Source organism: Ylistrum balloti, unplaced genomic scaffold (genome assembly GCF_031769215.1).
Source record: "Ylistrum balloti isolate Yb309-2 unplaced genomic scaffold, AGI_CSIRO_Ybal_v1 Utg370230, whole genome shotgun sequence".
Lineage (NCBI taxonomy): Eukaryota > Metazoa > Mollusca > Bivalvia > Pectinida > Pectinidae > Ylistrum > Ylistrum balloti.
The window spans coordinates 1,977,764-2,049,852 of NW_026782190.1; the positions used below are offsets into that span (position 1 = coordinate 1,977,764).

The 72,089-nt window shown below is 34.8% G+C and overlaps 1 protein-coding gene across 1 annotated transcript; it reads right to left on the reverse strand.

The window, feature by feature from the left end:
- Positions 1–364: 364 nt before the first annotated feature.
- LOC132552033 (echinoderm microtubule-associated protein-like 2) lies at positions 365–32,719 on the reverse strand. Its single transcript, XM_060216177.1, has 21 exons — positions 32,465–32,719; positions 19,200–19,928; positions 14,670–14,859; positions 11,145–11,318; positions 10,605–10,677; positions 9,742–9,894; positions 9,317–9,386; positions 8,892–8,993; positions 8,225–8,320; positions 7,654–7,659; positions 5,848–6,009; positions 5,188–5,361; positions 4,799–4,915; positions 4,051–4,197; positions 3,641–3,772; positions 3,044–3,212; positions 2,145–2,248; positions 1,622–1,709; positions 1,276–1,368; positions 785–915; positions 365–514 (listed from the first exon to the last, which is right to left on the reverse strand). The coding sequence occupies exons 1-21, from the start codon at positions 32,717–32,719 to the stop codon at positions 365–367; spliced, it is 3,315 nt and encodes a 1,104-aa protein (XP_060072160.1).
- Positions 32,720–72,089: the final 39,370 nt, after the last annotated feature.

Below are 72,089 nucleotides of genomic sequence, written 5' to 3' on the forward strand. Positions count from 1 at the left end.
CTCTATTCTGTATTCATCAAAGAGAAAAAGGGGACAAAACTATTTGAAATGATATATGCGTGGAACAGATCGGTCTCTCTGATAGGTAAGTAAGTATGCCTAGGTAGTGAAAACCTATGTATACTTGATACATATTATCTGTTAATTGTTCACAATGGTGTCCTACGTCTATCACATAATTGTTTATGTAAATGCTTTATAAATCGAGCACAAACTTGACAATGTAAGCCAAAGACGACATTTTAAAGTTTGGTATAAGCATAATGATTATTTTTCTAGTTGAAGGTTCACTGTTTATAATCACAACTTTTATGCTCATTTGTCTTGAGGATTTTATTCATCCCTACTGGGCCAGGACAGCTGCTCAGTGTTCGTTTGTCGTGATGTATTTCGCCACCTTCCACTGAGCGAGGAAGGACTTCTGTCCGCCACATGATATCAAACGGTCAGTTTTCTTAAGGAAACTAAGGGCATTCACTGCATTTGAATACATTCTTGTCATCTTGTATTCTGGCTGTTGAATAGAAAAATAAACAATACTTCTGTTAGCATTACTACAGGTTTCGTTTATTTTACAAAATTATCATTTTTAAACATTTCAGATTGGGGAAAAAATTGTTAATAATGATATGTAAATTTTTCAGGCAAGTCGTTTTCTCAAATGATGAACTGAATAACATATATTACATAAACGAACATTTACTTATAGAATTAGATTACTATTATAAGGAACAGTTACAAGATAGCGAAAGTCACTCAGAATTGTTTAACATTGATAAATTACCTTGACACTGGTACACGGGTATTTATATAGGCGAATACCACCCTTGCTATCCCCAGCGGCGATGATTTCTTCGCTAGGAGATCTGTCCACCACCTTTACTTCATCGTCGTCCTTAACATTTGTCCACATTCCTTAACATAAAGGATAAACAACATTGAAAGTTTTCATCTTTTTTTGTTTTGGTATAAGCTATTATTTACTTTGGTAACAGGGATATATTAAGTTGTCTTATCTCTCAAATAGGACTTACATAACAAAGATGAAAATAAAGAAAATATGGTAAGAAAAAATGCAAAGTCTTTCGTCAACAAAACTTTGAAACACTTATTATGTAGTAAAATCTTCATTCCTTAAGTAACAAAACTTTTTAAAATGCATTAAATGAATTTTCTGGTCATGGAGACAAAATAACAGACGATAAGCAAATATGTAACTCAATCTATATAATCGTATTTTTCAGCATTAAAAAATAAAGAGAAATGCCTACTCACCACACACAGAGTAGCCGACTGTGACGTTCTGAGTATTCCATTTCGCATTTCTGAGAGAAAGTGACTTTTTTGCATTCATATCTGTCACGTCCCCTGGGATGCAAGAACCGAAAAATCATGGATTGAGAAATGTAGAAGGTTTTTACGTGACAGATTCTGTCGTCTTTCATTGTTTGTAGTCTTCAAGCTACATAGTTAATTTGCGTTGCAGAGTTTAAGTGTAATTTAAGTGTTATTTTTTAAATTTTTTTTTTAAATGGCAGACAATCTTGAATAAGTTGTATTTGGAGGATACTGTCAGTAAATTCTAATGGAATGCACAATGTAAATATGTTTGTGAACTTACAGTGGAAGAGGTCGTACTCGGACGACATTGTCTGTATACAGTGACTATTGGAGGTCCAGTCCACATTGATGACAGGATCTGAATTGGCCTGAAGCAGAACATTAAAAGTATAGATAGATCATATCAAAGTTTGTTATCATTGAAAACTAATGTTCACACATATGTGACCAATAATGTAATTATAAAGACAGATTGCATATACTAACCAACATATCCACTGATATCAGGGTTATGCTAATGCCAGTCCAGTAATATAGCTTCATACGTAATGCAACGGTACCAGTCTATTTTTTACTTGCTTGCTCTTTCTCTCAGTAGTACCACTGGTTCCTACATCCACTCGTTTCAATGGCCAGATTTGAAGATAGGTTGTTTGATTTAATTTTTTTATCGAACATTTATTAACGCCAAACATGTCTTATTTGACAGGTTATGTTTGGTCGGTGTGGGAGCATTGATGCCAAACCATACATCATTAGACACTACTGCAGGATACATAGAAGCAGCTAATATGTGACAATACCTTGAAAATAGTGTTGTTTCGAATAGCAAGCTTAGCGCCGTCGTTGATGTCGTTATATATGTACACACATCCGTCACGACAACCCACTGCCAGCGAGTCTCGTTCTGGAACACAAAACCAAGGTTTCATTTCAAACAATTCTCAACTCTATGGCAAATAATGTTATTTATTTATTCAAGGACAATATATTTTATATAACATCTAAGATAACTTCTTTGGAAATTGTGCCTGATAGTATACACCATATGCTTTATAAAATGTATTCCGTATGCTATTTAAGATAACTTCTATATTTCTTCTTATACAGTGTACCCTATATACGACATTTTAGGATTTTATGATGTATTTCAATCAGTTTTCAATAAAAGATATCATACATATGTAACCCTAGTAAAATACTAGACGAAGATACCTCTCGGCTAGAGAAAACTACTTAGCTCAACCGGTTGAGCGTCAGAATAATAAACCAGAGGTCGGAGGTTCGATTCCTAGCGGAGGCATGGAATAAATAATGACCTCTGTTACATTGGCGCCAGTGTATGAACTCGGAAATTATACTTAGTGTTACTGTCACAAACATTGCTATAACTTTTGGAAATACAAGGACGAGTTACTTGCTGGAAGAGGGTTTGTACCCTGATAAAATTCTCTTTAGCTCAATTGTTTGAGCGTCAGACTAATAAGCCAGAGATCTTGGGTTCGAATCCTAGTGGAAGCATTGGAATCAAATAATGACATTTGCTAGGCATAATAATGACATTAGCTACGCATAATAATGACATTTGCTACGCATAATATATACGATATCTCGTATGTTATACGAGATATCCTATATGACACGATATGATCGGCGATGACACTTAAGGTAATGAGAAACGATGTGTCAATTTATGACTAACCTGGTGAAATTTTAACACACTCGATGAACTCTGCTGTTGATCCAACCTTGATGATAGCGATTTCTCGTTTATATTTGAATGATGATCCAAGAACTACGACGAAACCATCGGCTGTTCCAACAGTCAAGTAGCGCCCATTACTGTCGATATCTATGCAGGTGCAGGGTTTCTAAATATGAAAGAATCTTATATTATAGCCAAATACTTCCTAGCAGACATCATATTTGGAAAATTTTTGTTACTTGTAAATGTAACTCTGTGATCATCTAATGTTCATGATTGTTCTCGGAATTCCATCTTTCTAACAGAATAAAAGACGAGAGCATCAGAGCTTCAAAACTACGTCGCTGATTATAAAAAGAAAGATATATGTTTAGACATCCAAACTTTGAACTGTAAAATTTGTTTGCGAAAATTAATTAAAACCCTTAAATTTATTCAGTTGTGTTTCTAACATAATGGCCATTATTCCCCTCTGTAACATAAAAGACGTTGTTGAATCACCTGTGTATGCAGCACAAGAAATCTTACAGACTATGTTTTCAAATTGTACAAATGGAACAGATTAACTGAAGACCTTTCAGGTCTGTTTCATACCCCGACATTCACAGTCTCCGGTAGCCCGCGTACGTCTGAAGACCATTTCTTCACCGTCATGTCCATCGAGGCTGAGTAGAAGGAGTGTTCTCGGGGATGAGACACGACGGAGGATACCGTGTCAAAGTGAGCCTGTCGGATGGTAATAATCATATAAAACGGACAGTTGGTTACATAGATATGTAATTATATTGTATCATTAAGACATGCCCCGAACATATGAATTTATTTAGATAAACATTATTAAGTACGCCATATGTAATTTTGTTCCTTAGAAAATGTTCATGTAAAATTTAAATAAACAAAGAATGTTTTGAGATAAAAGTGATGTGACCCCATGTAGTTTGTGGCACCTGCTTTATACTAACCTATTTGTATCAAAATAAAAAAAAATAAACTGGTTTACTCACCTCTATGTGTGTTTCGAAACTGTCATCAAATGATCCCTCCAGAATGTAGGAATTTTTCGTACCTATGTAGAACACGGGTTTACCGCCATCTGTCACAGACTTGTCCTTCAGTACAATTGACGCTACGTCTCCAAAATTATCGGCTATCTGTACAATTATAAAATCGTAAAATTACAATTTGGAAAAATAAATAACGCGTTTAAGGTTTAATCAGCAAATCACCTCAAAAGCGACATTTGGTAACGAAAATCAGTTTGGAGAATGGAGAAGGTTCAGTGAAAAGGACGGCTCAACCGTGCAGAGTATATACATATAATATCCAACGGACTGACATGCAATTCATTGCCGTACCTTAGCTGAAGAGCATTAGTCATACCCTTAACATACAAGGTGTCTTCTTAATTGAACTTAACAACCTTGTATCCTTAACTGACGACGATTTGTCGTGCCTAGGCTTTCCCCTACCTTGAAATTAACAATAATTCTTGTACCTTGAACTTCACAATCTTGTACCCTGAACTGACAGAGTTGGCCTACCTAGAGTTTCAAATGCATTCCCCTACGCTGAAATTAACAATAATTCACTTACCCCTAACTTAACACTCTTGCACCCTGAACTGATAACGAGTAATTGTGCCTGGACTTTCCAATACTTTCCCCTTCCCCTAAATTAACAAGCATTCTTGTACTCTGAACTTAACAATCTTGTACCCTGACCTGGCGACGAGTTGTCGTACCCAGCACTTACCACTCGTTCCCGCGTTTTCCTGTAGTGGTTGTTGCCCATGCTCCATGCCTTGATTTCTTTACCACCTCCTGATATTAGAGTTGAGTCGGGCAACATGCACAGAGTGTTAACAGATCTCTGGAAACAATGAATATCATACATTTGTTTTGGTATTAAATGCCATAAATGAGTGGCGGGAAAATAAAACAGAAATACTATAGAGGGTATCTTTATTTTATTCAGTGTTTATCAAGGGTGTCGCATCTTCATCATTTATCACATAATGCCTAGAGACGATGTATTGTGGGGTTTGATTAATGGTGATCGTATCAAACTAATTTTATATGTATTCTAGTATATATATCTATTAAAACCAAAATAAAGCAGGACGTGCCGAAGTGGATACTCACGTGGTGAGGGTGAGGAAGTACTGTAAAGAACCGGAAGACAAGTGTTGAGCGATCGACTGCCCATATAATAATGGATCCCGTGGAATCTCCTGTTATCACGTCACCGTTGTTAAGAAAGGCAATGGAGGTGATCTCGCGAAGTTCCTCAGAATGGAGCTTACTCGTCACCGGAAACTGTACACAATTTTGATATTAAATGTTGAAGTCTCAAACACAGAATGGAAAATAATGGGTCGTTAATGCAAGATCGAACTTCGAAAATGCATGACGGTTCAAAAACAACCAGAAGTTCCAAATTGTCAACAGATTCACATAGTTCACATAGAGGCCCTTGAAAAAATACAAAACTGGATGTTCCGGAAGGACAAGCGTCTCCTGCTTATTAAACGACTTCCAGATAGTATAACCCTAAGTATGATACATTCAAAGAGATAAAAAATACTGGAAACACAACAATTTAAGGGACCGAAGGAAGGAAATTTGGAACTCTTTCATGAAACATGGTATCGTATGTAAGACTTTTTATAAAGGTGACGAACATATGTGGAAGACACTGTTTTACAAGGGATTAATCTGCAAAAGGGACACTTTCTATGATCAGAAATGGAATTAAGTTGCATGTCCATGGAAGACACCCTTTTCTTCATATAATTTACTTACTGTGAAAGCACCACTCTCCTTGTCTCTGAGCAGACGACCATCTGTATCACGAACTGGGTCCCAGAACAGTTTCCAGAAGTAAAGATGTTGTTCGCCATAGGTGAGCAGGATTGTGTCGTCAAAAGGATAGAAGCAAGCGTGTGATACATGTCTTGCAGTCGTCTGTAATAAAGGGCAGCAATATATAATTAATTTTAATGTATTCGAGCTCCGCCAACCAAATCGATGTCAAATTTTCCCACGTGAAATAAAGTAAAACATAAAGAGACATAAATTATTAAAGGAATTGACAGCATATTTCTTCAAGTACAGTCGTATTCATATGGGTTACAGAAAAGATCCAGGTTTAAAAGCCGCATACAGCAATCTGTCTAATGCTGGTTACATTAGCAGACAAAACACCAGCTCAGCGAAATATCAATTGTCTGGTCTTGTTCATAATCATTAAGAAAGTCTTCACTGAAAAATTTCTAAATTTGTCGAAAAACAATAGTCAGCTGATCATGTTTCTGTAACAAACATTCATAACATTCAGTTTAGAAAGAAACTGCTGTATGAGACAGTTAATTCATTATTAGGTCACACAGTATTGATTTCTATATTTCTGTTTAAAGGTTCCATTTACTTGTGTGACTCCTGTTAGATCTACTAATGAAAAAGTATTCGAGCCAAACATTGCGTACACAAGATTCAAAAACAAAAAATATTTGAAAAATTTGATTGTCTGCTTGGCTAGTTGCTGTAAAGGCCATTATTGAAACTTTTCCTATCTTAATACATATCGCCAAGGTCAAAATGATTATGTGATGAGAAGTAAACTGAGATATAAAATTGGGCATTGTAGACCAAAACCTTCAAACCTTAAAACGAAAGTTGCACATAACGACATTGGAAAACCGTGAAAATTGAGTCGATGGTAAGAGACTTCATCGTTTTGTCTAAACCTTGAGTTTTGATGCTTTAAATCAGACAAAAGATCCTTCGAATGACCTCTTTTTCATATAGGTGATGAGTTACTTTCAATTATGACATATCGGTTGCAATGATTTTATCTACTAATTACCATACTAAATGATGTACGATTTAGGAGAAGTGTTTACACATCTTCAGCTATTGGTTCAGTTTTTATTATACCAATGATTGCCTATCAGTGAACTACAAACAAAAACAGTCAGTATAAGGCTAGGTTTGTGAAAGTTCAAGACATAATTCGGCCATGTGGAAACAGGCATTACGGACCTAGCATAGACAGGTTTTTAAACACAAAAGTATAAAATATGCCACGAGGAACATTTCCATCATTTTCAACGACAAAAGTACAAAAGGAGAAGAAGGACTTTATTGCATAAGCCATGAATGTGTGTTTTAAGCATGCACAAAGTTCTGAGGTACCAAAGTTGAATAAACTGATAAAACAGCATGGGTTCTTCAGTTACAATGTTGCATTTCTTTCTCTTCCATGCATGCAATAAAGGTTAAACTTTATTTCATTGAACAAAAGCATGTAAAAAGAGTTTCTGAAGTTCTCGAACAAAACCATCTGCGAGCTCTTTGATTTCATATTCGTGTATCATCTTTCTAGTTTAGGCTGCTGCTAACTGAGGATTTGATTATACATATCAAAATATTGACAATACTAAGCTCATTATACCTATAAATCAATACGAGGTAATGCTGACATGCAATATTTAAGTCGTCGCAGATAATAAGGGGTTGAGTAGTGGTAGTGACAGACGTGTGATGACATTTTATTTCAAACGTGAGAAAAGTGTCGTCATGAAAACCAAAACCTGAAAAATTACGAACCTTCTGCTTCATTGAAATAAAACACAATAAAGAAGATTGATTATAGCAAATTGTCTCCAATACAAAAAATACGATAACGTAAGCGTCCAATGATATCCGCACAGATTTTAAGTAAAAAATCCTATTACAAACAAAGTACATCGACAAAGGGACAGATAAAAAAGTAAATATACTAAATGAGTACTTAATAAACTAAAATATGAAGAAACATGGATACACTTTCAAACACAATCATTGTAAAACTTTCAATGTGCATTCAGCTAAAAACATTTATTTTCCTAACACACTGATTTTGTTCTGCGTAAGTGAAGAATTGCTAATATATGAAACAATGAATTGAATCAAGAATTTAAAAAATAAATTTAACAAAAAAAAATTTAAAAGATTTTGTGGAATAATTTTCTTCTGCTTCATCGACGACACCCGTTATGTAAACCTTAGTAAATTCAAGTAAGTAGTGTCACTTTTTCAATTGAGAAATAGGTATAAAAACGCAACCAACAGGCAAGCAACCAAGCATCAAAGAAGCCCAACAAAAATAACGGCGGAACCCAATAAAGCATGTACTTACTGTTGTCTTTGCCAATAGCCGCTTTCGATTCCATTCCCATACTGTGAGCACGTGCTTGTCGCTACTGTCTACGGCACATAGCAGAACGCCATCACGCTGACAAAACAACATGCAATTGAGAAATTTGCATTTATAATGATAATCTAATTGAAAAGACTCTATGTAAAACTGTTTAGAGGATGGTTATATCGGATAGGTAGGGCTTATTACCAAGACCCTAATTTGATAATATATTCAAAAGTACCATGTATAATAAATTATTTATCATGTTTTACTAATGTTTCCAAGGAGGCTTGCATATTTGTCGCCAACAAAACCTCTAGAGATGGACTTTCTACTAATCACTCAAGTTTAATCCTACCCAACGGTTTTGGAATTTCTTTAGTGTTTAGAAAAATGGTTTTTAAGATTACTGTCATTTCCCATCAATGCTACCTAATTGAAGATATAAATATTGTAGACCAACGTTCCTGTTGTCTTATTCACGGTGATCGGTTAACGTATATTTGTTTAGAATGTAAAATTTCCGAAAAGCTAGCTTTTCAATACTCAGTAGATTGTTATGTGGCCATTTATCTACACTATATTTCATTTATTATTACGTGTAAATTATAACAAACAATTTCTAATTGTATATGTATAATTATCACTATCACTGTTTACTTACGAACACTGAAAAATTGACTGATGCCACACCACACGAGAAAATTCCTACACCAAGTACGACTTGTGTACTTAAAGTGCGTCCATCCCAAATACGGATATGTGCCTGAAAGAATTGAAAAGTCCATGCTTTGACCAGATTCTTTCAAGTTTACATTAAAGTCAAATTATCTTTTCATCTTACTCTTCAATCTTATAATGTTCATTATAGATTAAGTGTATGTAAGTGATATGGACATCGTTGATTGAGCGTTAATATGCTTCAGTGATTTAAACTCCGAGCGAAACAATGAACCTGTTAAAATGAAAAACAAATGATTCCTTCGTGAAACTCAGTGAGTATTTTAAATGCTCCTTAATTGGAATATATGAGATGTAATTATGACGTATTAGATAAAGACAAACATGGATATCATTAGAAGTGCTTACCACATCTTCAGGATCAGACCCTGACTTCTGTCCCGTTGCTATCCACCGCCCCTCAGGATGTAAGGCCATACTGTAAATAAATGTAAACTATTAAAGAAGTGTCACTGCTGGTTGAATTTTGAACATTTTCATACTCACTGAATCGCATCAGGATGAGACTTGTGTCTAAATATAACGGATAATCAATGCCTATCAATCAATAATGAACTCACTTATTTTTCAGCACTAACGACAAGTTAAAAAAGAATCAGTTGACAATAAAACCAGTCATGTGGAATTACAGGTAAAAACATGTATCATTGATTCGTCTTAGAAGGTTGAAACAAATTTATGATGCAGTTTATTTCATTGGTTAGCTCTATTTGAATGTGTATTATAAGGTGTGTCTTGCGTGTCTTTTGTGCAATCTCAGCCACGCTACTCACCATGTGATTTCTTCGGTGTGAGCTAGGTAGAAGCGTTGCCGATCAAATTTTCTGTTGTAGAAGACAACAGCTGCTTCTATGTGACACATGAGTTCGCCTGTCCGGTGGTACACCATCATACTATTGCTGTTGTCATTAGAGCGGTACCCGTAACTACATACTAGTTAAGGGACATATGACATAGAACCATATCTATGTATGTATACTTGATTTGATGACCTTTATTTTCTTTTCAATATCTAGATTGTCATCATTTTCTTATAAGAATCTTTAATGCATCTTATCACACTTATATGTTATCATAACCAATTCAGTGCAGAGTATGAAAGCACATGAGACATACTAAAGGCTTCAAATTTTAGGCCGTAAGCATCATTGATGAGTCCTAGAGGACGACAAAAACGCTGTAGAGTTTAATTCATTGTTTGATTCTTATGTATCTTACTATCAATTTGTATGAAAAGATGCCGTTCCCTTTTGTGTCTTTTGAAAAAACTTTGAATTATCGCAGTCCGGATGATCATTCGTTAATAAAATTATATATCAAACGGTTTTACTGTGGTAGTTTAACACTTTCCCTGTTGAATTGTTCATATTTCGTCCTCCTTTGATCGATTTTTAGTTTTAATTAAGATTTGATTAACGTGTAGCATTTTTGTTGTCATCACACTGATACCAACATGTTCCGAATTTCAAGAATAGATAAAGTTATACAGCGAATTAGATAGAAGACAAATATTATGGGGTTTAAAAGTTGAACTGCTTTCTGTAAATTTGGAATTACAGTGAAATACATAATGTCATTATCACGAATATACGACTTTGCTAAATTCAGTCATTTAGAACATAGGGTTTAAGGATACAGCCATTCCAGAATAAGTTTCTCGTTCGGTCTGGAACGATCTTCTGGCATCGGGTTATCGGGTTGGAAATAATCTGAAAAGATGTCAAAATGATTTGAAATAAAAAGGAAAACGAAGTCATGTATTCCCAATCCTATGTCATGAAATTTCAAGCAAAACAATTAATTGGAAATGTTATTATCATTGACGTTCGACACGATAAGACAAAACGAAATTTGTATAACTGACAAATTGGTAGATATATAATTTTGCGTAGGTTGGTAAAAGAAGATAGATGTTCTTCATTTATTTTGGCATTAGCGGAAGGTGACAAAACGTAAGCTATACACATTACTAAGCATATACAACACATTTACTACCAAAATAAACCATTCCTAATAAAATATGCACCACATCATACAATGCTTCGTAAACTACAATGTTGTTGATAATTGGTTAGTTTCCACATAAACAGAGTGCCACAGGTAATATCCATTTGGTGTCATTAGTTAAATCACATGATTGTTCCTTTGGCTCATTTTTTAAAAAACATGTATTTACCTTTATACTTTCCTCGTATTCGAACTTTGACCCTTTTCGCAGTTTCCTCGTCGCTATCTTGGGTGTCGTCGAAGGGCACATGCTCAACAGCACAATCCCATCTTCGACGGTCATCGTTGTCTGGATATGTGTATTGATCGATGTCAGCATTGTAATCTTCGTCCTCGGGCACTTCTGTCAAAACATTACACGTTTTCATTACGTTATAAACACAAGAATCCAGATTCTGAAAACACTAGCGAACTTACCTTAAGCAATGCATGTAAATCATTTGTAAACTGATCAAAATCAAAATTATCATTAACTAAACATCAAATAAATAATAACAATTATCAGCATGCTAAACCTTTACTGAAGTGAGGAATTATTAATATGACAAAAATATGTCTTCGTTACTGAAAATACCACAATTAGATAATAATTCTTATTGTGCAATTACGGCATTTGCTTGTAATATATGACGTTTTTTTAAGTCACTTGTTTTATCAAGTCTTTTAAATGTTGATGAATAGAAATACATATCCGATTTTGACATTCAAAGTTCTGGAGGAGAATGCTCTCTCTAATTTATTTTAAGACGATGCCACATTCGGATAATAAAAAATGATATTCCGAAGGAAGATACAGTGGACATCATCTGTATATCATGATTTACATAACAAATAAAACAGTTTATCAGTAATTGAAATAGCTTGTTCCACTACCTGGTTGGTAGATGGCCGTGTCTGTGTTTTGCACCGAACCGTGGAAAAACTACGAAATATTAGGGCTAACCATTGGTTAGTCATTTATTATGGAACTGATGCACCTTCCTTTCTTTATAGGTTTGTATAGATTTAAAACTTCCCTATTATAAAAAGTCGTTAAAAGTTGGGTTTCGTGCGCTTCTTTTCAGGTTTATGACATTTATTTCGACCTTCGTTTCTTTCCTCCAATTGCAATCTAGATATTAGCAAAGCAAACCCATAACCTCACTAACAATACCTGTAATAACGAAACAGCAGTATGATGCCTTCCAAATTATCATATGACACTACTGTATCTAATTCTAAAATCTTGATATATTCGCTATTCAATTGTGCGTCATTCGCACAATCTTTAAGCTATTATTTTATTTTTTCTCTGGATTTGCACGCGTTTAGTTTATAACAACACTGATGAGCGCTATTTTAATTAAACAGATATGCGATGCAGCTTTCTTAATTATTCCAAACAAACTTAACATCATTTCAATGCAAGTTTTGTGTAACCGTATTACAACAGTTGCCTTTCAGGTTATCCATACCTGGAGCTGGTTTCGTGATCAGTTTTTCGTTTTCCTCCGGAGTGGATTTTTATACCCTAATCAATTCCAGCCTTTGGTAAATACGTGTTTTAATCAACAATTGTAGTTGTTATGTTATGTGAAGGACACCGTTTAAAGTTTATTTTGTATAGGAATCCGAAAATATCTTCTGTATATTGAAAGCAGTTTAGAACGAATTCTTCGCTAGCTGAACGTCTGAAATGATGGACTGTGCTGAAGCTCTTGGAGTATTGATGGAGTTTGAAATACAAGGAGCTGATATTCGAAAACCGTTTCTATCTATTTTCATTAAAAAAAATCACATTTGAATAATGCATCGACACTTGAAATTCTATTGCTTCAAACTATTGATTCCACAATTCAGAAATGCCTAGTGTGGATAATAAGTAATGTGACTGCAATGAGAGAAAATTTTAATCTGATTCAAAATATTAAATTGTAATATCGTAATGGCATTACAGGTCGGTTTTAAAAGAACCGGATGTAATTATCCACATAAATTCACTGTAGGAGCATTACAATATCAATTACCAATCAATATTGACGTACCTGTTTATTCCACAGAGTGCACCTAGTGACAGCGCTAACAGTTTGTATCAACATTGAGTATTAGTTAACTACCTATCGATGTAACATAGGCATTGTGTGGTTCATGGATTCCAAACAACTCGGTAAAATCTATTAATTAATGTGAGTATTTTGATATAAAGGATATCTATCAGAACTGTATCGTTTTAATATTAACATTGTGATACATATCATGTCTTGGTAAATCTTTGTTTAGTATATGAAGTGTGAACAGTTTGCTTTGATCTTGGCCGTTGCTATCAAGTAGGTATCTAGCTATTAAAAAATCACATTTTCATCCATATTTCAATGTGTAATTTGCGAATCTCTCTTCAATTTAATACTAGTATAATCGAAACGACACACATGATCCCTTGTTAAGTACAGCTTTGTAACTTTGATATGCGGAGTTCGATTTTCTTTATTCTTAAAGGGCACGATTCAACATAGATGCACTGACTCAAAGGTAGAACCTATGGCTAAACAAAACATGTTCTAAATCAAGACAGCGTAACACTTTTTTTAGTTTTAGCATCTTTAACACAACTTTGAGGAGGAAAATACAGTAGAGCCCAGCAATTAATTACACTGCATCATACATGTGTTTTTTTCTTCTTTGCCACGTCAGTGATGCTCAGGGAATATATTTTGAAGCCTAGGAGGGAATTGGGAAATTTAAAAGATTCAAAGTGAACGAAAGAAAAGTCAAAATCAATATGGAAAGGTGCACTAGCTCCACAACACGTAACAGTACCAAAAGTCATTTAAAACGGTAACTCAGGCAACAATATAACCCAGGTGATATGACAACCAGGTAGTTGCGATAACACAAAGGACATGTTTATCCAGGTCACCACAAATGTGGTAGTCCTACCTAGGTGATAACCCAAATCAAGGTATAAAATCAAATGTTTTTATAGTAAAATGACAAAGCAAATAAATCCCTTGGACAGAAAACGTATACAGATACCGATTATACCACAAAATTGATAAAACAACATAAAAAATTTTGCTCCTCTAATCGTTGTATATGTGGCAAGACTAAAAAAATAAACTGTGCAAAATACCAACATGATAACAGAATCATAATCCAATCTCAAATTCAATAGAACTGGAGAAAAATATGGACAAAGGGACGATTTATACGGATACTTCTGAAAAAGTGCAAGGACAGTAAGACCAAGGATAACTGAAGAGTAAGCGTTTTCTGCTTCATCGGCGACACTTGCCATGTACATCATAAAATCCATCAAAGCAAACGAGAAAATTATAGAAGGGAGAAGCACAATATTGAATAATAAGTATTAATAAAATAAATCAATATTTTTCAGAATTTAACTGTCACAGAAATCAACCAACAGAGTTTACCAACCGACATAATCTCAAAAGGTTATTCAATCAACATATAGTACAGATAGATTCTTAAAACAAAAAGCATTTTTCAATAATTATGAATTACATAAATCGCCAAGGTGTGATCTCGTATCCCCAAATCCCACCCCTCCCCCTTAAAAAAGGTAGACCACACTGATGTAATCCAAAAACGTTAATTACTTACAACCAAAAGCAAGCAAACACAAAAAACTCCAACTAGCCCTTCTATGTCGATCGAGGTAAAACTAACCACGACTGTGTTTTAATACATAGCTAACCATAATCGAAGGATTTCTGCATTTTTTTCTGACGACTCCCCCTACTGGTGACGGACTCATTACTAGAATTGCTGCTGGCAGCGGTCCGTTTCTGACCTGTAGCTTCCGGCACCGGGACCATCTCTTCACCACAGATTATAAACTCGTCTACCGTCTTGTATTCTCTGAACAGCTGTGCGTAGGACGTCACCTGTGTAAGGAAATTTAACGCAGAAAGTCATTGCATGGCGGAGATGTTTTTCGTTAAAAGAAACAAATGTTTTACATAAGTCTAGCGTACATCTTATTGACAAACTCTATTTCAATGTTGACAGTCTGGCTCTTTCCATCCGACTCTTCACAAACCTTGACGATATTATTTGTTGGCAGAGAACAAGTCTAACTATGTTTTGCAGGGACAGGTAAAGCACCAAACTGTAATTTAAACTTGATATCACTAAACCTTTGGAAAATGCGAAAATGTAAACTTCCCATAGAAACCATCTGCCTTATCGACAAGACATGCCTTACCTTTAATGTGTATTTAAGTATTGTTTCCAGAAGAAACGACAGAAAACGCCAAAGAGAAAACTTTTTACATTGTGGACAGAACCTTTGTTTTCATTAGTTCCACCTTCATGTCAAAACCACACAAAAATATCAACAAGTCAACACTATTTAAACTCAAAGTTAATAAGGCTAGGATAACATAAACAACAAAACAAAATAAAATTTTACACAGAGAGTCATAAAAAGTACAATAAGACCAGGTATTCAGGAGGAGCAAGCGTCTTCTGCTTCATCGACGATACCCGCCTTGCTCAGTCCATGTAAGTGATGTCACATTCTCAAATGAAGACATGGTACACAGCTATGAAATCCACAGCATCAAATATGTCTTACTTCATATCGCAAGAAATCACTATGACGACCGTACAACTTCCTTTTAATTTTTAACAACCGGCATCTTTTCAAACCCTATGTGACAAGTTTGCCCGTCAGTTGATGACTTATTGCATGCAAATCATCATACTTGGGAAAAAGCCCCTGAATATCGAATCAATAGCAACAGGTAAATATGGTAGGGTGAGGAATGAGGAGATCGAGAATATTAAAATTCACAATAGGGAAATGATCACGCTTATTCTACAGCTTGGTTAAGACTGTTCGTGTTGGTTTCGTTGTAAGAAAAGATCGAGGTAGGTGGCTGATATAGAAAAGTCTGTCACGTACATTATTGATTTTAGACAAAGCATAAAAAAGCGTTCGTGCGTTTCCTTGAAGCTTATATGTCCCAGCGGACATATTATCATATTACTTCAATAGGATATACACAGTTCGTCATATCATTGATTAAACAACAAACTACACCTGTGTACCGGGACCAGTGCGATTGTTTTCCTTTCATCGTTCAGTGATTGCATATTATCACGCAAATATGCACAGAGATAAGTCAGCAACTTTAAACATGAATTCCAATGAAATCAACTGTAACTCGTTCCGTTTTATGATCGACCTCCATCACTAGTATGATGTTATTATCCAACGAATAATTTCATGAAAGTTTAATTTTTTAAATACATGTTACATGTCAAGCGATGGTAGATAAGGCCACGCTGATCTATCTGGGAATTATATTTCCAGATATGTATTTCATATATTACCAGAGGGATTAAATAGTCGGACGTTGAGATACGTTTTTTAAATCTTGCAAACAATGTGTTAAATGCAATGGTCACTGCCATATTTCCCCGATAAATCTGGTGACACTATTAATCCATGTCATTAGTCCAGTGGACTTGTGATATTTTACTAGCACTGTCCATGCTGGTACTGGTACACAGTTTCTTTAGTTTGACGGTTTCTGAAGAATTATAGATTGAACAGAAATAATTAAAGGATAACAAACGTCTTTAACCACAATTCTTTTCTGCTATTGGTTTTATAAAGTCTCCGGGTTTCATGATATCCTTCTAAGTATCGTTAATTCGGAGCATAGAACTTCATAACAAGGCACGTGCTCCGCTATTAGGCAATACGTTTTTAACGAGACTGAATTTAACAAATTTATATCCTTCAGTTTCAGGTAAGATGCAAAGATCCAGTGTCAAATTTATTTCCGTGTACTGGAAATCAATTGCAGTGCAGACGTTCTTGCTATGTTCTTCGATTTTTCTATATTTTCTTACAGACATCGATCTTTTCTTACCGACATAAATAGATGCTACTATTACGCAATATGTGGAATTCCTTATCTCGATAATACAGCCTTTTCCAAATATACCATGTTTTTTATATCGATGTGTTGCATCTGATTTGATATCCAACAGTTTGTAACCAATATCCCGATTAGAGACGTAGATGTTGACATCAGATTGAAAAACTGATGTCAGATCTTTGGGAAAAATCTATTTATTCCTATTCCACATACAACATGATAATCGGCTACCCGGCTCTATTTTTGAGGGAATGACATTACTATTTTTGACGAGTTAAGACCTTTTACCTTTCTTGACCTGGTCTACTTCTTCACCGCAATCTCAATGGTCTCAACACTGCAGTAAAATGTACTTATTACAGTAGTAAAGTGGATTAGTTAAATTTTTTTCTTGTCAAATCGTTTATTGGGTTATGATGCGGTTAGTTTGTCTGAGAATCACGCTGTTAGGATATTAGAAGACACTGTACCAACTAGTTCCATGGCCTTCGGTATATATTGAAATAAATATTAATAACTTATGGTACGGTGAACTCGATGCCGTAATGACGAAGTGGGTTTTTTGGGCTAACGTAATACTAGGATCGGCGAATTTGAGGTCACGGTGGTTGAATTCGGGTCACACCTTCCGTGAGCACGAGTACAATAGCATGTGCTGTGTCATGCATAATATACAAGCTGGCTACAGCGGTTAATGTGTGTGTGCTGTAAATAGTAATACGTGATCCCTACAATTGGAATATTCTTTTATTCAATGAGGGTGTTAATAACTGCCGAAGCATGGATGCCACATTCTAGTTCATTCGAACACAGTAAAAGTTTACTGTATATCTTAACGGTTCTGTTACTTCTTACAAAAGTGGCACAGTTCCAAAAATCAAGATAATACCAACATAATCAAAATTCAAACCTAAAATCCATAAAACTAGGGCAAAATATGAACAAAGGAAAAATTAACTCCTGAAAAAGTACAAGGAAAATATGATCAGCCGTTCCGGAAGAGTAAGCGTCTTCTGCTTCATCGACGACACCCGCCATGTATATAAATATATAATTTTGTCAAAATATATAAATGTAAAAGATAAAGACTTAATAAAGAAGGTTTTATTTGAAAATTTATTGGAATGACGACATTGTAGTGTTTGATATATTTTTCGACTTGGATTTTTCTCAGCCGCCCATATATTTTAATCATGTAGGAGATTAGCACCATCGGCATGTCCTAGAAACAGTTGAAACTTAAATTCATCTTTTGGCTGTACAAAATCTACTAATTCTAATTTGTAATTTGTACTGAAAGACACTGTTTATATGTGGGTATTTCATACGATCTTCTGACAAGGCTTCTTACGAAATTGTTTTTGGAAAAATGCTAATGGCTATTGGTATGCTTTGTGGTACATGATCATTTGATGTTAACATTTATAACTATTTGTAGTTAGCACGAAGTTCTCTACAGAAATTAAGCTCCCATTGTCAGAGGGCTGTAAGTGAAATTCTGGACAATGTGTCAAAGAATGCTTACCAATTTTTGTTTGGTTTTCATTCAAATAATTACAAATAATTTAAGGTGAGCAGGTAATTGAAATATCATTACTATTTAATTGTTCTATAATAATTTCATTAATTTTTTATATTGTCTGCGTCCCTGGACATGAGATTGTGGATAGCAAGTTATTCTTTTCGTGGACTTATTTATCTTTATACTTATATATGAACTGGTTTTATCCACAGTTGCTTGATGCTTCTATAAAACAATTATATATGCTATGTGGGGAATTTTTGCAGTCGGCTTTTGTTGGAAAAAATTATGTAATTACAACGAAACCAATATTAAAACAGGAAATTGCGTTTGAGCATGTCGTTTTTTACCACATAGGATTATTAAGTGTAAACATCTTTATTAAGCACATGAAAGACAAAAACCAACAAAATACACAGCTGACTAGATACATTTAAATAATGAATATGAGCAGAATTCAATCAATACGCGTCTTGTGTAATGGTGTTTATGTTTGGACTACAAATTGTTAGGTTACATATTGATCACTGTATTGACACATTGTATTTGTATAAAAAAAAAAAACCTGCACAAAACCAAAAGTTTTCATGAATCTATTGTGATTTGTATTATCCCATCTGTTATACGTTAATTACAATTTAGGATTTGAATCAAATTTATATATTAATAACCATATTGGCGCGCATTAAGCGCTGAAGATTATATAGCTTCACTGATCTATATTTATAAAAACAATTAACATTATCTAATAGAACTATTTACTCGATTAATAAATATACACGTATTTCTATGAATAAGTAACAACACTTACCCGTGTTTCTGGTTTTTTGTAGAGGTATAACGCCGTGGCATTCATATTGATCATATCTCCCATATCACTCAGAATTTGGACAAATGACATCGACGTTTCCGGATTTAGAATCACTTTTTCCTTCCGGATCCGGTTTTTGTTTTGTATTATAGTGATCACTCGACGATTTCTGGATGGCGAATTCGCTGGAGGATTTTGCTTGAGCATGCCCAAGTCATTCTTGCGATTTTTCCCAGCTGATGGACGTTTAGTGACCCAGTGTTTCTCTTTAGAATAGCCATACTGGATTCCGTTCACTTGCGCATTCTTATCTTTACACACAATGTACGATCTGTTATTTTCAAACTTGTCCAGATCCTCGATCAGCTGTCGGTCTGGTATTGTATAAATACATTTTATGGGCCAATGTGTTCCTATTTTTGAAGTTAAATGTTCTTTGAGTTTTTCCATATCCCGCCATTTTTTGCTACTTACGGCAATCGTTAATCCTTTGTAGTTACTGTTGCCGTTGATATAAAATGTCACAAGATTTGCTTTCGTGCCATTTTCTCTTCGCTTACCTGGTGGTATGGCATTTACGGTCTTAACGGAATCGCCTCCATTTTTGCGCTGTTCGTACCTGCCTGCGCCTCCTAAGGTGTAGGGATGACCTCGGTAGGAGTCGGTGAACGGTCGATGATCAGGATGTCCATCAGCCTCCTCATCACTGTAGGCATACTGGATATCACTCTGAAAAATAAAATGAAGATTTACAGTCTGCCAAAAGATGAATAATTCCTGTTGCTAATTTTAAAAAATCGACTGCAGTCAAAAGTATCTTCAAAACTTCAAAACAGATATTTACTTAAAGTTATAATATACAGACGTACGTTATTTCATTGTATCAAAAATTACATAAAAAAACATGTTTAGTTTTGGATGAAAATTGGGTTCACAACAACAAATACATCATACATGTTAATGGGCGTCAATAAATGAATCTGGTTCTTACATAGATTTCAACTCAATATGTTTAAGAAACGAATTAATGATCAGCTAAAATGAAACCTTTGAGAAGAGATTCTTCAATAATGATTACTTTTATCAATAAATATCACATATTCCCTATGCATTTTGCGGGTGTGTCGCCGTTTCATTAAATCTTGTGCCACAATCACTTTATCATATGAAGTACAGTGTAGTACATAGAGTATATTCTCTCAACAAGAAGACAAAGATATATCCCCATGAGATTTTGACGATTGACGCTGTTTAGTAGGCTGTCGATTATGTCACGACAATATCGATATAGAGAATATCGACTAACTTACAACATTCCATCATTATACATTAGGGAAGCAGCAAGGTTACCATCTAGACATGGGAAATACAATTGTAAAATCACTCAGTCTATAAGTGGAAATCTTGTTGCGTTGATGTAAAGGAAGAAATTAGCTTCTGATAACGAAGACTAGGCCGTGTCCTTGATTTCCAATTTGTACAATTTTATTCTATAAAAAGTAATTGTCAGGATTGTTTTACCTTCGATATAACGACTCAAATATTGTTTGTGATAATTTGAGGCAACAGAAGAAGTCAAGTAACAATGTATAACGTTAAGCTGGCTGTTATTACAACAAGTATCGGTGTTGTAACATTTGTACGTAAAGTGTACCCGGCCGGCATATATCCGGACATCTTCCAAACATTCCGTTACATAACTTAGTGTGTTCGTGACCGCGATAATGAATGTGTAATAAGGCCTGAAAAATAAGTCAATTGGGTAGATCTTAAACAAACATAAATCTGGTACACAAACTCAACTGTTCCTTGAAGTTATATTGTAAAGCAGTATTGTGTATGTTTATGCTACAGAAACACGCACACTTTTACACCGCTATTGTAATTCTAATAGTGTATGTTTTGTGTTTTATCCCAGGTATATTTCAACTTAAATCTATGTAAGTATTGTATCAGTACATGCATGTATAATTCTGTGTATTTTATATTTTAACAAGAGTGTGAATTCTGTTTTATCTATAGATGTATTTTCTGATTTATCAAATGCATAGTGTTTCATAACAAGTATGCTAACATTATGTCAAAGATATACATTCTGTGTCACAATAGATATGCCTTGTAATATATCAAAAGTATGTATTGTAACATATTAGAGGGGTGTATCGCATATAACAGGGGTGTATGTATCATAGGAGTGTATCGTATCACAGGGGTGTATCATATCAAATAACAGGGGTTGATCTATCACATGGGTGTATCGTGTCATAGGGGAGTATCATATCACATGGGTGTATCGTATCACAGGGGTGTATCCTGTCACATGGGTGCATCTATCACAGGGGTGTATCTATCACAGGGGTGTATCGTATCACAGGGGTGTATCTATCACAGGGGTGTATCGTATCACAGATCTGTATTATATCACAGGGGTGTATCTATCACAGGGGTGTATCGTATCACAGATCTGTATCATATCACAGGGGTGCATCATATCACAGGGGTGTATCGTATCACAGGGGTGTATCGTATCACAGGGGTGTATCACATCACAGGGGGTGTATCGTATCACAGGGGTGTATCACATCACAGTATCGTAATTTACCACAGTCATAAATTATATACCACGGCTGTATCATATCGTGTGTGTGTAATATCACATGCATGAACTTTGATAACCAGAAGTATGTATTGTACAGTTATAAAGATATTCTATAATTTATTATTGTATGTATAATATTATACAACAGGTATGTATTATATTACATAACAGGTATGTATTATATAACACAACAGGTATGTATCATATTACACAACAGGTATGTACTGTATTATACAACAGGTATGTACTGTATTATACAACAGGTATGTACTGAATTATACAACAGGTATGTACTGTATTATACAACAGGTATGTACTGTATTATACAACAGGTATGTATAAAATTATACAACAGGTATGTACTGTATTATACAACAGGTATACAACATGTGTGTATGTATTATACAACAGGTATGTATAAATTATACAACAGGTCATGTATAATATATATACAACAGGTATGTACTGTATCATATACAACGTGTGTGTATGTATTATCACATGCATATACAACTGTTGTATTATACAACAGAAGTATGTATGTGTGAACAGTTATACAAAGATATGTATTATAATTTATTATTGTATGTATAATATCATACAACAGGTATGTATTATATTACACAACAGGTATGTATTATATAACACAACAGGTATGTATTATATTACACAACAGGTATGTATTATATTACACAACAGGTATGTATTATATAACACAACAGGTATGTATTATATTACACAACAGGTATGTACTGTATTATACAACAGGTATGTACTGTATTATACAACAGGTATGTACTGTATTATACAACAGGTATGTACTGTATTATACAACAGGTATGTATAATATTATACAACAGGTATGTACTGTATTATACAACAGGTATGTATTTTAGTATACAACATGTGTGTAAATTAATGTATGAATTCAGTATGATTTGATTAGCTGAAATGTTAAACTTTGACCGAACGGACGCTTCACACACTTACGGAAATTTGAACGCGCAATAAGTAGTTCATGATTGATTTTAAAATAATAATATACTTATTTGTATTTCAATCGTTTTCCTGTACGAAAATAACCTATCAGTTTATTTCTAGATCTAATCTGTGACGAGATACAACATCTCCGTGAATTTATGAAATTGTCAGTTTTGCATATTAAAAAGTAGAATTTCACTAAACGTCCTATCAATACGCCAAAACTGAAGACGTAACGTAAACAAAACACACACAGGTACAGAACAGGCCAATTCCATTTCAAAATAGCTTATTGTCGTAGAAACAGGTCACACAAACTCGTGGTGCTATATATAGTATTTCTTTCACTTCTGTTTGTTGTTACAAAACTGTTTCAAAAGCTTGTGATTTTATAAGTTTCGAAAAACAACTAACTCGAGAGGAAAAAACCCATATACCATAACCACCCGTTGTGTAACCCCTATTTACCTTAAGTGTGTTTATTTTCGTCATTAGTTCTCTCTATTTAGTACATTTCCTCGCGCAGACCTAGAAATCAGCAACAACTGTTTTATAAACCTGTAAGGCTGTTGTTGTATCACCGGAAATAACATCACTGGCGGTAAGATCGGAAAGAAAATAACGGGACAAGATGATGAATATATGTATAATGCTAGTCAACAAGGGTCTATATATGTAAGGGATATATTAAAGACAGTCGTAAATTCTTCATAAGGTTTTATATCCTATTGTGAACGCCTGGTTTATTTATTTCCATTTTTGACAATCTATCCAATTTACTGAAAGATTAAAGCAACAAAATTGCTTTCTTAATGGCATTCGGTTTCCAACGGATGTTTTTGTGAGATTTTCTCTATCTTCAGAAATAGCCCTATCAATATTTTCTGTCACGTGAAAGATAAGATTTAAGATATACTTAAATATTGTATACTAATTGTATCCTATATCATTATAAGCACTTACCAAAGAAATAGTGTAGGCGTTTACTAGACTATAATCAATGGTTTTCACAAAAATTCTCATTGATCTTGAACAGAAAGTGTATAATTATTGGTCTCTGTTATCATAATTACCGCTGTCACTACCACATTGGTAAACACAATATTAAAATCACCGCCGTTCAGGATGATTTAGAAAAGCAATCAACATATTAACAACAAATTATCACAATATCACAAAACTGGCAAAAAAACAAACAAACAAAACACAAACAAAACAAAAAACACAAAATACGTGTCTCATAGTAGCCATATTTTTCATTATTGTTACCATCCCAGTTACCATCAATTATACATAAACATGACATGATAGGAAAGTTCCGGGATGAAATATTTATATTAAAGGCTTGACTTGCCAGTTATTTGTAGTATATGCCAGTTAATGTATATACTTTAGCTTCCAACACCAATATGTTACCATTGTCGGCAATGATAACCATCACTTGCCCTTAATGTATTAAATCTCCTGCATATTAATGAAAGGGACTGTAGCTGACTGATATAAAAGTTGTTTCAAATGACATTTTATAACCCTTGGTTTGTTTAGCTTCTAGTTTTCAGTAAAAATCTAACCGTCCTTCCACAGAAAAATTACTAGCTGTATCACCATTTAAAGTATTTAGTGTGTATCATCACAGGGTGTAGGAATATACGTGTATTTTTCATTAATGTGTGGAAAACAAAAAAAGTGAAAAAGTAACCTCAGTTAAAGGGATGAAATAAATTGTAGCAGCTTTAACAGGAGATAAAGGCCATCAGCTCTCGGCGAGGACTTCTACAGCAACGTCACCCACACAGCATCATCATCATGATATAACAAATAATTTGTAAAAAGTCTAAAAATACTGAATTACTGTTTTATCTATTTGTTCTAATACAGGTAAAGGCAGCTGTTTAAGTGACGTCATATATAACGATAAAACTGGCTGTAATTAGTACTTATCAGATTAATATCTGTTTATGTTGACAAATTTGAGCATTGATATTTTTATTTTGTATTTTTATTATAGCAATTAATCTTAATGAGTCCGACACTGGTGAGCGGAGTGGGTGTAGGGTGGGGGCTAAAGTTTTACGTCGTGTTCGTCCGTAATTACACACTCAACGATCATTTTTCAAACCCATATCCAACATTAGAGTTCGGTGTACACATCTTTTAGCAACGAAACGAACTGAAATTCGATGTTTATTTCAAAGGTTTCGATTTAATTTTGAATTGAAACCCAAAAGTCAATTCGACAAAAGATTGCAACTATGTCGTCAGTTATGACGTCCGGTTTCTTGTCCGGACACTGTCTCCTATAGTATTTGTCACTGAAACTTTACACATGTACTTAGGTTCACCTTGGGGTCACCTATTGACCTCTGACCTACATCAAAGAAAGACATGACATGTGCTCTATCGTTTAAACTACTAGTCACTGAAACTACAGACATGGAGTACGAGTTAACCTTGGTGAGGTCATGAATCATGTATCAAAAGTAGAAAAGTGTGACCTATATTTTGAACTTTGACCTACATCAAAGAAATGTTTGGGCTCTATCTGTTACATTACTAATCTGATCTGGTACTTCTTTCTTGGAGTAATAGTTTACCTTGGTGAACCGGAATGGGACTGTAATTCACCGAATTGTCTTATCCTAATAACTTCCATCAGAATATCGTTGTACACAAAAGATAATTTGTTATAATTCAAATCGTCAACAGACATTTCTGTATTGTAAAAACAGTCTCAAAAGTACGCCGCACTTGATCTGCAGCTCAAAACACTTTGAAAATAAATCAGACTTGAAATTGAAAATCAGACAGTCTTGAAAATAAGACAATCTCAAAAACAAGTCATCGATTGTTGCAGGGAAAGACATCTTTGAAATACATTGTAATAGATATTGAAAATAAATCGCTTTATTACTTAAAAAGGAATATAAACCAGTGCTTATTTTTGAAATTTTAGGGTATTTTAAATGTGATTCTTAAGTGTTTTTCTTGTCTGAAACAGATAGAGTCAGTAACAGTACACTATTTACATTTTCAAAATAGTTTTGACTTTTTTTACTTCTGTTCTTCTCAACAAAAATTTAGTTCTGATTTCTTCTTTTGTATAGATCAATCTGGAGTTGGGATTTACAAATAAAATTATTTCGACAACAGAAAAAAAAATAAGATAATTCTGTTACTAATGAGATTTTTCTTTATTTACATATTGTATCGTGGTGTACCTAATCATCTCGTATACCAACATACGGTTAAAGGTATCTTACTGTAAACAAGGTATCAATAAATAATGCTGATGTTTGATCTGAAGGTCAACATACATAATGAAGGTGTAACAAAATGGTATCTGGACTTTCAAAAATTAAGATTACGGGGAGGAAATAGAGAGACTTTCAGGGAAGAACATTCCTGTGGTGTTCCAACATCAATTTGTTTCTAAAATTATCGTCTCCTTTATTGGAGCGGATCTTTTTTGTATCGCCAGCTACAAACCTGAATGTGTTAACTCATAAAGATCGATATCTTTTATCAACTAAGTAGAGAACAGGCACGGCTGAATACGGTGTCGGTCTTTAAAGCTGTGGCTTTTTGATGAACAAGTGATACGTTTATAAGTAACAACAGCATACGTAGACCTTAGAGGTGATCATTGTCAAAGAAAGTGACCATCAAATATAAGTTTGTCTACATTCCTAAATGACTACTTTGTACCACTGACTTCCGAGGAATGCCTAATTACATAAATGATGAAGGAAATTATTCGATCCCATAATGCTTTGCGCATAGCACATGTCATGTAACAAAATGGCCGAATAAAGCGCTTGCGAGAGAAAGCTACTACAGAATCTGCCACAAAAACGAGAAAACAATATCAATTTTGTGAAATATTATAATCCCCATTACCTTATATCTATTCTCTAGGTTTGTATATTAATGAGAATCTTCTCGCTGTCATGGATGTTAACAGACATTTATGATAAAATTGAAAGTGTCACTACCTCCTAACATTTTAGAGCTTAAAATCGCACTATTTTTAGGAATGCATTCGCCTGGTTAAGTTGGACACTCGATCGTCTAATATAATTAGGAATATATCTCTGAGATTAAGGCTTACCTATATATTATTAAGTGGGTGGTGAACAACTTTAACATTTCTTTATATGCAAGGATTTGTATCCCATCAAATATAGATACATATAACATAATATGCATCAACTAACACGGGAAGGCATGAAATGTTTATAAACATATAATGACCTATATTAACCTTCATGTCCATCATAGAAAAGGATTAATGTCCCTTCGAATGTAAATCTTCATATTCCATTACGGGATTACGATCTGCATTTTCTCGAAAATTACGTTTAACAATATGGATAACTGTTTTAAATGTAAATGTACAAAATTATTTACGAAAATACATAAAATCGCTGTCATATCCGTTGAAGTTTGGGACTATATTTCCGCGCGAAGCAATTATTTTGGCGTAGCGTGATTAGGCAATTTTCAAGGTAACGTCAACGCCAGGTAAACACAGATTGAACAACAAAACTGTTGAGGTTTTGATTGTCTGATTTTCAATCAGCGTTGCAGGATAAATAGAATACAAGGGAAGTGTCTTAAAATATAAGCTGCATTTTGGCTCGGGACAGAAAGACAAACATGGCGAGCCTCTCTTTGTCTTTTTTCACCCCCGCCAAAATACAGCTTATATCTGAGAAGACACTGACCATGTATTCTCTTTATATATATAGGGATTGATATCCCGTCAAATATGAATTATCACCGTATAATTGCCATCGTAGATTTGATTTCACATCCACTTATAAAGACGCACATAGCATCATACACATTGTATATACGGAAGTATTCATATTTTGTTGAATTTTCAACATATACAGATAATCGGGTCTCGTAAAACGTAGATATTCATATCATCCTAAAATAACTAATGCATGTGAGCATAGCGCGTCAAAAGCACGTGTAGAGACACGTAAAACATCGTTCATAGAAATTCATATGACATCAAATGTTGATAGCCATATCTCGTAATATACACTGAATAGATATTGAGACAACCTTTAACAGATACACGTATTTTGAAAGATAAAGAAATACTTTTCAAATGAAAAATTATCTTAATTCTTTTTATAAAAACTCGACAACTTACCACTGACAAGTTCTCAAGTAGCAAATTTTCATCCACATATCTCCCCATTTGGCGGTCCCGACTCGCCATTTTGTGATTTATACTTTCCGGAATTACTTCTCCAGACAAACCGTTCGGTTCTCATGGACAATAGTCGAAGTTCGCACTCATGTTGTTACATGCCTCGACATGGCAAAGCAGCCTGCGTCCCGTTGCTTAGAAACCTCGTCACACCAATCATGGAATTCACCAAGCGTAAATATTAGGTAAAACTATGGCTTGGCAAGACGAAGCGGAACGAGATGGTGAAATTAATCTACTTGTATGGGCTAAATATCGGTTCGTCCTTATTTCATATAAATAATGAAGATATGAATTAGAATAGTTGTTTAACTTCTACGGTCGAGTGATTCGCTGTAATTATGAACCTGGTCACTTAAATTGTAATTTGCCCTAGTTTTGTATGGTCGATTGGAGAAGATTCACGTGCATACATGGAGAAAGTCAATACCGGTAATTAGCAATCACCTGTAGTAATTTATGACTTATATACGTCCATTGCGTCAGATGAAATAAAGAACTAGCTTGGCCCATCACTTGTCAATATATGTTATTGAAAGTGTGATATAAGGATCAGGTGCGTGACACATGGCCACTAGGATATGTAAACATTTGTTGTGGAGAGGGAATGTTACAATTAGGAAACTGGAATTTCATAATAAAAGCATCAATACGTTTATGCTTAAAACAACATATAGGTATAAATCAAGTAGTAACCTATCATGCTTTTTTTTTAATTTATTTTTTTTTAAATTTTTTTTTTTAATCTTTCATTTCATTGTTAGGGCAGGTACCCGATATAATGAGAAAAACGGTAAACTCCTGTTTGTTTAGATACAGGTACACTGTATATCTAAGTGAAGTTTCAGGACTTGGCAAGCTCTCTGGTAACGAATCTGATAAGCCCTTTGATACATAAGGCATTGAAAGAAAACGAAAACGAAACAAAGAGGGGTCTTACTTAGTTACAAAGGTGTGTTTCATGTCCAATACCTCCTACAATACTGACAACTGGAACTAAAATTCACGTGATTCGATCTTCATATTTCATTTTTGTCTTAAGGTTTTATAAAACATTGGCCATTAGTATTGTACAAGATAATTTTTACCCTGTGTTACCGCACTCTTCGACTTTCTCGACGACTGAAAGTTCTGTACGACACTTGGAGGAAAACGCAAAAGTAATCGTTAAATACACATATAGAAATAACTTCTTTAAGAAACGTTTCTTGAAAGAAGACGTGAAATATCTAAAGGTATAGACATTCACAATACAATCCCTGGCCTGTTCCCGGATTCAGATTTTCCCTAAACAGAAAGCACTCGAGAAGCTTTTCCCGTATCTGCAAAGATGGCCCCACGATCAGTTGTGTCTTATGACATGGTGTGATACACATCAGGTATATTCTGTCGTCGTCTCCTCCACCGGTCGAGATTCAGGAGACAACAAAATAAAATTCAAGTCTGCAAGACCCACGAGACACCAATACCAAGAATGAAGACAGCAGGAACATTGGAGACACCAAAACAAAGGTCAAAATCGTCAGAACAGATGAGACACCAACACAGCCGGAACCATGGTAAAGAGGTCACAGATGGATTTCTAAGTCACCATTGTTTGGTATGTATTTGTTCTTTAAAAGTTAGATATTTTCTCTATTGTTCTTTTCGTTCTTCTGTTCTTAATTATAAAATTTGTAAAGTCCACTGAATAAATAGAACGATACTTTTTATGTGTCAAATCCAAGATGGCTGCATGGCAGTCAATTTGGTTTTTTAATCAGTTCCACAATCAAAATTAACGATAAAAAGCTTTCATTGCTAAATCCAAAATGGCCGTTTGTCAGCCATCTTTTTTATCTGATCAGTTTCAAAGGCAAAAAGACACAACTAGAGACCAACGTTAATAATTTGAGAAAAATCCATTCAATAATTTTCGAGAAGTCCAAAAAATCGATGTCAGTCATGTTATAATTTGATTTTCTAATCTGTTTCATAATTTAAACGTTACAACAAAGGACCAAGGGAAACCTTGGGATGAAATTATAGAAAGACCCATTAAGTATTTCACAAGAATGAACAAACGACGGGAGGACCACGGACAATTTGTATAGCCAACCATCATTGAGGTACAGAAGTAACTGAAATGAATTGAGATTAAACTTCTACATGTTACATGACATTCGTGTTGGTGTTTCGCTACTTCCCACTTTCGTGAACTTATTATGGTAGTTCGCGGGGACACAGCAACCAAATACCCGTACTCTGACAATCAAGTCTCTGAGCTGTCTTTTGCTTAAAAATAATATAAATATGTGTATTCTTTTTTGAAATATAAAAAATGATGTAATCAAGTCTTAATCGTTGATTGATAAGGCAGTACAACATGATTTCTTGTACTAGATTACCATGGTTACCACTGAAATTCCATCGGTACTACACCATAGCCTAAAACATCTCCATCTCTGGCATACAATGTAAATGTGTAAGACAGTTTTCTATGATAATGTTTTTCTTCGGGTATGAAAATATGTTACAAAAACATTTATTCCATATTAAAGTTATTTCTATAACATAACATATTTATGATATCGATTTTTATTTTAATTCATGCACTGTATGATTGTAGTTCTTGATAAAGATGTAGATGAGTAGCAAGTGCCAAGTCATCCCAAGAGTATCCGACATAAGAGTATCCGACATTAATTTTTTCGGCTTATTATCCAATATTATGTTCATGGATAATTATGTACTCTTCCACTCAAAACTTGGCCGGGATCTCGTCGTACGTACTAAATATGGAAATTCCAGTAGATGGAGATATTGTATCTAATTGTATATACTTTGAATATTGAAGTGAAGACCTTTAAATACGGTAATCATAGAAAAGTTCTTATTACGAACTTGCGTTATTGTGAAACAAGAATTTGTTTATAACTGAGCCACAACATCGAGATTCGAACACAGGACCTCCGAAACTTCAACCTTCTGTTTAGGCTCATACAAAATACATATATATATATTGATCAAAAATGTAAGGTGAAATTCAGTGTTTTAAAGCTCCACAATAATTAAGATCACTCTTACGTAACCATGTTTAATTGATACACTTTTGTTACTGAAGCTTAAAATATCACCTGTTGTATACACTTATATGACACCACTTTCTGACAGAGTGATGTGCCTGATTTTACTGATAACGGGAGAATGGGTACAGTGATTAATTGATCACTTGATCAATGAGATGTATAAAAACACGTAGAGTAGGTTCACGTAGGCAGACGTGTAGCTGCCAAGGTAATACTCTCCTTAAATTATATATAACAAACCGTAACGTATGTACGATCTACCACATAAAAAGCTATTCATATTTCATCGTCACCTTGGCGACAGCTATGGTTCAAACACCTCAAGCGGAAACGTTGTCCATAATGGAAGAAAAAGGTGTTTGGTTTAGTACTTATGATTTTAAATGCAACAAAGATAGAAAAAGTAAACACAGGAATGTGTGCCAATACAATTTGTTTCCGTCCTATTTTGAGGATATTTCTGCTTGTCTGTTTGGCTCCTTTGTTGAGTAATTTCTACTGTCCTAGTATCTTTTTTCTAGAACTCGTCTTTGACGTGATTGTAATCCACTGAATATCCAGTCATTTGTTTCTAATGATATAATGTACTATATGAATTGATATATTCATTACGTTGTGTCTAATATGATGACATCACAGAACTCAATAATTCTATGGATATTTTATCATCGGCTGGGGTAAACTTGTTGCTTGATTTCTTTTTCAGATTATTACACATTTGACGTTCCATGTTTGGATGGTTGGGAAAGAAACTGGAGAATGCCCCACGTAGGCCTAGAGCCGGAGACCTACAGAAAGAGGACCAGTGATAAAGATAGGCCAACCTTTGTCACTACCGCGTTATTTATAACTGTATTATTGCAATAACTCGGTAACTGCCAAAAATGTTGTAAATAGTGCAACATGTTTATTATAGGAATGAATGCTCATAATAACTGATTATGATATACCTTATTTCTCTATCATACGAAGGATAAATATTGTTTATAACTGTAATGAGAAGGTATTCATAGGCTTTGTTCAGTTCCCAATGTATACAACATCTAAACTATAGCGTGACCAGACAGAAACGTCAGATCGGTTATTTACATGAGTATACTCTGCTTACGATGTTTGTGATACTTGTCAGTATTTGAAAACAAAATATGACAGATCTGACTTCAGTGGATACCGACCTTTTCCAAGAATTAACCCGTGCTTTACGAGTCGAATGTGCAGCTCGGGATTTGTTTGTCCACAGTATATTACAAACAAAAGTTATGAATAGCGATATGTGAATGTCATTTAAGTATGGAAGAAAAGTCAAAATGATAGTATCAAGATCGAATTTAGTTAGAAAAGAAGGCAAAACGGTATAATTGACTTAATTCAACGACGTCATTAGAATACTTACATAGGCTTCCGGTATATCGGTTTCGGCAGAAGCACTTCCGGTATCATGACTTATTATACTCCCTCTCTGAGATCCGGTGTCATAATCCCCACTTATGTACCTTTTGGAGAATTGTTTAGTCAATACCGGGCCAACCTTCGAGTCATTTTTCAAATTCACATCATTCAATGACCCTTTCGAGGTCTTCCTGGATGCCTTAGAGAGTTTTTCACTGCTCTTCGGCAGACCCTTAGAGGGTTTCTTTGTAAGACTCATACTTTCACAGATTTGCAAAGAATCCTTTTTACATCCCCTGTCAGTCTCGTCCTTGGTCTTGTACGGCGATATTGTATTTGAACATTTTATATACAAATAAAACTACATTGTTAGACTCTCATAGGAAATCAATTCTTGTATCAAACTAAGCATGACGACTTTAAAAACAGTGTCCTTGATGCTTATCTATGGAGAGAGTAATGATGAAGTGTTTTATCCTTGTTTATTATAAGGTACTGCCGAGTTACAAACACCACTAAAGTGGGTTGTATATAAAGTTAGTAATCTCAGTACCTCATTCGTTTCCGATCTTGATTAGTCACAGTACTGCCAGCAATGAAACTCAAACACAATCAGTATCTAGGTGTTCCGCGGGATGACCAACGCGTGAACGCGAGAGTCTTTCTGCTGTGTTTATTTGGACCAATCGATGGGTTTGGGTTAAGAAGTCGATTTCCTCATGAGAAATTTATAGGTATATCTCCTGATGCGGCGGTAGGGATGCTTTTGTTGCTAGGGGTATCTGTCGTGTCATAAAAAGGCCTATACCTGGTACTGACTGGGTGTAGATGTATATATTGTATTGTCATGAATAATTACAAGCAAATAATACGAGACAAGAATTGGAAACAGTGGGAAAGAGAACGACATCTCTAATACACTGTTGTAGCTGGCGTAGAGGCCACTATAACATACCGACCCCATGTTGATCACCAGATCCGGATTAATAAACACGTCAAATTGTTAATTAAAACCCACGCCTTGATTGGTCCAGTGATACCTAAATCCATTTTTATTTGTCATAGTTACAAACGCTCAAACTAATTTTTGCTTGCGAGAAGCAGCCCCTTTTTATATAAAGAGTAAAAGATACTTTGATATTTTTTTTCTCTTTATATTTATGAACTTGTTCAAATATTCATAATTTATCAATATTTTACGATTCCCCGTCTATCTATTTCTATGAAGTTGAACCTTATAACCGCGGGGACTTATTTTGTTCCACATTCTGTACTTGATGACAGAAATGGAACACCTCTATCATTATCATTGTGTACAGGTAACAATTAGTAATCCTATCTACTAGTATTTTCCAGTTTCCGGAAGTATAATTAATAACGTAGTAACGCTTCGCTGCTGTCGGTAAACTGTTCTCCTCGGGATTAATAACCTAGTCTGCTACATGTTACAAACCCATCCATCTACAATCGACCCTAAGATACAGTTTATTTTTTTTAATAGTAAGCAAATACAGATATATTTCCAAGAAAATCTTAATTATGAGTCAGGCTTATTTTCGATTTTTTAAAGAGTATTTTGGTTCCGTACAATGCTACGTCAAGCCGTTTCATTAACGTAGTAACTCGGTCGATAAGTCATTAAAAATACACTTCCGGTTTTTTTTTTATTTTACGCTGTGTGTAATTTATATATTCCGAGGTAATATATATCTGATTCTGATACGGATGGTGTACATGTGTTATACACAGTAACTTATCTGACAGATTTATAACGTCATTGTGAATTATAATTAGGTGATTAAGTGTTTATCATCTTGGAATCATCCAAATCACGTATCGTTTAATGGTTTATAGATATAAATCAAACCATACATATTTTAAAATGCAAGAGCGGGGTAGACAATCGGACGAATAATGGAAAAGAGATGATACGAAAGGCAACACTAACTATGGTCTTCAGAAGATAGAGAAAAGAACAGGTTTTATGTGTAGCAAATACTGATAGAGCGGCTTCTAGATCTAAACAGAATAGTTAATATGTGTAATAGTAAGCAGAACAGTGTCTGAAACATAACAATTATTATGACGGCGTTTTTTTTTTCTAACATTCTGGATTTATGGAATGTAAAAAAGACCTCTACACTAAATATATAATGACAAGTTCTATAGTCCCTGTCACCTTAAGTCGTCACAGGTAAATAACGCCCAATCAGTTTTCTACACCTTAGTAACAGCAAACTATCAAACAACATCCCTGGAGAGACAAATTAATAATACATACATGATTAACAGTGTAAAACACTGTATCGTATTTAAGTTGACACCATATATCACCAGGATTATGTTTATGAAGCCATGACTACGTCGTTGATAAAATACCAAACGGAAACTGGAAAACGATCACGTGTTAGTTAAAATTGAAATATCGACATTGTGACCTATGACGTAGTTAAGGTTGGTTTGTTAGTTTGTTTCTCCGTGAACAGTCAGAGTAATTTTGAGGTGGAAATAAAAGTTGGTGATTATCTCACTGGACAACATACCGGAGGCTCGTCGCTTGCTATCCAGATTAATTATTGTAAAGTATCCCCCAAGGACACAACCACATGAGTTTAGACCAGCCCGTTTCTAAGCTTTCTGAAAAACACAAACGGACAAAGGTTTGGAATGTCGGATCGTTGTCTTTCTTTGTAAAATTTGAACTGGTGTTATATGAGCTACATGTGTTGTCTCCCTATTTTATGTGCCCCGATCGAAAGATCAGCAGCATATTGGTTTTGTACTGTCTGTTTGTTTGTTTGTTTGTTTGTCTGTCTGTTTATTTGTCTGTCTACTTGTTGGTCCGTCTGTCTGCTTGTTTGTCTGTTGTAATCTTTCACCTTGCTCATAACTTTTGGGATTCCATGTTTGGCATGTGTGTTTCTTGTGACAAGACCTTTCCAAATTTCTGAAATTTTGACCATGTGATCTTGATCGTGACCTTTGACCTAAATGTGAAAAATATTAACATTGACAATAACTATTGAGAGATAGAGCTTTCATATCTGTACCACTTCAGAAGTTTGTTGTATATGTTGTATCCTTTACTTCAGCGTTTTACTTAACATCAAGGGGCCGCATTAGTGCTCAGTCGGTTAAAGCGTTTGGCCTGCGTAACCTTAGGTTGAGGTCATGTTATGTCACATAAGGAGTAGAGACTCCAAGTAAAGGTCACGTGATATCAGCATTATGACATACATAAAGGTAAATCAATTTGGAGATAACGATTCGTCAGTAACAGGACGGACACAAAGGTAGATAAATCAATGTGGAGGTTACGTGACGTCAGTATTAGGACAGACACAAAGGTAGATAAATCAATATTGAGGTTACGTGACGTCAGCATTAGGACAAACACAAAGGTAGATGAATCAATATGAAGGTTACGTGACGTCAGCATCAGGACGGACACCAAGGTAGATAAAACAATATTGAGGTTACGTGACGTCAGCATTAGGACAAACACAAAGGTAGATGAATCAATATGAAGGTTATGTGACGTCAACATTAAGACAAGACAGACACAAAGGTAAATCAATATGGAGATAATATGACATCAGCATTAGGACAGACACAAAGGTAGATAAAACAATATTGAGGTTACGTGACGTCAACATTAAGACAGACACAAAGGTAAATCAATATGGAGGTTACGTGACGTCAGCATTAGGACAGACTCAAAGGCAAATCATTATGTAGATAACGTGACCTCAGCATTAGGACAGACACACAGGTAAATCATTATGGTGGTCACGTGACGTATGCATTAGGACGGACAGAAAGGTAAGGATAGCCATGTTAAGGGTAGAAATAGGGACTACATGAGGTCAAGTGACGTCATTATAAGGTCGGACACCAAAGTGAAGATAAAGTTAGCTATACCATGAATAGCGGATCAATATTATAGTCACATTATAACCTTCATATCATTAGGAGTCAAAACATACGTCTGATTATATTAGTATTGGAACAAAGTGTTTAATTTATCACCTGACAACAAATTACTTTGGCAAAACATCGTGTTGATGGATGAATGGTACTTTAAAGAATAAAAAAGATTAATAATTATTGTCGACGAATAGGGTATGACGGCAAATATTAAACCTAGTCACGCTAGCGATATCAATTTAACAGTAAGATATGCTTCGGTAGATCACGGTCTCATTAAAAGCCTAGCTGAATGATATCATTCGTAAAAGTCGTCCCCGGAGAATTACTTATGAAATATTATGCCGGTTTATATATAATAAATCCATGTAACCGAGGTATTCATTTTAAACGATCGTAGATAAAGTTTTTAGTTAGCTATATATAGAAGTCCACGTGGACTAGATACATAGATAGGAAGTCCACAAGATGCTAAGACGTACAGGCCCGACACAGGCACATAATTATCGTTAGACACAGCGGCCAGACACATGAAAATAATTGCTTTAAGATTAGACACTGCGGTAAGACTTATGGAAGTTATTGTCTAAGATAGGCACTATGGTCAGACGTATGGACGTAATTGTCTTAAGATTACACACTGCAGTCAGATGTATGGACATAATTGTCTTAAGATTACACACTGCGGTCAGATGTATGGACATAATTGTCTTAAAATTACACACTGCGGTCAGATGTATGGACATAATTGTCTTAAGATTACACACTGCAGTCAGATGTATGGACATAATTGTCTTAGAGAAGACACTGAGGTCAGACGTATGGACATGATTGTCCTTAGATTAGACAAAGTGGTCAGGTGATTCGACATAATTGTCGTTAGATTTGACCAAGTGGTCAGACGTACGGACATAATTGTCCTAAGATTAGACAAAGTGGTCAGACGTACGGTCATAATTGTTGTTAGAAAGACAGACGGCGATTTGAAAGACAGTGCAATAGCGAAATAAGGAGTTTTATATGCTTGATTGCTATCCTTCATACTGTGTCCATTTCATTCCCATCACCATCAAAAACATGCTTATATCTTACATCACGTGTCATTACTGTTTGTATAATAACCATGTATCAATCATCTCTTCGAATAGAAATCCCTCAGTGACGTCACACATTAGATACAAATAAGGTACTAGTACGTTTTCCATTAGTAACAGTAGCTATGATATAGTCGACAGCTGATGTAACCGTCAGCATGCTATACCTATGATGAAACATCATTATGAACAGCCCGAGTTAATTTATAAACCATTAGCATTTTTTCACTTCAGCATCACGCTCTGTAACTCAAAACATCCTTACATTAAAGCTAAAGTAGTTTCTGTTTAAAAGCAGTATTATTTGCTGAAATGGGATGTGAAAGTTTATCAATTTTTTTCTAATAACGTAAAACAGGAAAAAACTTACACATGGCGTCATTGTTTCCCCTGGGCTGACGTAACGTCTGTCGAATAACGAATAATTGCCTTTGATAACTCTAGTCAATTTATCGTTTCTGTCCGGAAACAGATATGTATCTATAGATTGAACAGCAGGTGAACTTCCGGGAAGTGACGTAGGCGAATTTTTAAGTGGGTCAAATGAATTACAAGAAGAGTTCATTTGAGACTGTATCACAGGACTTGATGCGACATTTAATTTTCCTTTTGTACGAACTTTGTGGACTGTTGTAAAATTAGAATTGGTGGAAGAAAATGAGTTCCTTTTTTCCTCCTCGTTCACGCGCTGTATAACCTGTGAGGGATTAATTCGAACCGTCGGCTTGACTACGGCTGCTGATTTCCCGTACGTTGTGACGTCATTAGCTCTGTTTCCTTCGTCGTTATTTGGCAAAATATACTTCTGATCTTGAGAAAGACAAACCTGATCTTTACTTTGAACATCGCCTTTGAGACTAAGGACATTCGCATCTGACAAAGTTCTTTTCAGTAAAGGTTCATTTGTTGTCAATAAGTCAACATATGAAGCCGATAGTGAATTTTCAACTGAACCACTCTCTGCCACACTCTCTGTGTCTAGCCACAGTTTATTTTCATTTAGTTCTTTCAGAACCTTTAACTTTGTAGATTGAGAAGCCACTGGATACCTTCTCTGTGATAAGTTATCTAATCCGTTGTCCTGCTGGAATACCACTCCACTTCTGAATAATTCCACATCTTTTTTCCTATTCGGGTTTAGTGCCTTATATTTGTTTAGTGACTGATCAGGACCATCTTCGTCAGTAGAACGTTTATTTCGCATGGAAGTAGAGGAAATTTCATTTTCTTTTGTATGGTTTGTACCATCTGAAATTGCAAATGGCGTCGATGATGCAGAGTAACCGAACTTCCCGTTTCTTGTACCAAGAGGTGTGAGGGGAACCCCTGACATGGAGGTGGAGCGGTCAACAAGATATGGAAGTGAACTGATATAACGAGCTACTGTTTGTTCACGTGATCTATAGAGATCATGCTTTTCATAATGACATTGACTTATAGAATCTTGTGTTGAAGTTTCATTTGGTTTGTTTGAGGTATTTTTCGGAATCATCAACATTGTTTTATTTTCAGGTCCCACGGTTCTTTCTGATTTAGGATCGGCGACGCTTGATTCAACAATAGTCAACCGAGGCGCACGTGCATGACGACGTTTGGACTGTTTCGCTGGAGAAGGATTGAAACCCACGGTAGATCCAAAAGCAACCGAATAGCTCATCGATTTCTTATCTGTCCCCCGCCTAGGCACTACGATACTAGGACCGTCTTCTGTTGAGATGGTATTGTTTTGTGTAACTGGTTGGTGGACAACTGTGCTAAACACGTCCAAGTGCCGTTGTCCCTTCTGTTTAGTTAATACCATGCCTGTATTTGTTACTTGTCTGTTGCTAGTCACTATTTCTTCTGTACCCTCCACATCTACAGCTGTATGGTGAGGGATGGTGTTCCCAGAAGTCACCCTTATCTCCCTGTCCATAGTAACCTTGCTCCTTCTCGTCGCGTCCATTACAAATGTAAACTTATTACTGTGAGTTTTAAAAGCATCCACTATTTCTAAGTCAGCATTTTTAACAACGTGTTTTGATGAGTTTGTGTAGGTAACGGGAAATCTCTTTGTCACGTCTCTGAATCTGTGTATTTTTTGTTTCTGAAGTACACCCTGTCTCCTCGTTTGAACGGTTCGCTTGCTCTTAGTACTCCCAGACAAGTTAAAATCATTCTCTAATTGGTTTTTTGACAAACTTTTACCTTTTCTATATCTATAAACGTTCCTCTTGCCATTTTCTTTACCTAACTTTGTATCGTCGTCCAAATCATGTTTCTGTTGATAATCCTGTTTCGGTTTTCTCTCGTCTCGGGCACCTTTTCTTACGTGTTTATACAAAGCGGGGACCGTTTTGATTCCTTGTACTTCCTCTCCTTTATTTCTTAATATCCGGCGTGACATAATCCGAATGTTTATCTAGTCTATAACATATTGCCTTTAAGTAACACATTCCAGAACCACTGATAATATCTAATTTGTATATTAAAAAAGATATTATACTTCTCTGTGTTTCCATTCAGTCCCGAAATGAAGTGTGTTCCCACAGTCTGACCATACACATGACAAAGCCAAACTAGAATGGTCCCGATGAAAAGGAACAGCGGGCCTCACATTTATAACTAACACTGAAAACCACCGGTTGATATAATATCCTGGCAAATATCAAGATTGTAAAGTTGAAAGTATTGTTAGTCACAAACAACGCGTTCTACCTCATACAGGGGCAAAGGTTACATTGTCAAACACTTTTTAGAACTTCTTATGAAATACGTGCTTTTGAACTTCGGTGTTTTAACACAACAGTAGTATTAATTTCCATCTTTTGAAGAAACCAAGAATAACTTTAAGTTGTACACTGAAAATTTCACAGTAAGCAATCAACGTGACAATAATAATCACTTCCGGTCGCGTTACTTCCGGTTCCGCCCGTACATTGTATCACTCATGAACAAATACGGCGACTCTATCGTGACCTCTATGTTAGTAATGAATACATACTCAATATCATTTGCCCTCTTTGTTATATTTAAAAGTACGCAGTAGACCTATGTGTTTAGTTACTGTTGATTGAACGAGTTCACCACCTACGACACAGAACGTACATATATGTGTACTAACTGGTTTGGGAAAGGGTTTTAACTTCAGTTTATGCTGATACAAGTTGCATTATTCTTTTCAAATTTTGAATTAAGGTACGATTTGGGGAGGTAGCGGTTAACATCCCCGAATTTTACCTGGTTGAGCGAGATATTATGGCGAATTAACTACTACTTTTACCGCCAATAGCAGCGTGGGGAAAAGTTTGTATTTGATTTTTTCAGGTGTGATATTATTGTGTTAAGTTATCAATTAACTTGACATCCAATCTCATTGTACATATTTTTTGGTTATATTTTTACATACATGTTTGAATAAGTTGGGTTGTTTTTTCTTTTTTAAAAAACATTCCATAGCATACATTCTCAAAATCACAGGAATTTGAAAAATTGTCACAGTCTCGGTGAATATGGACCTACCCTAGTGTATGTGTGAATCAGCTTCTTAGATCCTAACTGTACCCTATAAATGGGTATCATTATTAGCCTAGTGCCCCTCCCTCTACCCCCGCACCCATCCTCACTCCCAAATATTAAAAACCGCCATAACCACTCTGATATAGATCGAAATAGAAGTACATCAAGCTCTATGTTTTCTGGTGTCAGTGCAACAAAAAACGTCTATAGTTTGAAAAGAAACAAGAAAGAGCGCGGAACATAACAAAAAAACAAAAAAAAAAAAAAAAAAAACGAAAACTATACAAAAGTGCTGTATCCTATACGGACTGAGAAAAGTACAGCGAAACTTACCTTTTGCGAGATCACGTGATTATTAAGGGATGAAACACTTCCGTATTGCTGACTCCTGTACGTACGCACCGGACCAAACAGCACACGGGAATTATGCTTATCAAGCGCCATAAAAAACGTCACTTCCTGCTAATTCTAGGCTTCGGTTCGAATCAGTAAATCTATCTTATTTACAATTTTGTTATCGAATTGGCGTTAAAAGTTAAGAGTTTCTCTAGTATACCATACATACATGAACAATGGAAAGGTTTTAAAAAATCCTCCCAGCACACCTTACGTCTCTGTAATTCGACTGGCGAGTTTGAATGTATTTTCGATTGTACCCATTATCAACAACATCCATACTTTTTTAGAAGATGTCTGAATATTGCATTCCCATCCTTCCTGTTTTAGGTATCAGACTACATCGCAGCGAACACAGAACACATTTGATAATTTATTAACGTTATTGACGAACTATCCTATCCCTCCTTCATGAGACAGTTTAACGGTATAATACACATATCAATGAACACGTATCAATATTTCAGCATTTCCTGCACCACTTTTAAAACAAAGTTACATAAACTACTGCGATTACAAATTCTGATAATACATTACTAAACCGTATACTAGAATTTTCAAGCACCGACCTTGCGCGTGATCCCGTTCGGAATTACATTAACCTTTGTTTCTTTAAGGTATTTATCAAGCGTCGAAAGGATGAAGTATACGTAATTTTCCCGGTCAAAATATTATGATCATTACATACAGAAGCTAATGAATTCCTTGGGTTCAGTACAGCCATAAAACGAGTCCGGGCGAAATTCAATAGTGCCCTTTATATCTCGCACGAATAGGCACGCAACTATGTTTGTAACATACTTATCACTGACACAGCTAAGAACCACCGGTAAATATGCATGTGTGATAGCGGCGCCAGTGTTCATAGGTAAAAACCATGGACTTCAGATATTCATGTGGAAATGACGCTTAAATATTTTGTACTGACACACCATGATAAGAACCATCAACGGGTATTTGTAAAATATACTGCATGGTAAAACCCGCCAAATGTAGGTGTTCGTGAGACGATAGCACGATGTTGACACAGTATTTTGTACTATTACACCATTATAATAATCATCTACAGGTATTTGTAAAATATACTGCATGGTAAAACCCGCCAAATGTAAGCGTTTGTGAGACGATAGCACAATGTTGATTTTTTTGTACTATTACACCATTATAATAACCATCATAAGGTACGTGTGTTATACAATGTATGACAAAGACCATGAACGGTAGGTGTTCTTGTATGGTGAGGTATCGCGATATAATAAGAACCACCAAATCGTATAAACGACGCCCTGTGTCAACAGTCAATAAACGTATATAAAGACCACAAATTATGGATACTAAACAAATACTATAAAATTCCACGAGAAATTTCACTCTCAGTAACCAGAGGAGTACAGATTTTAGAACTTTCAATTACGCCTTTTTGTCCTCAGATACTGTAAATCACTTAGATATCGCGAGTACTTATTTCGCGACTTCATCTCTGCGGACATATTCGCGAATACATTATTTCGCGAAAGCCTGTCTAGAAATGACTATGAATGAGATGTTAGAGATATAGACACTGGAAATATCCTATATCGGCAATCGGTAGCTTCATAACGGCCGCTATGTCCTTGACGGATTTCCTACGGTTTATTTTGGAACTTGTAAATGAAATAAAAATTTTGCATCTTATATACTATTGTAAAAACTTTAGCTCCTTTCCAACAAAAAATATGCATCGGGAGTTTAAAAATTTATCTATAAAGGCACACGTGCTCAACCTCCGACCTCTGACCTATAGCTGTACATTTGAAATGACGTTATTTTGTGTCATGTCTAGCAGATTTGTTTGTGATAGTATGATAAGAAATACAAAAATTCAACGGAAGTAAAAATATAGGTAAACCACGGAACAACAAGGATCTTATCACGAGATTCGTACAAATAATCGCGAGAGATTGGAATCTCTTCTCGCGTGTTAACGCGAAAATAAATACCGCGCGAATTAAAAGTGATTTACAGTAATCTAGTGACCGCATACAGTTAGTGTTACAAGCAACACACATCCCCTGTCGTGCCATTTTAGCCAATACAAAGTCGCAGCAGACCCAGAGACGAATAAAATACAAGTTCCGAAATGTCTTATTTTCGCGAGCATGTAGTGCTGCATCTATTTCCAAAATTGAGGCGTGCCCTTTTGACCACTCCCCCCACACTAAGTTTCCTATTTAACTAGCGCTGTATCAAGTTTCAACCTAACGATCGCCTCTAACTCAAGTTATCATCTGGAAACCAAAAATCTATTTTCGCGACCTTTTGACCCTAATCACAACCCAACACTAAGTCACCTACTTAACTTACACTGTATCAACCTAATCGGTCAATCCTTATTTAAGTTATCATCTGGAAACCGGAAGGACGGACAGACAGACACGATAGTTCTCTACATTTTCACCGGCAATATTAATAATCAAACCGCCACTGGGTAAAACAACGTGTTCCTGAACGTATGTTACAGAAGACGTTTTTTGTTGTTCGTTATAGTCTGAGGAAATGTTTTGTGATTAAAGGGAGATAATCGTGAGAGAATAACGAGATTAGGTAGCTAAAGAGGTATACAACTTTGGACAACTTTACAGCACTTACTATTAATAATGGCTACTTATATAAAAAAAAAACATTGACATGCGCGGATAACTATTTATGGGCTTTCATGCATAACTATATTGAGCTGTGAGATTTTGGATGTTAACAGTTCCGTTCGGGGTAGGCTGAAATTTCCTATAACTGACGATGGGGCGTGTGGATGAGTTCTGTATTGATAGTGTTCCGTGTTAATTGTAGGTAGGGGTAGGGACAGCCCAATGCAAAGTATCCGAGGCTTTATGTTAATACGGGTTTTGATTGGAGAATTATTCATTTTTGTCACATGCCTTTACTTTCATTAAATCTTTTTCTCAAAAATAAATTAACCATTTTGCTACAGCTTTATCGCAGTCACTCCTTCAAGAGCCGTGATTCAGTCATATAAGATATTTGATCTTCATGGAGAAATTTTACAAACATCTTTCTTTGTAAGGTCCAAGACAGGAAGAAAAGGCAAAGTTCAACATCATATGTAAAACTGTAAATATGACGGAACATCTCAATATTTCCAGTTACATTGTACCTTTAGTATCAAACGTTATTGTATTGCTGTTTGTTCTGTTTGTTAAAAAAATCTAAATCGTTCTCAAAGTTATCATGAATCTGTGAAGTACACAATACCATATAAACTATCTGACTCTGTCCTACCTTTATTCCGGACGGGAATGACAGACGGGACGCTACCTGTGGCCCCATGGAACTGGCTGGAAGACTTGGAAGCGACACGTCAACGTCAGAGTGGGTCTCCGAGAACGAGGCCGGCATCGGAGTAACGGTCGTCTTCACAAACACGTAGTTATCATCTCCGGAATCCGTATCCTCTTTTCTTTTTACATATTGTGTAGTTTGATTACGTTTCGATTTGGATTTTAAAATGATTTCTCCATCGTTCATTTGTCGATTCATATCGTTTAATAGTTTCTCAACCCTGTTTAACACAGATGCTCGTTTAATACGGGCGTCCTCTCGTGCGGTATCAGAAGAGTCCATCTGTCCTTCACTTTCTACCTGTTGTGGGAGCGGAATGTGAGTATAATATCGCGGTTTTGTGGGAATAACCGGAAGTTCGGATTTTCCCACGTATAAGGGATGTTGTACTGGCTCCACTCGAAAATGTGATGGTCTATCATCAGGTTCTGTGTTAAGATATACCTGGTGATCGGTGTCGCCAATTTGTGGTCGCAGGTATGGCAGGTAATTTGGTTGAAAAGACGACCTATGAGAATATTCGCCAGGCACTTTGGTATCCTTAGGGGACAGGTAATGTTGTTTGTTTCTATCCATCTGCTGGCGTAAGATCCTTTCCCGGCGTTCAATCGACGCCATTAACGCGTCGTCACGTTTGCGCATGCTCCTTTTCCGCGTGTTTCTGCGTTGTCGGACGGGCTTTTCATATTCCTCCTCACTTCCGGTTCTGACGATTTCCTCGTCCATTCGTCCGTATCGGAGATCTCTGCCATGTTTGTTCCGCCTTTTATATCTCTCCTTCTTACGTTCATGTGACGCTAACAACTGTTTATACTTCTCCTTCTCGCTATAAAATCGGTCTCCATGGTACATGTTGGTGCTGCCTGTAACCTGTAGAACAAAAATAACATCCCTATAAAAAGTGCTAAATGACTGCATAGCCTCGATACAAATGACTGTATCGCGATTAAAACCAAATAAGTTATATAACATATACATAAAGTACGATTTTGATCCCGGGGAACATAGTTTTTATTACTATAGGCAAATAAATTGCATCCTGTTTATTCGTTACATTGTAAATTAACTATTGGCAATACAACAGGACTGAATTGATTGTCGACAATTGATTTTTAATGAATATGAAATAGGGATTTTCTGACACTTTCGATCTGCGATAAACACAACTCCGAATCGCCTCGTCTCCTGCATGTTGAAATGGTAAGTCCGGATCAGGATTCGATATTAAATGACATTCATTGCATTGTAATGATACATTACGTGTTCGTCGATAACAAATAATCCCTAGAGGTACTGGAGCGGGCTTCACTCCGCTAATCCAACTTTGATTGTGTTTCTACGAGCGGGATATTGATACAGGGTTTTATCTAGGAAACGGCCAGTTCGGACCTGGGTTCGTATCATTGAACTCCTAATCCTAATCTTGGTCCAAAAAAATTAAAGTAATCCAGAACGTCTCTGATGTCAGACATAGATCACTCGAGTAATCAAAACACGGAATTTTCTTCTCGAATTTAACACCTTGCAATATAGTGCCGCGTTTAAATCACCAACAGTAATGATGAATTAAGATTAGAAGGTTAGAAGACATAGTGCGCTCGGATTTCACTCAGGCGCTCCTGGTTCGATTGTCCTTTTTATTAAGACTCTATAGACACATAGGCAGTTGTTAAACTAATGTAGTATTTAATTTTCTGATAAAATTTTCACAAAAAAAGATTAAAATGATAAGACGAATTATGTATTGTACATTAAAATACGTAAAATAATTAGTTTTTATGTAATTTACACGCGTGAAATATAACCAACACTGTATTATTTCTTACAATTTAAATAACATTCAACTGTTTTATTTCCTTTTTAGTGATTGGTGACTAATATACAATTTAATTAGTGGCTTGTCATACAGGGTTAATAACAATGCATTAATTTAACTATCATTACTAATATACAATTATATTATGAACATTCCAAACCAACAATATAAAATGTTGAGTTCTAAACGGGTCATATTTATATGTAGAAATATATCGATTGATATTTACAACTACAATTTAAAGGTATGTACAATGTTTGAATCGTCGATGGAAGCGACTGGGTTGGCTACCTTGCTACCGTGTCCGTGTTATGGGTTTTTAGTGTAACGATGCTATACAATTGTTGTTAAGTGGTCTCATCATTCATATTTTTTGTTAATATGAACTAACAATACAATAGTTGTATGGGTTATTTTCAATCTTTGTATTTGTATAAAGTAATTACAATCCTGTGTAACTCTTCCATTTGGAGGAAATAAAGAAGTACATGTACTGTATAATAATGTGGGACGAGACCAGAATACCGAGAAGGAAAAAGCCCACGCTGCCAGACAAGCGACAACCTCAGTCGACGGTTGCTTGGGTGAAAAGCTTGCGCCTAACAGTCATTTCATATGAATTTAGATACGGGATTTAACATACATGTGACTCGGAAAGTGTTAGATACCTAATACAGAGATTAGATAAATTACCTTCCATTTCAAACTAGATTGCGTAACATTATCGACCTCTTTATATCGACGTTATTGTGAAGTTTTGATGTCGGATTACCAGATTTTAAATAAATCTCTCAAATGACCCACTTTATTGAATTGTAGTTTCATCAATTTTCTTTTTAAATCAACACACAAAGCAATAATTATCCGCTATTGATTAGTTTATATATATAATTTCATCCGTTTGACTGGGGAATAAGGATGAAATGAATTTCTCCGTGTTATGTTTTTCCAATAGGTGGTGTGTTGTGTATTAGCACGTGCGGGTCGTGCTAATACCTGTGTCCTGGTACCCGGGTCCGTCATTCAGGCGACTCGGGTAGCGCGGTGCACACGCAAATTTTTTTGTTTTGCGTAGGTGTAAGGATTTTTTTCCTCTAAGCTTATTAAGTTTTGTGGGAAGAATTTTAATAAAAATCAATTGAAATGAATTTTGATAATTTCGTTTGCTATTAAGTGAAAACAGTATTTAATCAATGAAGTTGTTTTCAAATAAAAGCAAATTGCGCGTGCTTATGAAGAACAATACATGTTTCTGTTAAATACTAAATTATGTGGCAATAAATCATGCGGTACCCTCTGTCGCTGTGAAAATACAGTTAATGGTTGTTGTTATTATTATCCTATTGGATAATTTAAAGGAGAATAACAGATATATCTACTGAACGTACAGGTATAGTGCGATTTATTATCGCTCAGCCATCTTTGTTTAAGGTGTGGGTGGAATGTAAGCTATATTTTTCTGTGTTATTTCTGTAACGGTATTATCACGTATATATTTTAACAAAAGGAAAAACGAAGAAATATTAATATCTCCGTCTGAATCCAGTGAGAAGTATGTGGAGTTTAGTGGTCTTAATTTTTCAGGTTGTGTTTCCATGACGTTTTAGACTGTTCAAGTATTGACTGACAGAGAATGACGATCAAAGTTAAATTTTATGCATTTATTGACTTGGTTTGAGGTCAACGTGTGTTAGTTTGATCCGACGGTTTAACGAAACAAATGTTGACCGAAAATCCAGCTAGATATGTTTTGTTATGCCTTCTGCCGTTGATATCTAAGAAAACGAATAATTATCAACAATTCTAGTTCTGAAATAAGTTTTCATCAACAACGGGGATTTGTACTATTGCTTAATGGCGGAAAGTACTGAAATTCAAGGGCCATAACTATGTAAGTAAAACAGTTGTCACTAGATGTAATTAGCAATGTGTGTAGATGTCAGATATAAATAATATGTGTCATATTTCCACTGCTTGGATTTAGTCTAGAAGGCAAAGTCTTGCTAACTTTTTGGATAGGATGATCATGACATTCTACACCTTAACATAAACAAGAGGGCTGTGTTATGGGTATATTCCTACCCCAAATGTAGTGAAAATAATGAAAACCCCTTCACCTTAAAGTTGTGAACAGCTTCTATAAAATATCATATACATACACTATCAATGAAAGTGAATATCAAATAAAAATGGAGATTTGTCTACAGAATCTATAGGACAGAATATCAAATAGATTAGAGATCTGTCTACAGAATCTATAGGACAGAATATCAAATAGATTAGAGATCTGTCTACAGAATCTATAGGACAGAATATCAAATAGATTAGAGATCTGACTACAGAATCTATAGGACAGAATATCAAATAGATTAGAGATCTGTCTACAGAATCTATAGGAATAAAGTCAAATAAAATTAGAGATCTGTCTACAGAATCTATAGGAATAAAGTCAAATAAAACTGGAGATCTGTCTACAGAATCTATAGGACAGAATTTCAAATAGATTAGAGATCTGACTACAGAATCTATAGGAATAATATCAAATAAAACTTGAGATCTATCTACAGAATCTATGGTAGATACCCAGAAATAAAATGGAAGATTGCCTTGCAGACTCTATTGTAAATCTAAACTTAAAAAATCTGCCTGGAGAATCGGAATGAGCAAAGTGCTACAAAACAAAGACTGGTCATTTGGCCTATAATATACAGATAGAACATGTTTCTTATACCTTCACTGTCTTTATAGACAGTTTTCGGTCGTACTTTTTACATAGAATCCTTTAAATACTCGAAATTAGCTCTTTAAGAAAAGTGAGTTTTTCATAATCAAATCAGAGGTAGATTTGTATCATATCATTATCTAGCTACCTACCAATTAAAATCCAATATCTCCACCCTATAAAGATAAATAAGCGACGACAGTAATTTATGACCCGGAAATGGAGGGTGCATACAAATCATACCTGTATGTTTTTCTTATTGTTTCTCTCATAAAAGAAAGTATTTCCATTTAAAAATCTTATCATAACAATTGTTATTATCATTTTGATTCATCTATTCATTTATTTTCGAGATATCTAAATTGAATCTGTAAATAACAAAGCGTGCTAGGTCTACACAAATTCTAGTTTGTCTCTCAAAATATAAATACAGCTCAACCTCGTATAACTCGAACTCTGATAAGACCCTATATAATTCGAAGTTACTGTCTGGCCAAACTTCACACTTAACATTCGAACCTACTTAAATCGAATACTCGCACAATTCGAAATTTTCCCACGATCCCACCGATTTCGAGATAACGAGTTTCGACTGTGTACTTATGATGATATATATTATCGAGATAATAGTATATTTGATACTTACAAATCTCGGTATCCGTTCGTAGTCCGACATTGTTAACCCTAATCAGCATCACCTAATACTCACTTCCTATGTAACCATACTGATCTCCCAGCCACAAAAGAATCTCGTGACGAGCACACATAAGAATGTTCAACACATATTTCCAATCACAAAGAAGACACATACATCGATAAAAAGATGACACACAATTTCAGATAATCATCTCCAAAGATAAGTTATATGAAATATAGTGTACCTGTAGGCGAGAAATCCTAAGCCATCAGTTTACTCTCACAGCTAACACTGGCTGTTAAAATACAGGACAAATATCAACAACCCGTCATGAGATCGCTGCCCTTGTCATGCTAATAATTGCAGTTATAAGATCATAAATTTCATGTTCAGGCAGCCAGTAGTTATTCACATTCAAATCCCGTTATCGAGACTTCAGTCCATTGATAGATAATTCTCCTTTATAGTCGCGTCATCTGTATGGGATAGCTGTCTATACGAACACGCCGAAATATCCTCTATAGCTGTTCATTTCACAATCAAAACGTTTAAGTTGTCACCTAGTCAACTTGACCACGTTCCAAAACTCGAACGCACCCCTTTCCTGTAAATCCAACGTGTAAAGGATAATTTTATTTTTTTATATTACACTGGCTCGACGAATTAAAACAGCACGTGCTTTCCAGTTTAATTATAACCGGTAATTGTTTGAGGGTATATTTATAGTGTAAAGCTGCTAATACGTGACACAGGTTAGCGACAACGCGGTGTTAACAGGTCTCCTGAATATAGTTATATACTTTTTTTTCTTTCGACCCTTTCACGAATTTCTTGGCCCGTACGGAAGTACAAAGAGACTAATTAGAAGTACGTTTCACACATGAACGTCACAGAACTAACACTTTACCATAGAGTTCACGTCTTCTCCGGATTTCGCTTCTAACCAAGTTTTGTTTAAAACTGTAAATCATACTGAACACAGATTGAACCGGCTTGACATTACACAATATCGTGATTGGCCATTCCCGTAAACTAGTTGATAATTTATTAATCTCATGGATTTTTTGAGATAATGAAAACATATTAAATATCAGTTATGTTTACTTTCACCGATTGGAATCTGAATGCTATGTAAAGAGAACTGGTATCGCTTGTTGAGTGAGTGCTTATTAAGTCCACCAGGACAATATTGTGACATGACAATACGTCTTTTTGTGATATATGGGACAGAGAATTGTGACGAGATGAAATGGACCAGACATTGCCATTACAATAACATGCTTGTCATCCATTGATATGGGAGCATGAGAAAGGACTTTGTCAAACTTTATAAATACGTGTTAGACAACACAAACATCTCCTGCGGATACCAGAAGATAGGCCTACATTCGGAGAACCTCGGTCAGTTGCAAACTAATAGATGATGAATGACCATATTAAGGAGTTCCGAATGAATATATCATCAATTAATTGCGATAGCTGTGCGCCTGCGCGACATTCAATCAATGTCACGACACATGGAGTCAATATTTGTGTAATTGAAAATGAATTAACTTCGTTTACACGGTGATTTTATATCGAAATAAAAAACAAACAAAAATTCAGTGACTTTCATGTTGTTCAAATTAACGTTACACAATGAGTCATTATGTCGCTATCAATGGCAGTGTTGACCTAAGATACTTTATTTCCAATTTTATTGGATTTCGCCGAGGAAAAACATCAAAAGTTCCTAGTACAATATAAATGTTTTCTCAACGATAACGCTTCTTAAACCTCTTATATCGCTAGTTGAAATATAACTCCGTTAGGTGTCATTGTTCATTAAAATCTTAATGTTAAGTATCAGAAAGAAAGAAAATATTAGAAAAAAACAAAATTATGCGACCACAGCAAATCAGATGACAAAATTATCACAAAATATATGATGATGAAACACATATCACCGAATTGTGAGTTCTGTAATAATATGGAAACAATCGATCATTTTTCTTTTTCTGCCCCAAACATTTAACAGCTAGGTATATAGGCAGGGCATAACATAACAATTAGGTATTTGAAAATTATAGATTGTGTAGTATTTGGAGATTCGGACCCATACCTAAGTCACTGTAAGGGACGCAATAGGGCTCCTCTCCCTATTACCTGAACACTGTGCAATACGCCGCGTAATACGTAGGACCCCATGATACCCAGGGAGACTGTACCAGGGAGTATTACTATTGATCCTTTCATTCATTGGTGCATACTGACAATTCAGGAGGTATGTGGTGTCCTCCTCTGTGCCCCAACCCGCATTCACATTTGTAAGATAGTCTTCACATACAGCGAAGGTAGTTGTGTCCCCCAAAGTTTTCCGAGCGGAAAGTTCGCTGCTTAAAAAAATAGTACACATAAATAAAACAACCTTTTAAGTATTTGTTTAACAAACGACTAAATATAAAGAAAATACTCAAAAAAACTCCACATTTACGGCCCTACGTCCAGATACATTAAACGTAAAGGGAATCTCGGGGTACAACGGTCATAGACTGGTTTTTTAGTCGGGTTCAGGACTTCTACCCTGGCTTGTAGCTTATGGAACCATGTTAGGTAGGGCAATGGGGATAAACAGTTCTCGATATTTTTATACAGATAAAGAAAACACAACACTAGTACTTGCAATTTCGAAATTTAGAATCTCACACAATTATACTCAACACACAACCATACATACAACACAACACTCATACACCACACAAACCAACTAAACACCGTACTTTAAACGGTGGTCCGCGAAAGATTGTTCAATCTCGCACGCTGAAGATCCCTCATTGGTTTTTTACGAAAAAGAGTAGGCGTGATTACGCCGATCCAAGGGTCTAGAGATAGTGTCAGACTACAAAATTATTTTAAAGCATTATACAGACTTTAAAATTACCCTAACACAAACCAAATCTATATAGGGCCATAACTCGTCCTCCTTTCAGCTTCTGGACACGTTTCAACTGCTGGGGTTAGGATAAGGCGTTATAAGACCCTTAGAACTGTCTTCTAGAATAGTGAAACGAGCGCCGCTACAGACGGTTCCATCCCACTGAAGGGGGTGCAGATCGCCTCCTCCCGTTGCCAGAACACTGACGTTCGTCGGTGAGACACGGGAGGAATCATGGCGACGGAAAAGCTGTAGTCAGAACACTGACGTTCGTCGGTGAGACGATACCCGGACACGGGAGGAGTCAGGGAGACGGAGAACCTGTCAACCAACCAAAAGAAGTCAGAACACTGACGTTCGTTGGTAAGACGATACTCGGACACGGGAGGAGTCACGGAGACTGAAGACCTGTCAACCAACCAAAAGCAGCCAGAACACTGACGTTCGTCGGTGAGACGATACTCGGACAAGGGAAGAGTCACGGAGACGGAACACATGTCAACCAACTAACTAATTGCTCCCCGTCATAACTTTCAGTATTCAGCTACCGTGCATTTTACTTCCCTGTCACCATACCGTTTGTTATTCATCTTTTCGCGGTCTCATTGCTTCGCTCTCTACAACGTCTCAAAACATTCACTTCTCTTTTTTTTACCTCAAAATTTTCACTATTCAGCGCTTCCACCCATTGGAATCATTCGTTCTTTATTAATCTTTAACGCTAAAGAGTGCCACAGTTGTACGGTTTTGTTCGGCAAAGCAAATCAAAAATACATTTCTCTGATATGCCTCGTCTTAATACATATATATATATATGGTGACCTACACCTTTCACGTGCAAGTTGAACATTCTGTCTTTAACGAGTCATCGAACCAGTATATTTGAGCAAATATGCGGAAATTAATTGAAAAGAAAATATTGTATAGTCATATTCAGTTCAGAAAGATCTCTTCATAAAGGCAATTTATTCATGAATCTTAATTTAAACTTTAATCTGAATATACGTCTTTCAGTGTTGTTCATATTGAAAGGAGAGTAATCGTTTGGTACAACGCGAAACCTCCGTATACCTTAGGGTAGATCTCTGTGTAGTCGACTGCATGCGGTGTACATGTAATATACGGCCTCGCTCTGTAATACACAGGTAACTTATTTATCAAATACCAGATTATGGACTTCTTTCTTGACCTATATAACTTCGAATTTAAATTGAATTTTTAGGATCTTACAAGAGATTTGAAATAAATGGAATTATTAAACGGACGAGCTTTTAATCCATTAACGTATCACACTGGTTAATGTAGGACTGTAATATATACCGACCCCACACGATATCGACACGATTTATCATACAAGTGTATTTCATGAGAAAAAAACCCACCAGTTTGTGACATTTTACAGTCACTAAGTTATCATCAAAATATTTTTTGCATGAAAATAAATTTTGGTCCGCTTTGTGAGTTTACAAACACTGTACCAGTTATTTATTCTACATGTACATAGTTCTATTTTACTAATAATGTCCCAAACATGTGCACATTTGATTATCAGATGTTTCAGCAAAGATTTATTGTATATTTTCCATGAGTGCTGTGTCGTCGTGGTTGTAGGCCCTGGTGTCTATGATTAAGACGGATCTAGAAACTGCCCACGGTGGACAAAACCTCTATCACAGGTCGAAACTTTCGGAAGTCCATACAGGCAGTACCTGACCAAAGTCTACTTGATTGGTTATCTGGTACATTTAACTGTATATAGACCATTTGGCTCTTTATTGTCATGATGGACTATAAACACTACTGCGTGGATCTGTAAGACTTCGTTATGACGATGGACCATTAACACTACTGCGTAGACATGTAAGACTTCGCTATGACGATTGACCACTAACACTACTGTGTGGGCCTGTAGGACTTTGTTATGACGATTGACCACTAACACTACTGTGTGGGCCTGTAGGACTTCGTTATGACGATTGACCACTAACACTACTGTGTGGGCCTGTAGGACTTCGTTACGATGATTGACCATTAACACTACTGTGTGGGCCTGTAGGACTTCGTTATGACGATGGTCCCATTAACACTGCTGTGTGGATCTGTAAGACTTCGTTATTACGAGGCACCTTAAACACTACTGTGTGGATCTGTAAGACTTCGTTATGACGATGAACCATTAACACTACTGTGTCGTTATGTAAGACTTTATTATGACGATTGACCATTAACACTACTGTGTGGATCTGTAAGACTTCGCTATGACGATTGACCATTAACACTACTGTGTGGATCTGTAAGACTTCGCTATGACGATGGACCATTTACACTACTGTGTGGATCTGTAAGACTTCGTTATGACGATGAACCATAAACACTACTGTGTGGGCCAGTAAGACTTCGTTATGACGATGGACCATTTACACTACCGTAGGAGATATGTTCGGAATAAAAAACGCTTCGAATAACACCTTTTATGCCTTTTTAACTATTCTTTTTTATAAAACGGCTGGTACCACAAAGGTAGTTTAAATATTCCGAAAGAAAATGACATCCAATACCGAACACCCCAAATCCGTAAACATTGAACATTGCACATTGAATTCTACAGACGGTTTTAAATTGTTTTGTTTACCATTCTGTCATATCGATCGATGAATAGATTATAATGAAAAGATTTAAACAACGACAGGTGTTCTTGTATATACTATTAGTGACAGGGTTAACACTATTCGTCAAACAAATAGGACCATGTCGTCCATTGAAAGTGCCGGTCGTTAGACATCTCGCATTCATATATAACAAATTAATTAAACATTTATTTAAGGAGAGGTGTCAGTGTCGTATACCATAAAATTATGTAAGATATTTGATATCTTGAATAACACAATATACATCTTGCAGGGTTCCTACAGTTCCAGATAGCTTCATCTGTATACAATATTCATGATATAATACCGATTCTCAGGTTCATTAAAATGCATATGATATATACCTTGACATCTGAAAAATCTTTATAAAGATCTCTTAAGATTCTGGATAATTACGTTGTGTAAGAGCTTTTTTCAATCCTATTAAATATATTTACATGTGTGAAAGTGTGGTGACATTTTCGCTGAAAACTATAACTCCTGGTATTACGTACAGTATAGGTTTTGAATGTATAACTTATAGTTTAAAAACCAACTGTGATGAGGGACCTTGACCACAGATAGATTATGCTTCTGACCAAATCAGTTGAGATAACTCATTTCAACATAACTCATTTCAATTCTTCTGGGCATACAAAGGAAAATAAATTGTTTTGATACTTCTGGGCATACAAAGGGAAATAACTTGTTTTGATACTTCTGGGCATACAAAGGGAAATAACTTGTTTTGATACTTCTGGGCATACAAAGGGAAATAACTTGTTTTGATACTTCTGGGCATACAAAGGGAAATAACTTGTTTTGATACTTCTGGGCATACAAAGGGAAATAACTTGTTTTGATACTTCTGGCCGTATAATGGGAAATAATTCATTTCCATTCTTCTGTCCGTATAAAGGGAAATATCTTGTTTTGGTATGCCTTATCATATAAGGGGAAATAACTTGTTTTGGTACGCCTTATCATATAAGGGGAGATAACTTGCTTTGATACTTCTGATGAAGATATTAAGAGATATAGGTAGAAGTACAGTTCCTCGGTGTGGTCATGGATGACATTTCAAGTTGTCCATTAGATCACTCCCAATCAAGATCATATTAAAGTGACAATGTCGGGCATCATAATTTTTAGAAAAAAAAAATATATTACAGATTTCTATTTAGAAAGTCTCGAGCCTGTATCAGGCTACACACCAGTATCAAGCTTTACAGGAAGTGAAATTTGTGCCAGTCAGTTTTAGACAGATGTTTAGAAACAAATTTTTCACACGAAGGTGTCGTTTTGAGCTGAAAGTAGTGATATTTTAACAATATTTAGCATTTTTGAGATTGTCTTCACAAGTCAGAAAATAGGAAAATATTTTCGTTTACACAATTTATATTTCTCCAGTACAACTGCACTTAACATGTTGCTTAAATATATATACACGAAAGGGTATAATTTTCATAGCCAATCTGCTATACCTGTATATCTCAAGCATGTCCTATAATTTCAGCAAATAGGCAAATTAGCTCATGTGACCACAGAGGCATGTCCTGCTGAGACAGGAGGCTTGTGCAGTATATTATAATTAGTAAAGGGGACCAAAGACGAAACACAGAGAGAACATCCAGCAGTCCCGAAAAAGTCTGCGGTATTAGGAGAGTTCGAATTTTATATCTTTGTACCAAAGTTATCTCAAACAGATAATATATCATTCATGAAATATGTACTCATCTGATTTCTTATCTATGTTTTGAAATACTGAAGTACAGAATTATAGTACATGTTGTAATGGTTTTGTAACACGGACCAGAAACATCAGTGTCTGTTGTCTGCTATATATTTGTAGCTTATAATCCTGAGTACATAAAAGGAACATTACAAAGTTCTTACGATTTAAAGTTACAAAAAAATAAAATTTAATAAAGAAAAAGTTGTCTCCACTAAAACGGCAATCCTAGGGTAACTAAAGTTTTATTACTGCAAAACAATATAAAATTGTCTTTGTTTCCTAGTTTGAGTGAAAAGATGCGAACAGTAACGGTTCTAGCTTTCATAAACACATTTTCAAATTTTAGTTAGCACCTGAGAGATATTTAGAAACATTGAACAAGAAATGATTGAGTACCGCATATTTACACGTGACGAGTCACATCATGGTGTGTTGATTGTGTCTCCAAGGCTGCGATATAGCAACAACGGTTTTGTTGACCTTGACCTGTGATATGAATCAGCGTACCCACCAAAAACTCATTACCAATGGACACTCAGTCGGACACAAACAGATATAGGTTTTCAGTATTGTTTGGTTTCTCATATTAATAAATGATCAGATGGTATATAAATTAACCTGGTCACATGAACTAGAATATCAGCACGCGAGACGACTAGGAGACCAATGAGAACTAAGTACAAATCTTATTAATTTCATAAACGATCGATCGGACGCTGAATAAAGTATCGATTTCAGCGTAAATATTATTCATGAAGCCATATTTATAATACTGTCATAAAAGAAAACTGTATTATATTTCTTTTTAAAAGGTTGCGTCAAAACTGAATATTGTATTCGACAATGGAAAATAAATGAAACCTTTGCGTATAAGACAACATGTATTTAATACAATTATATTCATTATAAACGTTTTGTTATTTGATAATACTTAACAGCCTCCAGTTACCAGGCTCCATCAACAGCGATATTGTTTGAAACGATATTTAGATATATGTAAGACGTATATTATAAAACGTGTTTTAGTCAGCCTTTTGAAATTGTATATCAGACTTACACTGTTACTATAATGTACCTTTGTCGGTGATGCTTGTACTTTGTCGATTCTGTCATCCTGAAATTCCGTGTAGCTTGGAACACCTTTACTTTCTTAATGTTGTTGTTTGTCTGTCATTCGGAAATTACATGGAGTTCGGAACAACCAGGTCTTCTTTGATGTGATCCAAAAGTTATGTTTGATTCTAAAAGTATATGGTATCTTCTTAGCAACCGGAAGTTATAAAGAGTTCGGAATGCGTATGGTTTCTTCCTGTCAACCGGAAGATATTACATAACATAAGTTTGTTGATAAAATGATAACACTATCCATAGTTTTACTAACACCTCGCCCTCGATGTCGTGTATTGATCAGTCGCTGAGTGCCATTACGACGCTGTTGTGATCTGTTAATTCAGGGTAGTCACTGCAGGCGCACGTTATGGTGTGAAGTAGGTAACACCTATCCTCATATTATACCGTCCCCGAGAAGTGCACATGTTCCGACCTACCACGAACAAAGCATGGACAACACCATTATCACCTTGTCAAGTTTTAAAACACGTACTCAAAGAAGGATAAACGCATTTTCGTATTTTCAGTTGTAAAGTTATTCAATATCAGTGGTATAGATCGCCCGAGGAATGTAAGGGTTCACTAATAGATGCATTAAGTTCGGTAAAGTAATCAAGACTTTTAAAATGAAGAATTTTGTCTTTGAAACTAATTTTCTCCTTGTTGAGGCACACGCAGAACAACTTCACAAACACGTATTGCCATGTATTACTAATGGGAAGGTCCTTAAGTGTTTGGATAATGTCACGTGACTAGGTCATCATAAGTAGTAAAGAGAGTGACTACCTAACACGTTAAAAGGGGAAACTTCAGGTGACAGAAGGGGGACGGTATGCAACAAACAAATGGTTAGATAAGAAGGTGTGAACACACGACTTCCATATGTAATCAAAACTGAGTCGCGTCCTTTGGTACTTTTTATGCTATGTTGTTTCCCGCACTTGCATTAAAAAAGGATTTTTATTAAAAAGATACATTTTTTTATTTTAATCATAAAATCGTATTAAAACGCGTGCTTTTTTGTACTTTAATTTGTGTCCGATACATTTTCGAAATATTTTTTTTGCGAATAGAATATGTTTCTTTAAAAGGATGTTCGATTACTGGTACATTTGGACTAAGTTATTTGTCATTCTCACATTAAAAGATCAAGTTTCTGATGAAAATTTTGTTTTCAGTGACATGCAAACTATTACAATGAGGATAAGATAGCATATGGAGTGGAGCACACAAGCTTAGGAGAGTTACTTCCCTTCGCCCTGTTTCAATGTTCGAAATCATATCCGAAATCTGATGTTACAGTGGATACAGATAATTATCATCAAATAGCTGATTTTACCTGAAGTTTAATGCCCAAGTGTATTACATGTAACTGAATTTTCCCGTAGCAATATATTGTACATGTAACAGGAAGTTCGAGATATCCGAGGTTTTCCAAATTTAAATATGTTGTTATCTTGAAATCATTAGCGCCGAGGTTTTAAAATGCATTTCTTTTTTAATTTTCTAAGCAATTTTCCTTCTGATGTAATAGATTCGTCTTCAGAGCAGTTCAATGTGAAAAAAAATGTAAAACAGCATAAAAAAACGAAAGTTATTTCAAAAGTTTTCCGAAATTTACACTTATGGGAAAAAAGCGAAACGTTTAACAATATGTGTATTTCTGGGAAATAGATTTTTGTGCAACATTATACGTGATCAACTGCTTGTAATTGTTAATTTTCCATCTTTTCATTAGAATATTTTAGATACATAATACCTATTATTATGAAAATGTATAGTTTAAGCGTTTTTAAATATCCGTGAGCAAATTTACACAGATGTAAAATGTCCGGGTTTTCTCCAATATTTGGTCACTGATTTCATCTGTCAGATTTTTGTCAACATACAAATTATTTATGTCCGTCATTTGTTGCCTTTAACAAGTAGGTTTCTATGAAGTTTATACGAAACACGAATAAGTGTAAAACAACCTCTAGAGTTAGACACAGTGAAGTCTGATAATGTATTAAACTGCTTCTTACAACAGTTTCGTCCTTCAAGCTCTCGTCTGCGATATTAAGGGACTAAATTTCAAAGCCTAGCAGGCTTCTATTTCAAACCCAAAATGATTGAAATACACTTCACGACTGTCCCTTGTGTTAAACTTGAAGTGTAAATTCTGTCTTTTTATTATTATTATTTTTTTATTTTATTTTTTTTTAATTGAAGGGAGATCACATGTTATTTTTCATATTTTGTTTCGAGGGAGAACCTTTAAAATAAGGAACAAGAAATTCGGGGATTACTTCAGGTGTGAAATACAATAATAACAGCAATCTTTTAATTCTTACATCACAAATTGTTAGCCAATCACAAAAACTTCAATGTATCTCTTTTGAATGCGAATTTTTCTCCGTCAACTGCAAAATTTTGGAATGACACAGATATCTGTATTGTGAACTCTCTTACTTTCAATTTATTTAAACTAATTTTCTGTAAAATAGAAATAATACAGAAAAATGCTTTGATGTATGAGGTTTATGTAAATTAACTTAATTTCTGTTTAAGAAACCGCGCCAGGTATATTGGAGCAAATTTAAGTAACACAGCTGAATGTTTGACTCTCTCTCTCTCTCTCTCTCTCTCTCTCTCTCTCTCTCTCTCTCTCTCTCTCTCTCTCTCTCTCTCTCTCTCAAAGAGCGTTCTAGTCTTTTTGATATTATCGAAAATAACAAGGACATGTATAACAGAAATGAAAATGAAAGATACTATATAAATAATCAGCTGGGATGGTATAGCGAAAAATATAACACACAGTACACTGTGTAAATATGTAGTTAACCTTACTTTTTAAGAAGAAAAAGTCTTCATGTGATTAATAAATTTTTATATACAAACGTGTTTTTACTGCATGACGTATACGATGGCGTTTTTCCCTTTCTGTACTTTTGTTAACAGGGATGCTAGTAAACCTATTTAGAGACGTCCTTCAATTTTTCCCCGCCATCTCTGTCTGCAAGTGTTCAATAATGTAAAATATTTGCAACTAAGACATATTATCAACTCTTAAGGATTAAACATGCACTTTTATGTTCTTATTGATCAGTGCCTAAGTGTATGCACTCTTACTTTCAGAACAGAACAAATAAACTGATGTCTTCTCGTATGTATACGTTCTTTGGCCGAATCGTAGGCACCGGTGCCCGAGGCCGAACTTCTATCACAAGGCTCAAGGACTTGATACGAATATTAACTACTATGTAGGGGAATTAGCTCAAGTGGTAGAGCGCTCGCTTAGTGTGTGAGAGGTACCGAGATCGATACCAATGCGGCTATCGGGAGATCGAAGTGTATTCTATTTTTAGATTTGAGTAAGGGCTTTATTTTTACGCTCTTCTGCGTGGATACATATCTTTTCGTTTGAATTTCCCGGTATTTTTTTTACTTCTGCGATAAGATTTTTATTACATTCCAACGAAGCATATCAGCTTTACATATTTAAGCGCAAAAGGCAGTCATTATCAATTTTAACTTGCCGATTTCTTGTAATGTCATTGGACAAATGATATATACATGTGTTGATTGTTTTCTATACATTCTCAGTAATTAATACACAACTAAATATCATTATTATGCATGTAAGATATGATTATATTCATATATTATGTTTAGCATGATCGAACATTTTATGTATTAAAATGAAAATTTCTGTAAAAATTCGATATTAAGAGCAATTCAGTAAGATACAATATTACAATTTTTACACAGTGTATTATTGACCTAATATGGTATAGACATGGTACATCATATTTCGAGTTCGAGTCCAATATAAAATTAAATTAATACCATATTTTTTCAATCCAATACAGTGAAACAAAAAAAATAAATAATGCAAATTCATATTCATGAAATTCCAGTTATAAACTTGAAATTACATACTTATTTGTGAGCATAAATCCTCCTTCATGTCCAAGATCAGGCATGTCCATTTTATATGAAAACAAAGTTTAAAAGATCATAATTCAAATATTTCTTGACATGTGAGATTCCAGTAATTAACTCAATCTTTATTAGTCAGCATTGCATTCAAAATGATACATGAATTCCAAACGTGTTTTATATTGACATAAAATATGGATACAAAATGTGTCCTGAGCAAAATAAAACTATATTAAGCACTGTTTATATATAACCAGTACCTGAGGTACATATAATGTGTACTTGAGATACATATTATGTCTTCTTATATAACAAACTTAAAAGTGTGCTTGAGGTACGGGAGAAGGGGAAGTGAGACCATATGATTCACAATTTGGGTTAATCTAATGCCATTGAATTTTCCATCAAAATCATTTTTGTGCTTTTGAAGGAGATATCAATTTGTGAGGGACTTACTAACAAGGCACGAACGGATGGTGAAAACCATATATTCCTATTGCCTACAATACAGAAAAAGGTCATCCAGAGCTCATTTGGAAGATTAATGGCCATAGTACAACCATGAACGATAAAGAAAACGACACTAAAACAAAAGCTGTTGACTTCATTTGGCAATAATTCATTCAGATTAACAAATTAGCATTACCAGATACTTAATCTTTAAAATTTCATTCGAGCGAAGCCAAATGTCATCTCGTACATCACATTGTCAAAATTACCTAAACTTTTTTCAACCAGTTTCGTTAAATTTTTTTTTCAATTATAATAGCTGTCTATGGTGTTATAGGTGAGAAAAACAATTGAAGATAACGTAACAAATATTGCGTTTATCAGGGTCAGCTAGATGGATGATAGAGAAAAAAAATAGACCACTCAAGTTTTCTCAAATACTACACCCACCTGAGGCTGTGCACTTGAAGATTATATCGAGTATTATAATCCTGTCGATTATCTGTAATTTTTTAGTGCCGTTTTAAAAGATTCAAACTGCAACTATACGCGAAAAATATGATAAACGTGATTATATCGATTTCTCAAAAGTTGTTTTTCCGTTTCTGGACAGCAAAATCCTTGCATCCACAATTATGATGTTTACATGTCCCAGTTAGGTTAATATTTCTTTATTTTATGTTAATTATTCTTTACAGATAAGATGTGTGTAATAAAATGTTGTAAATATATATAGCCTTTATATATATATTAGGTTTAAACGTCATATACACAGCAAGACTACATATTGAAACAAACAAACAAACAAAAACAAAAACAAAAACAAAAACAAAAAAAGACACGATAACACCAAACTGTACATGCCAGCCATGACTTTCTGAAGAAACGCTTACAAACAATGTACACACAAAATTTCAGAGGACATCAGACAAACAGGGAAGAAAACAATGGCAGAGGCAAGGAAAGAGATGCATGGAGTTGAAGACACACCCGTTCAAACAGGTGAAATGTGATTATACAACTGTTAAATTTATTTTATTATTTTCCAGAATATGAGAAAATCCCCACCGAAAGGCCTATAGGCCTGAACAGTCACCTCATCCTTATATAGCCATGGTAGTTTTAATGACCCAACATGGGGTTACAATGATAATCAAAGTACTGAAAGTACTGAGAGGCTAAACGTATTAGAAAATGTTTACAAATAATCGCTAAGCTATATTACTTTCCCCATACTCCTACACTTTGGAATGCAATTACTAAAATAAGAGAACCAGAGGCTATTTTTGTTAATTTTAAGCGATTTTATATCTTCTTTAATTCTTATTTCAAAATTGATGACAATAATGTGAACAAATCAAAACAGGTAAAAAAAATACACACAACCATACATTTATCGCCAACAAGCATAATGATAAATAGCTCTATAATCAAGTTGATTAAATAAAACCTTTGAAATACCCAAGATGTTACAATTACTATCCGATCAATATGAGGATTTAGACAAATCGAAAGGACTTCATACCTACTTCTTTATTTTAAATGTATTGCAAAGTAATAGTCCTTACTTATTATAATTATATTTTTGGTTGAGGAAAGTAGATAAGGTGTACACAGCATTTCAGATAGATTAAAGTTTAAATAATCACATTAAATGTATTTACATGCCTATCTCCCTTGAAGTGTCATGGTTAGACTTTTCTTCCAGTAATTATATTTATAAAGACATAGTTCTATGAGATTAAACCAGACTTCCATATATATAAAAAAAATTACAATATTTCCACTATAGCTACTACTATTTCTGATCTCCAATGCATTAGATAATGTCACCATGACACGCAGAATGAATAAATATGTTAAGGAAATATTTCATTCTAGTTAATTGAAAATTATAAACATGAATATGAATGGGTATTGTTTTATACGCGCTTTGTTTGAAGGAATATTTTCATTTCAAGGAACATTGATACACATTAACAAACATTGAGAAATCAGCACAATCAACTTTCATCAAATAAAACTAAATGACAACAAAGTCAACATCATGATCAGTACAGTATTGAAAATATATTATTCATAAATCATGAGCACCAAATGTACCTTGCCTACGAACCGCAAACTTTTTATCTTCAAAAAAAAGTGTCACGGCGGTGGGTGTGAAAAACCTGAAAAAGTGTCATATCGGCGGGTGTGCGCGTGGGATGAACAGTCCAATTTTGTGACGTCTAATGAGGTAAAGTGATGTTATATATTAAGACGATCTCGCCACAACGACGAGAATTAAAGCAAAATTGATGTTCTGTTTGTAAGTTTTGTTTGTTTATAAGTGCTGTTAGTTGATAATTCAAACTAAGCCCCAGACTAGCTTCTTATCATGGCGCCAACTCGCACGTACATTGTTCTGTACGCTTACGTCATGTCGAGAAGGATTCATAAGCCCGCCATACAGTATATGCACTGTAAATCAAGTCATGCAGTTACAATAAACTTTGAAGATACAAGAAACCATTTTGCTTACTTAAGGTAAATATGGTTGTTTTCTAGGAATATTTACAGCAGGCGATAATAATCACGTCAGCTCGATCTTCTTCAGCAGCAGAGGTCGGGGATGTCCGTGAGCAAATTCCGTAAACATATTGTTCAAAATTTATCAATAGTTCAACCACACTGTGCATCTTTTTTTTTAAATATATAGTAATCGTATTGCTATTTTAAAAAAATAAATTAATTGTGGATGCTTTTAAAATAGCGATTTAACAGACCGCAGAAAATTGCCGCTAGAGGGCTCTAACTCTTTTCGATATTTCAGCCAATGAGAAGGCCAGGATCGGTAAATTTTGTCTGAAATGCCGTCACAATAGGCTATTCGTACTGAGTACGTTTAGCCTAAAAATGCATAGCTCAAAGCTGATATGTTGTAGTGTCTGACACTATCAATACGGAGGAAGGGGAGATAACTCGTGAATAGTTGTTTTAGTTTTGTTTTCACAACTTCGACAAGTTTCAGCAATGAGAATAGCATTTAATACAGGGAGTCCACTAAGGCAGACTTTAATGTAAACCATGATAAATAGTCAAACATTTATGGGGAAAATTCATATCTATATCAGTACATTTCGTCATACAGAGTGAAATGAGCATATTTTGTATTGAGTGAGAAAACCATTAGTAATCGACAAAAATAGCATGTTCTCTCATTGTGCAAGTTCTTTGTGTCATATGTTTCTGACATAACTGATGCTAATGTTAACGTGGCTTCATGCCATTAAATTCTATCTGTCTAAGTATGCAGTATACAGGTATAAACAATAATAAAAGTTCTGATTGTGTATTGGAATATTTTTGTATGATTAATCATATTGAACACTCCTTTTTTTTTAATCCCTCAGCTCAGCAATCATTATTAGGGGCTGCCAGAGTTGAGGAGCTCTGGGTTCAACCTCCTTTACAAAATATTGCCATCACACAGGAGGGCTCTCATTCTACATTCATCACTTTCAGTCCTTATAACATAATTATTTTTAGCAAAATTTATTTATATAATTGTTAAAATTCAATTACTGACATACAGAAACTTAAATACCCATTCTCATGATGTATCTATATACACCCTCACGTACACACCATCACACACCCATACATACATACAGTATATATATGTACATACTTGTGCATACACAGAACACAAAATAACATATTGATGGACAGTGCACACAATTTGTACATATCTCTAACACTACAACAATTTTGTTCCTTTATAATAATTGCCTGTGCATCCAACACTTAAACATCAGGAAAAAAGAATAATTGAGGTCATTTGGACTGGCCCCCATAGGCATTTAGCAATTAAGTGACACTTTCATTATTCAGTATTTGTTCAACCATTCCCCATTTGTTTTGAAAATCTACTATATTCCTATTTCTGACTGCAATATACTTTTCCAATCTCATTGTTCTCTTTAAAATAGTCTTACAAATGCAAAATTTAGGAATACTCTCATTCATACGGCAACAATATATGTAATATTTTATTAAAAGAAAACAGTGGTTAACTAGTGAGTCAAAAGCTGGGTTACCAAATAATATATCACTGTCATTAAAGTAAATGGAATCATATTTATGGTCATGCTCCGCATACCAAAAGTTGAACTCTTCTATTAGTTTTACTGTATAATAACATTGTGTGAAGATATGTTCAATTGTTTCTTCCTCCCTCTTACAAAAAGTACATAAGCTATCTTCAACTATATTCATTTTTCTAAAATATAATTGGTAGGTAATATTCTGTGAGAAATTTTGTATTGAAAAGTCTGAAGTTTAGTTTCAACTGTACAATTAAATGGATTCTTGTAAGCACCCTCCCAGTTGTATCTTCCGACATGCTCATCAATTGGCAGGTTTATTATCAAATAGAACACTAAATAAATAACCAAGACAGTTGATACAGATTATGTTCATATTTATTTTGAGGGATGTAATATTTTGTATAGATGGTGAATATAGGCCAATGACTTCAACTGAATCAGCATAAGAATGGAGGAAACTGGGTACAGAAAATTCCTCCAAAAATAGCTGATGTTAACTAGTAAGTGAGGCATTAATATTAAATTCAGGAAATAATAAGCAATCTGTTGTCAGAGTGCAAAAAACTGAGCCACTGCAAGGAGTGTAGTTGAAGTCTTGACAGATAGGTTCCTGATGTCCAGGTCACTGCAAGTCTTGACAGATAGGTTCCTGATGTCCAGGTCACTGCAAGTCTTGACAGATAGGTTACCGATGTCCAGGTCACTGCAAAGACACAAACAAAAAAACACAGCAGAATTTGAAATGAAAACGGGAGGGGTGGGAGGGATATTTTTTCACTAAAACGCCCACTGATCTCTTTGCTGCCTAAGCTTGACCTTGCAAAATGGCGAATGCACGGCTATGACGTATGAACATCAAGGGAGTTAACTCTACAGATACAAGGGACATAACTCCAACGACTTTAACTAAAGTTGGAATATCTGACCGTAAAGAGTGTGTGGTCTTCATATGATAAATTAAATTATTATAATGAAATAATTTTTATTTTTGTAGACCATTTCTCCTGATTTGATAGTGGTTTGACCATAATTTTTTTTAATAAATTCTCTATAAATAAATTTCAACTGTTTTTTTTGTCAAGATGATTGACACTATGTCTTCCTGTTTCTCAGATGTTATAGTATTTCCCTCAATTACTTTTTGCCTGTATTCCATTCTCCATTTTCTATCAACTTTGTTAACTATTGAAAAATATTTGATGTAATCAAGACAAGGAACATTTATAAAATCATTATAACTCTTGACTACACCGTTTTGGAATAAATCACCAATCACATTAAGTCCATATTGTTTCCATTGAAAACCGTGTTTCATCTGACAAAAGGACACCAAGTTAATGATACTTTTACCAAGATATTCTTCTAATGTTGTTGGGTCTCTTTGTAATTCTGACAAAGCTTTACATACATCCTTCCATTATGGTTTTTGGTGTGATTTGCTATTTCTTTGAACTTTACATTGTCTAGTTCGAAAAATAGTTCTACACTAATAGGTATTATGTCCTTTAACAGTACTCTCCAAGGAACAAATTGATCCCCATAAATTTTCTTTATCCATTTAACCTTGAGGTATTTCATGAAAGATGTTATGTGTGTCATATTAAGGCCTCCTTCCCCAATACTAGCAATGAGTGTGTCTCTTTTAATTCTTTCACACTTAAAGTTCCATATAAAATTAAATAAAATTTATTGAGTTTTTTTATGAAAGATTGTGATTGGTTTGGGAGACTTATAAATAAGTGAACAAACATTGGTAATAACAGTGTTTTTAGTATTGAAATTCGTCCAATCAGGGTGAGGTCTCTGTGGGTCCAATATCTTAAAAGTTTATTGACTTGTTGTAATTTTGGTTCGAAATTCAGTCTTTCCATTTCTTGCAGATCTAGTGAAAATACAATACCAAGTAATCTAAAATTAGCTGTAGACCATTTAAGATTCAAATTTTCACATATTCTTTCCTCCTTATAAAGAGTTGCTGGTACATTTATGGTTTTTCTAACTTGGTTTTCAGTTTAGCTTCTTTGTGGTTTATTTTCCAAGAAATGAAGTCATAACAACACAACTATTCCGGCCTTACCAAACTAACATCAACTCTTTTGTATAAAGACTGGTTTTACAGACTATCAATAAAGTTTGATTTCATTCTTTATTTAAAAATAGAGATTATAGATAAAGTTTTACTTTATTCAGAACAGATTACCAATAAAGTTTGAATTTATTATTAAAAAAACAAATACATGAACTAATTCACTCCAGATGATTAACATTAAATCATAATGTTTGATATTTTTTTAACTAGCATTGGCAAAATAACTTCATTTTCAGAAAACCCTTAGTTTTAGCATGTATTTATTAAGAAGGAGAACATTTTCGACAAGACAAGTGTATCTGATACCATAACAAATGTTCTTAAAGAATTTTGATTGTTTAGTTTAGGATTTGACATCATATATATTAAAAGTTAAAGTTTTCCCTCAATTTTCAAATTTCAAATTCACCATTTTTATTGTATAAGATTTATCTCCTTTGTAAACGTGTAGTTGTAACTCACTTGATATGCAAAACTGGCCCTTAATCCAGGTTCTACCTTATTCATACGTAATATCATTCTCTATGACAACATTTTTTCAGAGTTTATCCATCTTAAGATTAAAACACATCACTCATGGAAATTAGCAGTAAAGTATTCTTAATATTTATTTACAGTGTATTTTTAAAAGGTGTGAGAGCTCTTGCATTTTGAACAATGAGGAATTGTGTCACTTCTGCGGTATGTTGTGCGATGATTCTATTACATATATTATTTGTCACTGCTATGAAAGATATTGATATTTGAGATGAATTAAGGTGTCACTTATTTAATAAGTTGGGCATAAATTTCATGACGTGGTTGAATAATTTATCAGACTTTGACTTAGCAAATACTTTCTTGGCGGGTACTTTTAGCTGTGAAATGTTGAAAGAAGATTTGGAATATTTCAGACTAGTAAATTTAAAATTTCTGTATCAAATATTTAAAACTTCTTAATCACACTATTATGATTTGCTATGTACATTTTTACAACTCTTTTTTAATGTTGATTGTGTCTTGATTGTATTTATTCTTTTGATGTAATCTTGGAGGACATAAAAGGAATAATTATAACTTAATAATAATAATATAGAAATGAAATCATTCTTTTGATTTGATGTCAACAGGGGAATATCTAAGAATTTCACATGTTTGGGAAAATGTCATGAAAACATGAAGCCATCTAAAAATTTAGAATTTGTGTATAATGTTGCATTTTTTATTGCTGCTAAAAATACATAGCTTAAAGCTGATATCCTTTTGAAGTTTCTGACATCAATATTGACAGAGGGGAGATAACTCATATCTAGCCATTACAGTTTTCTTTTCACAACTTTGAAGTGACATTATGCATTAAAAATTAATTAATGAAACAAAGACATAAACAAATTTTAAAGATTTGTGCAAATTTTAAACGTGTAATATTCCAAATTTTGGCAACAATTTAAGTGCGTCAATAGAAAATATAGGAAAATGTTTATACAATAGCTGTTAGCTTAAGAAGCACAATGGGTAGTAGTTTCATGTATGAGTTTGCTGAAGGTCAGAGGGGAAAATGCAGATTGAATTTTATTTCTTTTAGATTTGTATATCTTATTTAAGAAAAATCCTTTTTGAATTTTCAATTTTACTGGAAAATCTCTAAAGTTAAAGATATTTTAACTTTTGAAAATTAAGAAATGTATCTAAATCAGTTATGTAATATTTTGATAGTGACTTGTCAAACCTGTCTGTTATAAAATAAGACACCAGGCTCATTAATCATCTACCTCAGTTAATAGTTCAATTACAAACTCATGTTGATTTTACAAAGAGGAGAATTTTGAAAATGATTTCCATTCTCCCATGAACATATTGTGGGTTGGGGACCCTGAACACCATGATTGGCAATAATGTCATGATATTCAATGATGAGACCAATTTTCTTGTTTGTAAATGTAAAAAATCAATGGCATAGCTGGAATTTATAGATAATACAGAGATGCTATAACATGAACAGAAATACAGAGAAAGACAGAAGAAGATAAAGATAATATTCCTATATCAATTGTAGTAAATTCCTACCCAAGGGGAAATGTGAAACCCTAAGGGCAAGAAATTCAACTTTTAGTAAATCATCTTTAATCCTTCCATTCCTGAATTTTGAATCAATTTAGTCCCCTGTTTAGAGCCTTGCGGGTGGGGAGCATATAATTCCTAATTTTATGTAAAATTTTATTATATTTGGTTCAGGACTAACCAAGAAATCCCCAGCATATCCAAAGTCCAGTTAATATTACAAAGAAACAAAATTCTGTGAAGTGTACAATTGTCTTGTAGGTATGGAAATATGATGTGTTTTAGTGTTACTTTAATTACAAGTTTTTCTTTGACTATGAATCAGTACTATGACAGTGTAGTGCTAAAACCTGACATGAAGTGGACTAATAAGTGGTCTGTTCACACAGGTGATCTCTCAATAGAGATGATCTCTTTACACAGGTGGTCCTCGGTCTAGGTAAAAGGGTCAAAATTAAAAATAAAAATCCAAGCAAACCAACATCAAGATCATCTTGAGACTTCAACTTCACAAATTCAATTTATATCATATTCATGGGATAATATCATCAAATTCTATATTGTATACTCGATAAATTTTTGGTGATCAAGATCAAATAATGAAAGGCTATTTTATAGTTTTTAGAATAATTGTAATTAATGCAGTTGTTATCCTAATGTCCTGTCCTGATGATGGATTCACACTTCTGATCACTTTTTGACATTTTTTATGACATCTACTGATCAAATTCCAGTATTCCATACTTATAGCAGACAATATTTGAACGAATGTCTACATGTCTGTCAAGCAGGATTGTACTTCAACCAGCTTCAGCTATTTATTATTGATGCTGAGGCTCCAATTCTGTGTACATCTGAGATCGCAGTTGGGAAAGTTGACATCATTGCATGTCTTCAAACAGAGTAATCTAAACCAAATTGGTGAAAGGCATATTCATTTTCATCAAAACAATACAATCTAGGTTTGTTTTTCAGTTTAAAGTTTGCTTTTGTGCTAGGAAGTAAATGTTTGATTCATTATCATGTTGAACACATATACTTTACTGTTTTTGAAAGTATGAAATACAGTGGTTCAGGGTAGTTTTATATTGTGTAAAGTTATATAAAAATCTTTTTAGCCTTTTCCAGTTTTTTATAAGTAGTGTACACATGTTAACTGTTAAGATGAAATAAATATATTCAGGCCATTACACCATAAAAATTGAAGGATAGAATTATTCTGTGCTGAC

Bases quoted from the DNA above. Each gene is read 5' to 3' on its own strand.
- LOC132552033 (XM_060216177.1), bottom strand. From the start codon at position 32,719: ATGAGTCTTACAAAGAAACCCTCTAAGGGTCTGCCGAAGAGCAGTGAA. The intron at 11,319-14,669 runs GTTAGCTATGTA...ATGTTTTGACAG, and splicing joins GCAGAAATCCTTCGATTATG to AAGTGCCCGAGGACGAAGAT. The intron at 3,773-4,050 runs GTGAGTAAACCA...ACCATCCGACAG, and splicing joins GTTTCGAAACACACATAGAG to GCTCACTTTGACACGGTATC.